Source organism: Carassius carassius, chromosome 10 (genome assembly GCF_963082965.1).
Source record: "Carassius carassius chromosome 10, fCarCar2.1, whole genome shotgun sequence".
Classification (NCBI taxonomy): Eukaryota; Metazoa; Chordata; class Actinopteri; order Cypriniformes; family Cyprinidae; genus Carassius; species Carassius carassius.
This window is the reverse complement of record NC_081764.1, coordinates 18,700,005-18,772,093: the sequence shown is the minus strand read 5'-3', so window position 1 is coordinate 18,772,093 and position 72,089 is coordinate 18,700,005. Positions and strand designations below refer to the sequence as shown.

The 72,089-nt window shown below is 38.7% G+C and overlaps 1 protein-coding gene across 1 annotated transcript; it reads left to right on the top strand.

Annotated features, from left to right (window-relative positions):
* The first annotated feature begins 14,396 nt into the window (after positions 1–14,396).
* Positions 14,397–51,398, top strand: LOC132151921 (zinc finger protein 644-like). Its single transcript, XM_059560472.1, has 6 exons — positions 14,397–14,518; positions 41,035–43,773; positions 43,933–44,475; positions 50,278–50,391; positions 50,491–50,596; positions 50,669–51,398. Exons 2-6 carry the CDS (start codon positions 41,052–41,054, stop codon positions 50,880–50,882), a joined length of 3,699 nt encoding a protein of 1,232 aa, XP_059416455.1. The 5' UTR covers positions 14,397–14,518; positions 41,035–41,051; the 3' UTR covers positions 50,883–51,398.
* Positions 51,399–72,089: the final 20,691 nt, after the last annotated feature.

Below are 72,089 nucleotides of genomic sequence, written 5' to 3'. Positions count from 1 at the left end.
CAAATGTCTGGGGACTGAGGAGACAAGTCGCTCAAGTTTAGGAATAGGAATGTTGTCCCATTCTTTTCTAATACTGGCTTCTAGTTGCTCAATTGTCTTAGGTCGTCTTTGTCGCATCTTCCTCTTTATGATGCGCCAAATGTTTTCTATGGGTGAAAGATCTGGACTGCAGGCTGGTCATTTCAGTACCCGGATCCTTCGTCTACGCAGCCATGATGTTGTAATTGATGCAGTATGTGGTCTGGCATTCTCATTTCGGAAAATGCAAGTTCTTCCCTGAAAGAGACGACGTCTTGATGGGAGCATCTGTTGTTCTAGAACTTGGACATACCTTTCAGCATTGATGGTGCCTTGGTGACATGGCATCCCAGTTTTCCAAAAAAAGAACTTCAAATTTTGATTCGTCTGACCACAGAACAGTTTTTCACTTTGCCACAGTCCATTTTAAATGAGCCTTTAAATAAACGCCTGCGCTTCTGGATCATGTTTAGATATGGCTTCTTTTTTTACCTATAGAGTTTTAGCCGGCAACGGTGAATGGCACGGTGGATTGTGTTTACTGACAATGTTTTCTGGAAGTATTTCTGAGCCCATGTTGTGATTTCCATAACAGTAGCATTCCTGTATGTGATGCAGTGCCGTCTAAGGGCCCGAAGATCACGGCATCCAGTATGATTTTCCAGCCTTGACCCTTACGCACAGAGAATGTTCCAGATTCTCTGAATCTTTGGATGATATTATCTGTAGATGATGATAACTTCAAACTCTTTGCAATTTTTCTCTGAGAAACTCTTTTCTATTTTTCGCCGCAACATTGGGGGAATTGGTGATCCTCTGCCCATCTTGACTTCTGAGAGACACTGCCACTCTGAGAGGCTCTTTTTATATCCAATCATGTTGCCAATTGACCTAATAAGTTGCAAATTGGTCCTCCAGCTGTTCCTTATATGTACATTTAACTTTTCCGGCCTCTTATTGCTACATGTCCCAACTTTGTTGGAATGTGTAGCTCTCATGAAATCCAAAATGAGCCAATATTTGGCATGACATTTCAAAATGTCTCACTTTCAACATTTAATATGTTACCTATATTCTATTGTGAATAAAATATAAGTTTATGATATTTATAAATTATTCCATAAATTTTTTACTCAAAATTTGTACAGTGCCCTAACTTTTTTGGAATCGGGCTTGTACATGTACAGAATGTATAATAAAGCTCTGTAAAATGTGAATTTTTACAACACTATGTTGTAACTGTGTCCCAATGGTTAATCTAAAGTTCTACACACAATTAGATGTTTAGTTTCCAGTCAAGACTTGGAGAAACTTGTTCATGCCTTTATCACCAGCAGGGTGGACTATTGTAATGGTCTCCTCACCGGCCTTCACAAGAAGACCGTTAGACAGCTGCAGCTTATCCAGAACGCTGCCGCCATGATTCTGACTAGAACCAGAAAATCTGAGCATATCACACCAGTTCTCAGGTCCTTACACTGGCTTCCAGTTACATTTAGTATTGATTTTAAAGTACTTTTACTCATATATAAGTCACTCAATGACCTAGGACCGAAATACATTCTAGATATGCTCACTGAATATAAACCTAACAGACCACTCAGATCATTAGGATCGAGTCCATTAGAAATACCAAGGGTTCACACAAAACAAGGGGAAACTGCTTTTATTTATTATGCCTCCCGCAGTTGGAACCAGCTTCCAGAGGAAATTAGATGTGCTAAAACATTAGCCACTTTTAAATCTAGACTCAAAACTCATCTGTTTAGCTGTGCATTTATTGAATGAGCACTATGCGATGTCCGAACTGATTGCACTGTATTTTATGTATTGCACTGTATTTTATGTAAAACCATTTTCTATTTTTAAATGGTCTTAAATTCTTTTTAAGACAATTTTTAAATCATTTTCAACGTTTTTTTTTTTTACTTTCTTTTATGTAAAGCACGTTGAATTACCATTGTGTATGAAATGTGCTATATAAATAAACTTGCCTTGCCTTGCCTTGCCTTGCCTATGTCTCAAGTCCACTGGTCTCTTTAATTTACACATTAAATCTTATGACTATATTTTAATGTCGTGTGATTACATATTAGAGGATGTACACCTCCCCCACCCAACTTTCTGATACTTCTCCCTTCATCTTAATGCTTTATTTTTTATTGAAAGTTTATCATGTTAATGTGTTTTAAAGTTTTGCCAGTTAGCATTCAAAACCGTCTAAATAACGAAAGAGAACTAATTTGGCCGAGCGTTGTATTCCGTGCGTGCACAGAGTCACCAGACAGCCCGTTTTGGGGACTGTCCTGTATAAGCACAATCTTAAGTATAAAAAAAAAAAAAAAAAGTTGAAATGAAAGAAAAATGTTTTAAATGAACGTAAAATGAGACAGTCTGACATGTGTGTCAGATCCGTACATTTGAAAGGGAGAGCAATTTTATGAAAAAAAAGAAAGAAACTGTCACCCCCATTTTTGAACATAGACGTGAAAGTACACTATTCACACTTAAATTGTTATATTTCATAAACGCTTTTGAATACAGATCAAAGGTTGGTCTCTTTTTAAAGAAGACAATCTGCAGATTATTGCAGATGTGAAATCATTTCAAAAAAATGAAAGCATAAAAAAGTTATAGAAGTTAAAATTTACTGTAAATAAATTTATTATTTTATTTTTATTATATTTTATATAAAATAAATATTTTATAAAATATGTTTTAATCCAAAATTGCTATAAAATTAAAGCCATATGTCTAAATAAGTTGTGTTCCAAATTTGAAGTTGAAATAAAAAAAAAATGTAGGTAATATGCAATTTTGTTTAGGCGTTATACCACAAAAATCCACCGGGTGCCATTGAAACTCCATTGAATTTTTTGGATGCATTTTTCTGTCACAAATGTACCAATTTCTCTCTCAATATTATGTCTATGACAAAATAACCACCAAATATGGAATCTTGAGACTCAGACCTTTCCAACGATATGTATTTTGTCAGGATTATGAAAAGTTTTGATTCTAAAAGACCGTAATATATTTGGAATATGACCCCTCCCACTAAGGGGGAGGAGCACGCTAAAAGATTTTAAAGTACGATTTCCATGGTAACGCAGTGTCCGATTTCAAAATGGTTTTCATAGGATGAATTTGAAGTATTTAAGCTTTCAAATAATATATAATTTATGATAATTACTAAAACATGTGATAGGGAAAAAGGAAGCGGAGTAGATTTTTTGTGACAAAGGTCAGAATTCCTGTTATGATGTATATGTTTTGAGGTGCACTCTTTTTATAAATTAATCTTTTACTGTTCCTTCATAATTTTTAACAACAAAACGTGGTCAAATATCTATTTAGGAGTCTTAGACCTTTCCAACGATATATAGTTTGTCATGATTAGATTAGGATATAATTGTAATATATAGAAGTAAATTTAGGCTTCTATATGAGGTTATAAAATATGAGGTTATAAAATAACCTCATCTTTAATAAGCATTAATCTATAAATATTTAGAAAAACTCGCAATAAATACTGCTCAAAATTAAGCAAAAATTAACAGTCTCACATGCGCAACATGCAGCATATCATTTTGTGCAAAAAAGTGAAGGAAGGCAGAGTCCTGAAAAGACATTAAATGAAAGAATGTATGAAGTTAATTTTGTGAAAGGGGGACCAACTGTCTTCAGTAAAGTTAAATGGCATGATTTGCTTTTCATCTGCTTTCCATGTAAAGCCTAATACAAAAGTGTATAAGCACAGATTTGCTTACAGGTTACCAGGGAACAGGTCTATTTCTGCTGTGTCATAAGCGCCACCTGCTGTCAGACAATGGAATTACATCTTCATTCAGCATGTCTGCCGTTTTTGTTCAGACCAATGTGAAAATCGATTTGAATTTTGTTGTAAATCTTAACTGGTAAATTAAAAACAAGTTAATGTGTATTCTAAAAATGGATAATAGCCTACATAGAATTGTTTATGGAGCAGATTTAATGCCTTTAATTTATGATTTTGATCCTTTTCTTAAAAATTTGTAAAAGACTGAAATGTGAGGTTAGTCCTTTCATAAAACTTCTTTTGTCAAATCTTAATTTGAACATATAGTAGTAGGGCCTGTATATATATATCATGTTATGCTGTAAGTCACCCAACCAAGATTTTTTGTTTAAAATCCAGCCTCATTTTTAATAGGATATATTTTATTTTTTATGCAAACAAAAATCGCATAGTGCTGCTGCTACTTTTATTTCTTGTTTGTTGGTTTTCAACATAAATCGCATGATTTCATTGTGTGCACATTTCCAACACATTTTAACAATACCGTGATAATATCGATAATCATAATCAAGGTCTGTTTATTTATTCCTGTTTACTTGTCATTATATAACATCATTTATTAAAATGCAAGGTTACGTAAAAAAATACCCCACAAAAATAAAATAATATTTTTTTTCCCCTTAAATTGTTAATAATAATTTCCTGAAAATATAAAGTTCTTTGTGTTGTTTTAATTTTGATAATAAATTGGATATTAAAATGGTTTTTATTTTGATAATCAACTGGATATTAAACTGGACTTAAAACTATCTATTACCCAACCCACCTGTAAGATCAGAATTGAGCTCCTGTCATCTTTTGTCTGCTGCTCTCCCAGACGCGTTGATTTTATTTGCGGCAGCGACCTCTAGTGGTCATACAGCATTTACATTTCTGTTCAGCGCTTATTCATAACTGTCAGTTTGAAGATAATTTCTCGCCATGTTTCGTGCTTTTGGCAGTGCAGCCACTTGCCTGTTAAAAGAGAGAGAGAGAGAGAGAGAGAGAGAGAGAGAGAGAGAGAGAGAGAGAGAGAGAGAGTAGTTCATCATGCCAGAGTCAGTATGCTCCTTGAATATGTGCACATGTGGTTGTACAGGAAGTTGCTTGGCTGGACAGTAGCCTACGGTTTACGATGCCAGTGAAAGGAGACGGGGGAAAATTAATGAATAATAAACTGCCATTTTTCTGCACAATAAAACATCCACTCAAGAATTGCTGTAGGTTTAAACTGTATCAAGTAAAATCCACCATCATTGTAGCTTTATCTATTTCTGAGAAGTTTTGGGTACTTAATGTTCCCTGATAACCAGATTATAGACTTGATGTCATTGCATTTCAGTCAGAGTTGTATGACACTCAACAAAGCAACTGGAAGGCAAGACTGCAACCTTTAGCCAAAAAAGTGTGATGGCTAATACTAATGCTTCCGCTTAGTCGGTACGTAGGGAAGGAGACCAGAGGCCCTTATTTTTAAATGGATGTCAATGGAGAAGAGGCTTAATATGCTGAATAAACAGCTTTTGTGAGGAAAACAGTTTATCATTTACTGAATTGACTGACGGTTAATCTTCAACATGCATTTTTTTTTTTTTTGCTAAAGGTTGCAGGCTTGCTTTCCAGCGGCTTTGACTTTAAGGACCTTTAAAGTAATTTAAATTATTTGTTGAAGTGATAAGATGATGTGAAATCAGGGCCGTATCTGGGGCCAGCGGGGCCCCGGTGTAGGTTGTACCAGTGGGCCCTCTTTGAAAGTATGTATTTTGTATGTTCGTTCTGTTTATTTGTTTGTGCTATTTACATAGTGTTTAAGTTTTTTCAAGTTTGTAAGTGTCCAGGTACAGAAACCGAATAATTACATATAAAATAGCACTGTAAAAATTAAATATACAGTCAAACCAAAATTTATTCAGACACCTTCAACATTTTTCACATTATCAGTTTATTTGCTATATATTTAAGAAATAAAATATTACAAGAACTAAACTGTCAGAACAAATTCATCTTGATAATATCAGATAAATTTGATAGAAAGATATGTAATGGATTACAATCAAACAAAACTTCAGATAACTGTCAATACTTTGTTGACCAATTACCAAGCAATGATTAATTTTGTTCAGTCTGTGGTGTGAAAAGGTTGCATTAGCAATATCGGAAAAAAAAAAAACACGTAAGCAAAACATGGTCAGGTCAAAGTGCCTGAATACATTTTTGGTCCCAAATATATCAATTTTTTTTTTAAAATCAATTTCACAGGTAGTAAACTGTATGAGATTTTTTAGGGTGTAATATTGCCGTGTTTCCACCGCAGGAACTTTACCCAGGAACTAGGGACTTTGGGCTGGTACTTGGTGTGTTTCCACCACAGGAACCAGGAACTAAATAAAGTTCCGGGTAAGAAAATGCCCCTCAGAAAGTCCCTGCTGGAGAGGTAGTACTTTTTCAAAGTTCTGGAACTTTCGGGGGCGGGACTTGGGTGCTAAACATCCTGATTGGTTGAGTTCACATACCATTTATTCGGATAATTTTCAAAATATTACTGTTATTATGTCATGAAATGTAATTTTAAAAGTATTTCAGGCGAGAATGTAGTTGTTTAAAACTCAAATCTGTGGTTTATTTATAAAGTGCCTATTTAAAAATGTGTTTCGCCGTTCTCGGAGACGGTGAGCTCCACGCGATCAGCGGGAGCTCAGTCCTCATGTATCCGCCGAGAGCAGCCTCATCTCGGCTAGACCTTCTGATATGTGCCGCTGGCTCTGATGTCTCTTTAGTGGTTAAACATAAAATAGAATTTGTTTTGGGTAAATCTAACAGGTTATCTTTGGTCTGTATTCAATTTATCTATATGTTAAAATGAAGATAATTTATATAATGTTTCGTTTCATTGTAATGGCTGTATATATATATACTCATATCCCTGAACTAAGAACATTTCTGCAGCTGTTATTATGTTTAAATGAAAACGAAAGGAGGCAGTGGTATTTGATATCCTATTTCATTTTATTGTAAATATACAGAGAGGAAAATTGCAGTAGTCAAGGCGAGCTGACTGAAGTTATCAAGTACGCTGCTGTTTGCAGATTTACCGGAATATGCGTTGTCGCGGATATCACACTCCCGAGTCGAATGCACAAAGTCTGAACTACCGAGGATGCACGTCCAAAATCAGCATACTTTGTATTGAGAAACGCGCGCAGACTTACGTCACCAGTCTATTTGCCTAATCTTCCTGGTACTTTACACCGCGGTGGAAACGCAGAAAGCAACAGGTGTGGGGGGAAAAAGTTCCTGGTACAAATGTTCCGGGTAATTTCGGTGGAAATGCGGCATTAGTCACAGTTCGCTTTATGTCATGAGATTTGCCAAGTATGGTAGCCCATACTCAGAACTAGTGCTCTGCATTTAACCCATCCAAGTGCACACACACAGCAGTGAGAAGTGAACACACCATGAACACACACCCGGAGCATTGGGCAGCTATATATCCAGTGCCCAGGGAGCAACTGGAGGTTCAGTGCCTTGCTCCAGGGCACTTCAGCCGTGGGTATTGAAGGTGGAAGAGAGCGCTGTTTATTCACTCCCTCCAACTCAGGCAATCCTTTACTGTCTATGAGGCTATCGGGGGGACGTGGAGGCATGGAGTCATGGGAGAAGCCCATAGAGAGTCCATAAAAGCAACGAGACAAAATTATTCAACAACGTCTGCAAGATTCGGTGGGTGATTCAGATTTCTCTTGGCACAGCGATTAGAAGACTTACAGGTTGCTCACGTGACATTTACGTCATCAAGCTCAGTTTGAGTCTGCGCAGTACGCTCGACCCCCAGGAAGTGCGTGCTTCTAATTTACTTCACTTGTCTCCGTTGAATCCAATGGGGTCACTGTGTCCAATAATCAATTACGATGATGAAAGCAGAAATACGAAGTAAATAGACTCAAATAGTTCTAGTAATCCAACTTAGACCCATGTTCACTTTTTACAGTCTAGCGACGGCCCTGATTAAAATGTATTGGTCAAGACCTGTCTGGAACTATTTAGTCGTACCTTTTCTTGAAAATAATTGCACACCTTAGAATGTTCGTCAGCCAATCAGATTCAAGCATTCAAACGCCATGTAGTAGAATCATTGTTAGTTAATGTTAGTTTTAATATTAACTAATAGTAACTAATGGGACCCTATTGTAAAGGGTGATCTATCATCTTTACATCAATAAAAATGGCTCAGGAAGAGCTTCTTCCCCCGAGGCTGTGACACTTCTGAACTCCACACCAACAATCTAACCTGCACCTGCTCTTTTACTGCACTGGTCACAGTACTTATTGAACTACTCATATTTTGCACAGACTGCACATTGTTCAAGCTATTGCACTGTTAACTGTCTAAAGTTGTTACTGTACAAAGCACAGTAAACTATTTCTATAAAAATATCATTGCACTACTGTTATTTTGCATAGAATACATTGTTTAACAATACTATTGCACACTCATCCAGCTGTATTTATTACCACTGTTCTTAGGTTGCTGCTGTTCATAATGTATATATAATCATTGCTCTGTTCATAATGTACATATAATCCCTACATTGCATTCCTATTTGTATATTGTATATACTTTGCTCAATACATATGCATATGTATGTAGTATATAGCAACTCCACTGTACATTCTGTAAATCATAGCTTCACTTACTCTGCACTTATATGTATATAAAACACTATATTCTTCCACTTCTGGTTAGATGCTAACTGCATTTCATTAGCTCTGTACTTGAACTCTGCATAATGACAATAAAGTTGAATCTAATCATTTTGCAAGTAGTGTTGTGGGAAGACTGGGGCAAGTTGTCACTTGGGGGTTTGTCATAACTGTCATAATACACAAATGCTAGCTTTCTCTAGCAGTGATTGTGTGCTTAGGTTTCAAGTGTTGTACATTAGGATATTGTTATGTAAAACTAAACTAAAACTCCGGTCATTATTTTTTTTTTTGTCTTTGGGTAAAAAGAGACTACAGTAAAACTAAGACAGGGCTTTCAGAAGTTATTATTATTATTATTCATTTGTTTATTAATATTTATTAATTTTTTATTTCATTTTTTTATTTATATGTATAGCCTATACATCTAGATGAAAACCCTGGCAAGCATTTTGACAATCTATCCCATATAATGTGACAACATGCTGTTGCATCACAAAAGGTCACAAATTATATAATTTGTAAATGTTCAACAGAAAAAATCTGAAAGAAAAAAAAAAGTAAAAAAAAAAAAAAGACAACTAGCCTGTCCCATTTTTTATTCACACCCTGCCAGTTAAACTGAAAAGCTAAAATTGTATGATTTTGTATAGAGAGCTGGGTTAGAAAAATAAAATGGTAAAACATAAACAAAAGAGGGTGAAATAAAAAAAAGCATCTTGATACATCATCATGGATTCCTACGGCAGTGTTGATTCAACTCTGACTCCTCCATGTACTTAACCAGATCTCAGAGCAAATAACACACATTTACAGTTATATATGATATAGGCACTTGCTTTAATTATGTTTCTCTTTGGAAAAATAAAAAATCACTGTTGTTTCTCAACAGTACTACCTCTAATTGTTAAAGAATGGAGATGAACAGACAGATCAACAGCTTGAAACACGGCAATCTACCAAAGGACTCAATTTATTTGACGGGCCCCAAAACAAACATTCGAGCCAGAGGTTTTTTTTTTCTTTTCTTTTTTGACAGTGCTCCTGTAGCCTTGGCACAAACCCACCACTATCTCTTTTGTTATAATACATTAAGTGGAAAACAGCAGTGGGTCATTGACAATTCTCTTTCTAGAATAAACTGTGGAGGCGCAATATGGCTTATTGCTATAATGAGCAAGAACATAGGACGTAACAAAAGAATCACAAGATTTTCCTAGTCTTTTAAAGAGAAAAAGAATCGGTGATATGTAAAGCTTTTCTCTTTGTCTTCTTCCTCAGATTTTCAGTGGAATGAAAACAAATATTAGAAAAAACATTCATTGCTGCCCATATCTCTAGTGTGCAGAACTAATTAGTCTTCGCTTTTTGCCCAAGGTCTCTCAATTCCTGATGAACGTTGTTCTGTACCCCCAACAAAGAAAACAACAAAGTTGAAGGCTTGCACTTGCAAAAAGCTCTGGATTTGTAATCTATTTCAAATCCAGCGTTCTTAAATCTTGTTTACAGAAAGATCAACTTACAAAACTTCTTGGGAAGTCATACAGTAACTAACTCTCTGACATGAATAATTGAATGGTGCGATGGCCTTAAACTCTCTGTGTTTTGCCATAATTGCTTTGCTAATAACATTCAGAAAGCACAGCACAAAGAACATAAACTTCAGCTCTGCTAAGTTTACATGCATGCAATACTCAGTTAAAAGAGGTAGACAAAGCCTCTGGCAGGGAAAGTTTTCAGAGTTTCGAAACTCAGAGAACGCTTTCAAACTAGGAAGAGACAATACAAAGTGGGAAAGATTATGAGTGAAAACTATAAGAATCAAATAAACATATAACAAAAATGCTGTCAACACTTCCCACAACAACAAACTTCAGGAAGTTAAGTGGAGATGAATTCGATACATTTACATATAATAACACTGAAAACAACTCACATATAGTGACTAAAAAGAGAAGCAAGTAAAAAGCAAACATTATTCTTTTAGGTTATTTGTGAAGACACTATCATCTTTCTATTATCATTACATGAAATGATTATAAATAATAAATGCTGCAATTGAAATAATACTGTTTGATTCACGGCACACAAGACAAGAAAAGTTGCCTGGCCTTTTTTTTTATAGCATTCCTTAAAAACATGAAAGCTATTGCAAAATGTTACATCTACTGAATTTTTTCATGAACACACTGGAAAGACTGATGCCCCATTAGGCTATAAATGTATAACTTATTAGAATTCTCTTTCGGAATTTCAATTCATGTTGTTCAAGACCTTGCATGTTCACTCACGTTCTGCCACCTTGTGGATTTGTCATCTTCTGCAAAGTGGAACATCCTGGAATGGAAATGCATTCTTTGCTCGCAACCTCTTATTCTCTTACATTCAGTGGTGTAGTGGATACATAGTGTATACCGACCTCTCGGCTTTGCATATACCCACTTCTAAATCCCCTCTGTTGCGCATCATTCATTAGTGTCCTGCATTAGCCAAAATCAAGACAGTGCACTACATGAATAGTTAATCCAATCGCATGTAAAAAATACAAATAATCCCTAAAAACACCTGTAAAGACAGTGATGCGGTCAGGACCATGGTGCCGGCTTCCTTTAAATTATGTTTGATGATTGCGGCCTCGCTCGCTCTGTCCCCGACCCCAGTCAGAGAGGATGCCGATTGCCAACAGTGACAGAGATGCTGCTCACGGTGGCCCGTGGACTGTCTGACTTAAAGGGATAGTTCACCCAAAAATTAAAATGTTGTCATCATTCACACTCCTAATAGTTGTTCCAAACCTGTAATAATTTATTTCTTTTGTGGAACATCAAAGATAATACTTTGAAGAACGTGGGTAACCAGTTTCTGAATCAGACAACTAAACAAAAGCATGTAATGTACTAGACATTCCTTGAGAACCCCCATCACTGCACATTTTGCAATTCTCCTTAATCTCGGCATGTCCAGGATTTTAATATCACCTAAAACATCCAAAGCAGTTTCCACAATAACATGCAGGTATTGTTTATAATCGACCAATCGTGGGGCTGCACATGAGAAAATTATATCTACAGGGAACGATCAAAGCGATGCAAACATCGATAAAAAAAGACACCAAAGTAGGTGCGAGAGCGATTTGAAAGCATCAGGAGCTGTCTACTCTGCTCTCCATAGCGCTCATGAATCTCACACAAGGATCGACCTAAACATTGCTAACAGCCAGAAGCTGGATATTTTGACCAAAATTAAAATCCTGGCCGGGATGTGTCCCGTATGAACAGTGCATATGGCATCCCTTACTAGAGGTTCTGACATAATGTTAATGGCTGCACTCTATTTTTTAAATTGAAATTATTGCAAAATCTGCACCTCTTCTGTGGCTAATTTTAAATTCATAATGATCCTTACTCCTTGAAGTCAAGCAGCAGAAGTTAAGTGACCATATGCAAATACTACTGGCCCATTTTGGGGTGAACTAAATATACAAGACTAGTTTTACACGTCAGTGTTTATAACACATGGTGGTCATCCTTTGCTGGGTCGCTTTAAAAAAAAATGAGGCATAAATTAAAGGTGCTCTAAGCGATGCCGGGAGTCGTAACTTCTTGTTGACGTTCGAATTGTTGTCAAACAAAACGGAGGCTAGCTAGACCCTCCCTCCTCCTCATCCGCACACTAACCCCCCAAACCCCACCCCCAAATCTTTCTTGTCGGTTATTGGCTGTAACAGTTTGTTATGTTTCGTGGTGCGGGTGAGCCCAGTTTGTTTTTCTTGTTGTTTGTGGAGCCTGTGGTGTCTAGAGAGACCGCGTTTTTTTTTTTACAGTGTGTTCAGGGGAAAGGCAGCTAGCGGATAGTGAGGAGATGTTTGCCGGATGTGACAAAAAATGTTTTGGCCTAAAAAAACATGTGACATCACTTAGAGCACCTTTAAGAGTATACCCACTTCTCCAGGCATCACTACACCACTGCTTACACTCACTAACTAATATATATATATATATATATATATATATATATATATATATATAGGTCTTCAAAGGACATTATTAAAGTGTGCCCCCATAAACAGTGAACTTATACCTTAAGGACAGGTGAGTGCAGAAGAGTGACCTTGAGTTGATGGCCGAAGCAAGTGAAAGAATGTCTTTCATTAATATGTTCAGGTCTCAGAGCTGCCTGTGAAAAAAGACGGATGAAACGCGGTGTCCTTTCTGCTCTGCTCTGCTCTGCTTTAAAGACAAACCACCTCTGGTGAAATGATGAACTCTCTGATCCTTTGTATTCATTCTTCTGCCCCCAGATTTAAACGGGTACACTGTCTCTTTTCTGCCTGTTAACAGGCAGCAGTATAATAATGTGGTTTCCTGTGATGTTTCGACACCATTGCTCCAGGCTCAAGATTAGTCGACAGCGTACGGGATCAAGAAAAAATGTGAACCAGTGAAAATGGATAAAAATGGCCAATTGTACCCCAAGGTAGGGAATGATAACTACTAACGTGAGGCACAAACAGCATAATAAATTATTCTCTGCTCTTGTTCCAGTAGACCAAAATCAAACTTTTAAGTGTTTGCTTGGCAGGCCATTAAAATAATTTCTTCTTGCTCTGAAAACAGAGGACTAAAGTTAATTTAGATATTTCGTCAGAAACGTAAAATACATTCTCCAGATTAATTAACTTTCCTGGGTTTAATGTTCTGTGCTCCATCATTTGACCCAGATATTTTTAAACTGTAAGTGTTGGTTTTAGTTTTACAGACAGGCATTTATTTTACAATATTCATTTGATTTTACTGTTTAATCACATAGCTCTCTGAACCCAAAGCTCAGTTGTCAAACACATTTGAAGAAGAAGAAGAAAAAAAGATTACAACCAAGTTAAGCTAACTACAAGTGCTAATAACTATATTAAATAAATGCTTGTAAAAACACTTTAACATAAAATGTGTGCTGTTCAACTGGAAAAACACACCACTTCATCTTTCTTTTACCTTGCATAGCTTTGTTTATGGTATTTGGAGATGGCACACAACCTGCCCATCTGCAATTCTACCAAATAACAGATGCATTTCCTGCAAAAAATAAATAGAGTTTTCTTGAATATAAGACAAACACACTGATTATGCACAACTATAGGCCTATTATTGTTAACTGCATGTTAATATTTGTATTTAGCATTGTTTCTTTCTATCAATGCCTAATGGCTCAAAAATATTCCTAAAAAATGAAAACAAACCAACTGGAATCTAGTCACTAACAATGTCATGAAATAATATTTTACATTTCAATTACACTAGAGGAGAGATATGTGTTTTAAAAGACATTTGATAAATTCTTTATGATACTGATTTACAAAATACTATCTATCATTTCTCAGTGAAAAACAACAGAAGAAATCAAAAAATGACATTTAGGAATTCAGTACTGTATGCATATAAATAAGACGTTTGTGTATGGTTTTATCAAACAACTGCAGACTAAAAGTATGGGTACAGTTTCCAACAATAAATAACCACTGACAAAATAAAAAAAAGCATTCCATTATTCACCACATCGCTAGGTGTGCAAGTCCACCCTCCCACCATCTTTCATAATTTATTTATTTTTTTCAACACCAGCATTAAGTTCACCTTAAGAAGAATTCACCCTCTGTCTGTGGAATAATCTATATCGCGAGCGGGGGATTTACAGTTTGTCTCCACTTCACCCCTCTTTATACAGACCCAATAAACCTTCTCCGTGAAAAATAACACGCCTTTAACTATCCATTTTCTCTTTGAAATGATGTCAGCGTTTATTTTAGTCGTAGTATATGGCGTGATTTGTGAACGCGCATACCGAACATCCCTCCTGGAGTTTTAGTTCAACCTGCAGAATTTTAAGCAAAATGGCGACATTGTAATGGATGGATGACGGAAAAAAGGACTGTAATCAAGTACCATGACAAACTTGTCCAATGTTATATTCTCATTCTCTAGGAAGGTAGGTTTAAAACTTACGAACATCTTCCCTTGCCGGATGTGTGTTTAACCGTGTTGAGAGATTAGTACGCGATGGGAACAGTGGCTTGAGTACTCACATGGGAACGAGAGCTAATACAAGGGCATCAGGTATGTCAACACCGTGCCAGTCACGAATTGCGCAAGCTAACATTTCAGCCCCTTGTTGTCTGCTCTGAATAGTATTATATTTGGGGAAAAGTTAGACGCTTCTCTGCCATCTGAGCGCAATCGCGCGGTTTCTCGCTTCCCTCTGATAAACACTTCATACACACTTTTACAAGACAGATCTAAAGTTGGTTTGACGTGTGACGTTTGTCAATTGTCAGAGATTCAGCCTCGGAAATCTTCAGTAATTCTTTAACGATTTAGGACAAGAAACATAATGTGTTATAATTGTTTTCAAATATAGAAGAGCACACACAATGTGTTTTAATTGTTTTAGTCTGCCTTAAAGGGATAGTTCACTCAAAAAGGAAAATTATGTCATTAATGACTCACCCTCATGTTGTTCCAAACCCATAAGACCTCCGTTCATCTTCGGAACACAGTTTAAGATATTTTAGATTTAGTCCGAGAGCTTTCTGTCCCTCCATTGAAAATGTGTGTATGGTATACGGTCCATGGTTAAAAAGGTAATAAAAACATCTTCAAAATAGTCCATGTGACATCAGAGGGTCAGTTAGAACTTTTTGAAGCATCGAAAATACATTTTGGTCCAAAAATAGCAAAAATGACGCCTTTATTCAGCATTGTCTTCTCTTCCGTGTCTGTTGTGAGCGAGTTCAAAACACTGCAGTTTAGTGATATCCGGTTCGCAAACGAATCACTCGATGTAACCGGATCTTCTTGAACCAATTCACCAAATTGAACTGAATCGTTTGAAACGGTTCGTGTCTCCAATACGCATTAATCCACAAATTACTTAAGCTGTTAACTTTTTTAATGTGGCTGACACTCCCTCTGAGTTAAAACAAACCAATATCCCGGAGTAATTCATGTACTCAAACAGTACACTGACTGAACTGCTGTGAAGAGAGAACTGAAGATGAACACCGAGCCGAGCCAGATAACGAGCGAAAGATTGACTTGTTCAAAAAATTCTAACTGACCCTCTGATGTCACATGGACTACTTTGAAGATGTTTTTATTACCTTTCTGGACATGGACAGTATACCGTACACACACTTTCAATGGAGGAACAGAAAGCTCTCGGACTAAATCTTAAATATCTTAAACTGTGTTCTGAAGATGAACGGAGGTCTTAGGGGTTTGGAACGACATGAGGGTGAGTTATTAATGTCATCATTTTCATTTTTCGATGATCTAATCCTTTAAGGTATTGTAACTGTGATAGCCCTTGTAGGAAAGGGACTGTCTGCAAAGTGCAAAACCAAGAGGAAAAACACAATTATTCATTCTAAATGCTTCACTTATGAAATGAATAAAAAAATAAAGCTAGGATCTAAGGGATGTGTCATTACTGATTTATAAAAGAACATTTAGATGTTGGTTTTATTCACAGAACTTAGCACAACAAAAGCTATTGAAATGGAACAATTGAGAAAAAGCTCGCAAACCATTAGATGTCTTTCAGAAGTTTAAATAAATTAATGTACGTAAAAATTGAGAAACTCAATTAGAGGAGTTTAAAATGTAAATCAGTTAATTAAAAATACACAGAGTCTGACATTTTAACCTCAAAGGGTGTGTCTTGTTGCTGGTCCATAGAACTATACTTCTACAGTATGTATCATGATACACGATATTGAATCAAATTCAAACCGATTAAGATAATTTTTGTAAACATACAGCATTTTATCTCATCTTCAAAGGATGTGGATTGGTTTATGGAATAACAGTTGGATATCTTTTGAATTTGCAGAACTATAGCAGACCACATGCTATTGAAATGTAAGCACCTATATCAATTAATAAAAACACAAATACTGATGATTGCACGATGCAATTAAAAATTTTCCTTTCTCTTTGGAGTGTTACAAGCTATTGGTGCATAAAGCAAATCTGTAAAGTTGCAAAGACTAGAAAATCCAAATCCAAGTCTCAAAGTCTCAAAGTCTCAAATCCAAGTCTCAAATCCAAAGAGATATTCTTTATAAAAGTTAAGAGTCAACCACAGCACCCTAAAATGGCTCGTTCTAACACGTCCCCACGCCATTCAAATTTTCACGCAAAGAAAGAAGGCATAACTTTTATTCTCACTGTTGCCACTGCCGCCATCGTTGTGAAAGCGAAAATACTTAGTTTGGCCTTCCAAAAGAGGATACAACTAGAAATCAGTGGTTAAGTTGTATTTACAGCACTTTTCTGGAACCGTTCAAACTAAATATTTAGATGTGTGCAGTGTATTTTACGGAGGCCGAAGAAGAGTAGCCTAGAATGCTGGTGTATGTTTCTATAAAGTTTGGTAATTCAAACTTTGCAAGGACAGTCTGGCACTTCTGACTCACAGTCTGTTAGTACGTTTTCATATTTAAAGAATTTTCCACTGATGATTCAAACTTGAGTTTTGAGCAGTGTAGAGTAGAGATTGTTTGTCATTTCTCCAATCAGAAAAAACATTGTAGAGAGTAACACTGATCCCTCCTCCTCCTGTTGGTGCGGGCGAGTGGTCAGTGATGTCAGCACAGCTTTCAAAAGTATATACTCAACTCAACATATGCAGTACCATGGGGTGCGCGGCTGTGTGCGATCCCTCTTGATGACGAGAATAACCTAATGCCGACGGTGCGCGGATGGCCGAAGTATACTTTGGCCTTTACACGATCGGCAACCAGACATTTTTTTGCCTTATGGCAATTCTCTGTTCTGGACTTTCACAATGCCATTTATGTGATAATATGAAGTCTGTTAATGGCCGTTAACACAGGCCAGAGATGCTGAAGACGGACGCACAGAGAAAAATATTGTAGCAGGCAGATCACTCGCTGTTCATGATGCACAAACTATTGGAAGAAAATCCTCAATATTGATTTGGGGGTTTATATGAATGTGTTTATTAAGGGAGCTGACTGTCTTCTGAAATGTTTACGTGGTATAATTTCACAAAGCTTGTCAGAACATTCTGTTTTTGCTTCAAATTGGATTATTATTAAATCAAATTATGTGTATGATTATTATTATAGAACTAAAGGATATGAAATTATATAAATTATATGTATATGAATTACATATTTAAAATTAAATAACTAATTACAGATTTAGGTTAAATAAAGATATCAGAAAAAAATAAACAAATTCTACTGTTTCTAATATTCAGCATGTTGCTCAAAAACTAAATATATTGTATATATAAAATATATTTTTTACCCAGTCGTTAAAAAATAACACATTTCAGAGCTGTAATAACGATACCGTGAAACCATGATATTTTTGCTTAAGGTTATCATACCGTCAAAATCTCATACCGGCCCATGGCTACACAGGAATTACTTTCCCCCCAGACCTGTTGCTTTCTGCATTTCTGCCTTCCTCAATACAAAGTACGCAAAATTTCGGACTTGCATCCTCGGTAGTTCAGACTTTGCGCATTAGACTCGGGAGAGTGATGTCCGCGATGACGCAAATCCGGTAATTCTGCAAACAGCAGCGTACTTGATAAAATCAGTCAGCTCACCTTGGCTACTGCAATTTTCCTCACTGTACATTTACAATACAACGAAATAGGATATCAAACACCACTGCCTCCTTTCGTTTTCGTTTAAGCATAATAATAGCCGCAGAATAAACTTAGTTCAGGGAAATGTGTATATATACAGCCATTACAATTAAACGAAATATTATATCAATTGCCTCTTTTTATTTTCATTTTAACATATAGATAAATTGAATACAGACCAAAGATACTTTACCTTAACTGTTTATTTTCAATAGCATGTTTTCTGTTAAATATAAAAAATTAAATGTTCTTATGAAAACAGTAACAAGACACACACCATGAGGTTGATACAGAAGAGTGTAATTATTTTAAATGAATGTATTTATTGGTTTTAATTTCAATAGCGTGTACTTTTTTGGTCTCATTCTTCTGTGAAAACACTAAAATGTTCTCACAAGGACCTGGAATCAGCCTACTGCGTAACCAATGGACTATGGAATTATAATGATTTTTAATATTGTTTATTTTATTAATATATTTATTAATATTAATAATATAATAATAACCACTGTCATATCTTGTTTACATTATTTCTTATTTAAATTCAAGTGAGGGTTATTAGTGTTTGTATTTATATCTTTCAAAGACCTTGGTGCACAAATTGCTCTTATTTTGGTAATTGTAAAAAAAAAAAAAACATTCTGGTGGGAAAACATGGTAACACTTATTAATAATTCATTATAAGGGTATTCTTAAGGCATTTTAACGAATGCATAATGAATTATATATATATATATATATATATATATATATAGAAAAAAACTTATGTTATATCAACTCATGAATAATCATAACAACAATTAAAATACATCATAATACTTACGTATTTGTGGTTATAAGTTTAAGAGTATGATTATTTATAACACAATGAACACCATAGTAAATCTACTTCATTTACAGTATAATGGACTGTATCATATCTTGACATTGTTTAGTTAAGATCTGCACAGTATCTTTTTACTACAGCTTGTGAGTGGTTAAATGTTGAGTGTTATTTGAGTGTTTCCTGTGAAGCTAATGTTAATTAATTTAGCTTAATACTCCACCTGAAAATGCAGTGTTTTATATGGTTAATGTAACACTATAAAAACTCCATAATCATGGGAAGAAGGAGGCGGGAACCGGCAAACATTCTAATCAAAGTTTTAATAACAAAATAAACACAGCGTGAAAAATAAACACAAAATAAAACCCAGGCCTGGTCCTCTCTCGTCCTTCACTGTCGTCACACCTTTTTGTATCCTTCTGATCTCCTCCGTGGGACTCGAAACCGGTGAGTGGAGCAGGTGTCGCTCATTTCCCAATCACTCTACCGTCCTCGCTCTGTTCGCATGGCTCTCGGGGTACTCCCAAGACTGCGCTCTACTCCACCAGCGGGGGGACCACTCACAGTGGCTGCGGGAACCTGGGGGTAAGGACAGACAGACAAGGCGAGAGAAAAGGAGATGGAAGGATGAGGAGCGACAGAGACGAGAGAGGGGAGAGAGGAGAAAAATAAATTACGGTTCGGCACCGCAGAAGCACCAGTTCCGCCAGGCACCGCGGAAGAGTTCACCCAGCTGGTGGGGGGCCAAGCGGCAGTAAGACACACTGCCGCTCGGCCCCCCACCAGCTGGGTGAACTCTTCCGCGGTGCATGGCGGCTGCACTGGATGGCCCTCGTTGGACGGCACGACACTCCCCTCCACATCGCCGGTGGCCAGCAGCAAGTTCGCCCGTCCCTGGCAACTCACTCCAGCACACTGCTTCGAGCATCCACGGCGGCAAACTACTTCGCCCTGCTCAATGGCACCACGGATTCACCCCAGCCGATCTTCGGCAGCGTGTCCCTCCTTCCTCCCGGGTTTCGGCACCAGTGTAACAATATACAAACTTCACAATCATGGGAAGGAGGAGGTGGGAATCGGCGAACATTCAAACGAAGCTTTAATAATAAAATAAACACAAAACAGCGCGACAGCCCCTCACAGACGACTGCCGTACACAAACAAAACCAAACACAAAATAAAGCCCAGGCCTGGTCCTCTCTCGTCCTTCTCGTCATTTCCCAATTAGGGCTGTGTGATTAATCGAAAGCGAAATAAAATCGCGATTTGAGTGTGCGCGATTTCTAAATCGCTTTATAGCACGATTTTCCGCGGCCCCGACCTCCCGCAGTATGTTATCTGATCCAATCAGGATGCAGCTCACCCAAGTGGAGCGTGAGAACAGAGCAGACTGGGCATATGCCTAACTCCAGGTTCACACACTCTGTCTGTGATGCGTAGCCTTTTTTTTTTTGAGCCCATGTTAATGGATCAGAACGTTCACACTGCACGCAGTAAAAAGATGAGAACAGAAAAGGTTACAAATAGAAAGGTGCGAAAAGATTTAATATCTTGCGCGTGAGCACAGAGAGAGTTGTGAGTGCACAGGACACAGGTTGAGCGAGAGGAGACACGTTGTAAGGCAGCATATATCTGAGCCTTATACAGTCTATGATCTGAGCACGCGCATCTGGTTTTGTTAACAGAGCAAAGGAAATCTGTGTGCGAGTCAGTGATGCGCACGTTGATCCAAAATGAGCGGGTGCCTGCGGTCGCCCGTGGTTGCCCGTGGTTGCCCGCGGTTACGAGTCATCCAATAATATTTTTTATGATATTCAGGTCGCAGTCGGTCGGGTCCTTTGAAATAAAAATGCCAATTAAACCTTTTTCATTTATATAGTACTAGTCACATTTTTGAAATACATAGGCCTACACTTTATTGGCTGAATAACTGGCATGAAGATGACGCACGAGCTCAGTCTGCACGTAGAGATTGGGCGGCAAAGAAGACTGCATGGGGAGCAACGTCGCTGTTTTTGGTAAAACATGATTTTGACGACTTCATTAAGTTTTGTTTTATAGAAAACTTTTTAAAAGATTTTCGTTTTGTATAAATTGTATCTTAATTTTGATCAATGTTTTATCAATCAGTTGCCCGTATTTAATAAATAAGAAGCAAATATATAGCTTAGCAGACAATGTAATAAGGTGCCGGCACGATCACTTGCATTGCATGTGAACTAAACTCAGCGTGTGCCTCACAGATTTGAGAAATATAGGCTATACATTACAGAAAGCTTGAAATGTCTTCTTGAAGAAAATATTCAAACCAAAATAAATGGGCTACTCTCTGATGATCTAATTTCCCTCTGGCGTTCATGGCGAGTCTGCATCGTCAATTTCATCTTTGCAGCAACACAGAAAACACCAGTTTATTTCTAAGCAATAAAATGACCCCACGGAATGAGCGAGCATATCGGGATATTCAGAAATGCGCTCTCCGCTCACGAGCTCTGATTGGAACAAACCCGAGCCTCTGCTGACCTTGCAGAAACATACAAATAGACATAGCCAGACTAGAGTATTTTAGTACAAATTATGAGCTTACTGACGATTTTTTATAATTCTTGACAAAATTATAATAGATTAAGTTTTTTTTGCCTAGTTAGTTTTGCCTACGTTCCTATTGTCACAGATAAGGAGAGAGGACCCAAAAGCAGGAGGCAATTTGACAATGTTTAATGGTTGAGACACAGTTCAGGAAAAGAACACAGGTGGCCGTAAAGCGTGATAATCCAACAGAAAGTCTCTCGGTATTAAATCCAACAGAAGATAATCTCAGCCAAAGGGAACAGAAAGTCTCTCAGCAGTAATGCAACAGAAATACACGGTCTGGACCGGCAACGGGAAAACACCCGGAGGTAGAGAGAGAGAGGCTGGGTTCGTTGAGAGCACTTGAACGCCAAACCGTGGACCACTCACGTAGCTGGAGGATGGACAGAGCAGAGGCGAAGTAACAATGCAGTTAGTCAGGTACACGCACCAGACAGGACACTACACGACAAGACACGGGCTAGAAAAGCTGGCAACAGGTACGTAACATCCGGCAATAATCTGACAAAGAACAAAGGAAAGGAAAGCCTATAAATAAGAGTCTAATCAGAGAAGGTGGGAAACAGGTGTAGAGAGAGTGTAGAGATGAGATGATGAGAAACAGCTGAGGGTGAAAGGGATAATGAATGAGGATGTGTGTGCGTGGAAGGAAGTAATAATGAGTGTGACCAGAAGAGGGAGGAAGAGAGTAAGAGAAGAATACCAGGATCATGACAGTACCCTCCCCTCAAGGAGCGCCTCCTGGCGCAACGGAGGAAGACTGACGAGAGCGGTAGAAGTCATCAATCAGCGATTGGTCCAGGAGGTCCCGGGATGGAATCCAACTTCTCTCCTCAGGACCGTATCCCTCCCAGTCGACCAGGAACTGATGACCATGACCCCGAGGACGAACATCGAAAAGCTTACGAAACCTATAGGTGGGAGCACCCTCAACACGGATCGGAGGGGTGACAGAACGAGGAGGGACCCGGACAACGGGTTTAATACACGACACGTGAAAGACAGGGTGAATACGTCAGAGATTGGTAGATAACTTGAGTTTGACTGAGACAGGATTAAGAATCTTAAGGACACGGAACGGCCCAATGAATTTGGGAGCCAGCTTACGCGACGTGGATTGAAAAGGAAGATTAAGGGTGGAAAGCCAAACCCTCTGTCCAACTGAATAATGGGGGCTTTTGACATGACGTCTATTAGCGGCCCGCCGAGTACGGGTACGAGTTTTGCAAAGGGCGGATCTGACCCCTCTCCAAGTACGTTTAGCACGTTGAACAAAGGCTTTGACGGACGGCATCTTAGAATCAGCGTCTTGTGAGGAAAAGAGCGGAGGTTGATAACCAAGACAACACTTAAAAAGGAGATAAACCTGTAGCAGAGGACGGGGCGGAATTGTGAGCGTACTCTGCCCAGGGAAGCTGTTCTGACCAGGAAGCAGGATTACGGAAAGCAAGACTACGGAGGATACGTCCGACTATCTGGTTGGCTCGCTCGGCCTGGCCATTGGTCTGTGGGTGAAAACCGGAGGAGAGACTAGCCGACGCTCCAATAAGACGACAAAACTCCTTCCAGAATAAGGAAGAGAATTGGGGACCCCTATCAGACACGACGTCGGTGGGGAGACCATGGATCTTAAAAATCTGGTAGACGACAATTTGGACTGTCTCCCTAGCGCACGGGAGCTTAGGTAAAGGAATAAAGTGGGTGGCTTTAGAAAAACGGTCCACGACTGTAAGTATCACGGTGTTTCCCTCAGAGGGGGAAACACCATGATCCACCATAATCCAACAGAAAGTCTCTCGGTATTAAATCCAACAGAAGATAATCTCAGCCAAAGGGAACAGAAAGTCTCTCAGCAGTAATGCAACAGAAATGCACGGTCTGGACCGGCAACGGGAAAACCCCCGGAGGTAGAGAGAGGGAGAGACACTGGGTTCGTTGAGAGAACGGGAACGCCAAACCGTGGACCACTCACGTAGCTGGAGGATGGACAGAGCAGAGGCGAGGTAACAATGCAGTTAGTCAGGTACACGCACCAGACAGGACACAACAAGACAGGGGCTAGAAAAGTTGGCAACAGGTACGTAACATCCGGGAAAAATCTGACAAAGAACAAAGGAAAGGAAAGCCTAGAAATAGAGAGTCTAATCAGAGAAGGTGGGAAACAGGTGTAGAGAGAGTGTAGAGATGAGATGATGAGAAACAGCTGAGGATGAATGGGATAATGAATGAGGATGTGTGTGTGTGGAAGGAAGTAATAATGAGTGTGACCAGAAGAGGGAGGAAGAGAGTAAGCGAAGAATATCAGGATCATGACACCTATTGCCCAATGATGCTACGATGAGCATTTACTGCTTTTTAAAAATGCGTTCCGAGTTACGGGCGGGTTAGTTGAAAACGTCGGTCGGGTGTGGGTTATTAATACATTGGCCTGCGCATCACTGGTGATAGTGGATAGATTAGCGCTTGCGCATTATTTTAATGTGCTTTTGCGTTACAATAATGCAATCTCGTTGCTGCTTCTGAACCGCGTACACATAACTTACTGTATACGCACTGCAGATTGAGTACGTGTGACCCTTAGGCAATAAATATATTGGGCAAAACACCTGAGGCACCGCTACAGTGAGCTTTATGACCAATGCATGGCAAAAAAAGAAGAAAAAAAATAAAACAGTTTTATTTTATTTTTTTATTTTTTTCCATATTTCTAGACATTTTGTTTGACATCTTTTCTTAGTGATTATTTTGACTTATGTCTGTTCTGGAGACATTTGATAAAGCTCTCATTGGTTTTCTTTTGGAAATATGTTTAAATTTAAATTTATACTGAGTGCATTTATGACTGTAAATTACAGAAAGCTGTCTAAAGCACGCTACAGAAAGCATGTCTGTGTGTGTCAAAATCGTGATTAAAATCGAAATCGCAAAATTGATCAAAAAATTGTGATAGGTTTTTTTTGTCCATATCGCACAGCCCTATTCCCAATCACTCCACCGTCCTCACTTCATTCCCACAGCTCTCGGCCCCGCCCCACTCGTCACAGTTACATTTCATTTTAATGGTCCCCTTAATCAATCGACTATAATCAACTTTGTAACTACATGCCAACTAACTCTCATTAGAGTATTAGTATGCTCAAGAAAGGTAGAATCTAGTATGGTAGAATAAGTTGATGTACTTGCAAAGACTCCCCCCCCCCCCCCCCCCAGTTTATCTGTTGGTTGACCATCAAATTAAAGCGTTAGCATATATTTACAGTGGCAGACATACTAATACTCCAATGACCACTAGTTGATATGTAGTTTCAGAGTTACAGTACTTATCAACAACTGTCTAAAGGGTACCATCAAAATAATCAAACTGATATTACAATAAAAATATTTCAAAGTAAACGTGTCATATAACACATTCATCTGATCTGATATCTGATCTACTGGGTGTTGGAGAGAGATGTTTTTTTATTATTATTATTATTATTATTATTACTACTTATAAGTGGTCTTTGACTGCTTTAAGAAAAGTAGCATAAGAAAAATTGCAAGATATTTGACTTATAATACATTATGAGAAATACCATTGTAAAAGTGGATGCAACGTGTTCTTTGTTATAAATCATCATACTCTTAAAAGCTATAACCACAAATAAGTAAATATTATATTAAAACTGTTCTTATATTTTTATAATGCATTATGCATTCATTATAGGGAATGCATAATATGAATACCTTAAGAATACCCTTATAATGTAGAATGTATAATTCTTAATACCTTATATAGTGTATAATAAATACGGATTTCATAGAAAGTGTTACCGACAACATTAATCGTTTTATCCTCTATGTGTACTTTGTAGACGGTCTTTAGCTGGCCTAAGTGCTAGCTCGCTGTAGACTTTGTGTTGCAACATATCGAGTAAAACAAATAAACTGCTATGTGTGTTCAGTTTTACGTTATAATGCTTTTCAGATAAGCCATTTTTTTATAAAATTATACTCATTCACTAAGACTTTATTGATTTTCTTTTGGTTTTTACAAGATGGGTGTCAGAATCAATCCAAAGCGGTGTCAGTCATTGGATGAGACGATCCGCGGATTTGACACTTGAGCGCAGGTCTAGTCTACGCGTTTAGACGCTCGTTCTGTAGGCGCTGGACGTGACCTTGATCGGAGGGAATCTGTGCATGGTGCGTTTGCGCGCCGCAGCAAAGAAACCTCCCGCCAGCTTATTGCTTCCTCTTGTAAACCACAGTCGTTCATTTTGAATGGTCTTAAAAATAGGCCTTATATGAAATATTCTTGCATGCCCCTTGAACTTTTTTTTTTTTATAACCGTAAATGCACATTTTATATTTTTAATTCAATTCAAGTTTATTTGTATGGCGCTTTTTACAATACAAATCGTTACATAGCAACTTTACAGAAAATTATGTTTCTACAATATTTAGTAATAGCTTATAAGTTGTGACTGTCAGTTTGTGCACGTATGAGTCGTAGTCAGCCATATGATGAACATTATTAATATTATTAATAATTAATAATTATTATTATTATATGATGCAGTCACACTTGTAGCAATATTTGTTAGTTCTGTTGTTGATTCAGGGTTAGCATCATCTGGGGTCCTCTGAGGATCAGAATCATCTCTTCTCAGGTGTTCTGGATCCAGACTGGAGCTTGTGTAAATCCTAGTCCGTAGCAAAACATAGAAACAAATAGAGACATCATTAGCATAGCTGCTGTTCCAACAGAGTAAATTAATTAGTTTAACCCAAGCTAAAGAATGAGAATGCACATTTGATCAGATGCTTGGTGAAAGAGATGTGTTTTTAATCTAGATTTAAACAGAGAGAGTGTGTCTGAACCCCGAACATTATCAGGAAGGCTATTCCAGAGTTTGGGAGCCAAATGTGAAAAAGCTCTACCTCCTTTAGTGGACTTTGCTATCCTAGGAACTACCAAAAGTCCAGCGTTTTGTGACCTTAGGGAGCGTGATGGATTGTAGCGTGGTAGAAAGCTAGTTAGGTACGCAGTAGGGCTGCACGATATTGGGAAAAAATGACATTGCGATATTTTATTTTTCTGCGATATTTTTTCTTACAAACAAAAATGGGGTGAGCACACTTACATTCTCATTTCGTGTTGTTTGAAAACTGCTCGCTCTCTCTCGGTCTCTCTCTCTCAATTCAATTCATATTGCTTTATTGGCATGACATACAAAGGTACATATTGCCAAAGCATTGTACATAGCAGAATAGAAACAAACAAAACAAAAATACATATATATTCATAAGAAAAAAAAATTACATGCAAAATAAATCCATATACATTTCTATAAACATTGATGGTACTTCTAATGTACTCTCTCTCTGTCTCTCGCGCGCGCGCTCTCTCTCTGTCTCTCTCGCGTGCGCTCTCTCTCTCTCTCTCTGTCTCTCTCGCGCGCGCGCTCTCTCTCTCTCTCTCTCTCTCTCTCTCTCTCTCTCTCTCGCGCGCTCTCTCTCTCTCTGTCTCTCTCGCGCGCTCTCTCTCTCTGCCCTGTTAAACTTGCATGTGGTTTTCAGTCCTGTCAATTATAAACTTTCACTCTATGATGGTTAAGCTGTGCAATTAATCCGCGAATCACACTGTCAAGGGCAGGGGAGTAGCTGGCCCGTACAGTTAATGAATAACGGATCAACTACGACAGCCTACATCGCACATCCTGCGATGTGACTATCGTGGATTCGTACATCGCGATATCGATGCTTAAACGACACATCGTGCAGCCCTAGTACGCAGGAGCTTAACCATTTAGGGCCTTATAGGTAAGTAATGATAATTTGTAACTGATACGGAACTTAATAGGTAGCCAGTGCAGAGACTGTAAAATTGGGGTAATATGATCATATTTTCTTGACCTGGTAAGGACTCTAGCCGCTGCATTTTGGACTACCTGTAGCTTGTTTATTGAAGAAGCAGGACAACCACCTAGAAGTGCATTACAATAGTCCAGTCTAGAGGTCATGAATGCATGAACTAGCTTTTCTGCATCAGAAACAGATAACATGTTTCGTAGCTTGGCAATGTTTCTAAGATGGAAGAATGCAGTTTTTGTAACATTGGAAATATGATTTTCAAAAGACAAGTTGCTGTCTAATATAACACCCAGATTTTTGACTGTAGAAGAAGTAACAGTACATCTGTCTAGTTGCAGATTGTAATCTACAAGATTCTGTGTAGTGTTTTTTGGTCCAATAATTCATTTCTTAGTTTCTGTGCTATGGTGGGGCCTGAAACCTGACTGAAATTCTTCATACAGATCATTTTTGTGCAGGAAGGGGCTCAATTGAGCAGACACAACTTTTTCTAAAATTTTTGACATAAATGGAAGATTTTAAATAGGCCTATAATTTGCCAGTTCACTAGGATCTAGTTTTGGTTTCTTAATAAGAGGCTTAATAACCACCAGCTTGAATGGTTTTGGGACGTGACCTAAAGATAATGACGAGTTCATAATATTGAGAAGCTGTTCTTCGGCTACAGGTAACAACTCTTTCAGTAATTTAGTGGGTACAGGATCTAATAAACATGTTGTTGGTTTAGATACAGTGATAAGTATATTTAGCTCTTCCTGTCCTATATTTGTAAAGCACTGCAGTTTATCTTTGGGTGAAATAGTTATTACTATTTAACGTTGGTGGAATATTTGAATCAGGTGGCGTCTGGTAATTTGTTAATTTAGCCACTGTGCTAAATAAAAACCTTGGATTATTTTGGTTATTTTCTATGAGTTTGTGGATATGCTCTGCCTTAGCAGTTTTTAGAGCCTGTCTATAGCTGGACATACTTTATTTCCATGCAATTCTAAAAACTTCCAAGTTAGTTTTTCTCCATTTGCGTTCAAGACTACGAGTTACTTTCTTTTAGAGAGTGAGTATTACTGTTATACCATGGCACAGTACGTTTTTCTCTAACCTTTTTCAATTTGATGGGGGCAACAGCTTCTAATGTATTAGAGAAAATAGTGCCCATGTTGTCAGTCATTTCATCTCATTCATGTGTATTTTTGGGTACAAATAGCAGTTGAGATAGATCAGGCAGGTCATTTGCGAATCTGTCTTTGGTGACTGGAACAATAGTTCTGCCCAGACGGTAACGCTGAGACATATAGTTAATATCAGTGATATGCAGCATGCACGATACAAGGAAATGGTTATTTGAGAAATGTCTTACTAGTCACATGGAGCGAAGTGTCTTGGAGATGTTGTCAGAGAGCAGCTCCGCTCCGACTCTGCTGGGGTGCAAGCCATCAGCGCGAAACAGCCTAGGACGCTCCCAGAAAAGATTCCAGTTATTAACAAATAGCAGTTTCTGTTCTTTACACCATGACAACAACCATTCATTTAAAACAAAAAGTCTACTGAACTTTTCGTGTCCTCGTCGATATGTGGGCAGTGGTCCTGACACGATGATCGTCGCCGCGGGCGTCGTGCTGCGAACCGTCTCGATCAGGCTGCTGAAGTCCCTCTTCAGCGTCTCCGTCTGCCGCAGCGTGGTGTCGTTAACCCCGGCGTGAAGCACGACCGCTCTGGGGCTTTCGTCGGCCTTCAGGATCGCGGGTATCTGCGCAGAAACATTGAGAACACGAGCACCAGGGAAATAATGGGTGTGCACTTTACCTTCGGCTAACGTAGCACGGACGTGTCGGACGATGGAGTCTCCGTTCATCACAGCGTCGCGTCCTGTCTCGCGGAGGGGATCTCCATGTGGAGATCTCGAAGACCGGAGGGGAAGAAGTCGTCGCCCGGGGCCTGGCTCGCGTCCTCCGCTGTGGGTGCACCCAGGGTCCGTGGTGTCCCGGCGCCGGAGTGAAGGACATCTGGGAAGATCGCGTCCTGGGTGCACCGGGCCTGTGCAGAGAAACACACGAAGTAGACGTGGTGGGACTGTTAAAAGCACGCGGTATACTTACCCCGGACATGTGAGCGTCAGCCCGGGATGATTCCACCGCGGCTCTCCGCTCTCTCAGCTGGGCCTGCCTCACCTCCAGGTCGCGAATCTGCTTCCCCACAGGCCTCGCCTGCAATCAAAGGTAGACATTCATCCACCATTAAAGCAAGTAACCGTGAGTACAGCAGTGTCAATGTGTGTGAATAGAATATTAGCAATGTCTGCTAACGCCACTGATGCTAACGGGCTATAAGCTAATAGCGGACCGAGGAGCTCAAAAAAAACTAGTGATAACGAGGCGCTCTGATTGTTTTTGTTGTAGAATACAATAGAGGATATATTCACACGTTATATAAATGGAAACGATGGTGTATAAAATTGATTTTTAAGATGAAAATAGTCGATAAAAAGAATGTAGTGACGGAGCTCAAACGCAGTACGGGCGCCAACAACAAACAGGAAGTGACGCACTAGTGTAGTAGCACTGATCACTTTGAGGTGAAATTTTATATTTTTATAAAATATTTTATATTTTTATAAAATGAAATGACAAAATATTTGTGTGTGACTTCATAGATGGCCCCTCTAACACACAATTTTGATAAATCCTGCTTAACCACCACTGGTCAATTTATCAGATGCACAAACTTCGTCTTGCTGCATGACAACTTTGAGTGCCAAAGTAAACTCTTTTTTTTCTTCTTCTGCCAACCCTGTCAAGATTCAGTTTTTTCATTTGCTCACTTGTCAGATGTTTGACTAGCAAGTATGTGACTTGTCAGCCGTGACTCAGACTATCTACACTTAAAATGTCACCCTTGATTATTTATTTAATAAAAACTATAAATACACTGAATAAATTGAGTAATATCATGACAGTGTCCTATTTGAATTCTGTATCATCATGGCCGTGATTCAGCCTACGCATGGTATTTCAGGTAATCACAGCATTTATTGTAAATATGATGTTTATATTATTATTACAAAATGTATAAAATCAATAAGAGAAATTAATAGACAAAAACGGCCAGTTTGTTGTATATTTCTTCTCCATCAATGATGATAGTACCATAAAAAAGAGCCAAATCAACAAGCAAACTAAACTAGCATTAGAAACAAGCATTGCTGCGAAAAAAATAGAAAAGAAAAAGATTTCTTGCTCACAACTCTGTTTGTCCAATCAGATTAGACGAGTGGAACTACCTGTTGTTTATACTATTATTATATAGCAAGGACAGTTTGTCGGTTGTTATTGCAAATATGGGACTGTATAATTTTAGTTTTTACTTTCATGTTTTAAGTATCCTTATTATGGTTTGCATAATCAGTTCTTTGCAACTCAGTTTTTCCATTCTAAATGATATAATCATAGTTTCACAATAAAGCTGTTCTTACACACACTTCTGCATTCAATGATCATACATATATTGATTGCTTTGTTACCTTAGACACTGGGTAAATGGGGGCCAGAACACAAAGATATCTACCTTTTTTATTGGAGTTTAAAAATAAAGCTGAGGGCAGATGTTTTAGTTTTATAGCGGCGATGAAGCACTATTACATTGTTTCATAGATTTCAGAAGATGTCATGGTCATTTCCACTTCACAGTCATGTCTATTAGAGTTATCTACAATAGTAACTCTTGTTACAATAATTTTTTTAAAGCTTTTTAAGTAAGGTATAATGACTGTTTTACCTCCCACTTATTGCACAGTTACTTAAATATTGTTTTGAGTTGTGTTTTTAGTTTACTTATAGCGACTGTAGACAAATGAGGACAAATGAGGTGTGCTCATTCCCAAATTATAAAGTGTTGCCATAGACAATGATCATTATTTGGAATTATTTTGCTGTTGGATCTAGTGAGTGACCAATCAGAATCAAGAATTTCAGAGAGCTTGTAATATTAAAATGCACAATTCACGTATGCACCGTCTAATCCGGGAATAGGGCTCATGCACATTCAACCTGCAACCAGCATGTCCACAAATACATGATCAAGTCCTGTGAAGACAGTTTACATGGCAAGACCAAGTAAATGAAAATACTTTCAGCCGATTTTCAAACAAACTGATTGTTTCACTCACCAAGGTCAAATATTTGCACCGAGACATTTCTAGAATGTGCAGAATGATAAAAATTGGTCCTGTCTTCCTTGTTTTTGCTGGGCTTCCAGTTCGCAGTGTTCTAAATGAAGACACGGGGGACTGTTTTAATGGAAGTACACTGGCCTGAATTAGCAAGCCAGCACTACTGCAGCTGGGCCGGAGATATATTTCAGTAAGCTGTTGATCTAGCCAGAACATTGAGACCTGCATAAATCTATTAGGGGAAGAGGCCATGAGAGAGAGAAAGAGAGGCCTATTTATCCAGTGCTATGCTCTGACTATTAGCTGCTCATTCCATATCATTTAACCTCTAGCATGATCTCTCATTACAGCCACCCGACTCATCACTATATTAGAATGTAATGAGCTCTGTTACTTAAATGAGATGATTAAACAGCTGTGTTTGGTGAATCCTAGCAATAACATAAAATGTCACATAAAAGAATTATGAGAACTACAGGGTACCAATGTTTTGGTAGATACAGGTAGGAACCAAATATATTGCTAAAAGAATAACAATTTGGTTACTTCTGTTTTCTGTATTGTCACAAATTGTAATAATGTTACTAATCATTGCAAATTGTTAATAAGCATGTGAAAATGTTATTAAGGAGATTAAATGCTGACAGATTTAGGCTAGAAATGGCGAATGTAAGATTTGTGTCTTCGCTCATGTTGGAGCGACAGTGCTCTGGATGCCTGTACACAGCAGCACCAGGGGTGCGTGTAATGTTCCAGATATTTGGTGGCATGTCTCAACACCTTGAGCTGAGGCACAGATGTGTGAACTGCTCTGATACTATAGCTGGGTGTGATCACCAGTCAAATTAAATCAGAGCTGTCAGTTACGCTTGTCACAGGCATAGCTACTTCCTGTCAGCATGGAAACCTGGCAACCTTCATCTTCCTCTAGCAGCCCTCCAGATAAAGGCCAAAAAAGGGGAATCTGGGTATAATGTTGTGTTAGCAAAACTGCCAAAATAATTTTGTGTAATTGGACAATGATCCAACAGAGTCGAGATGATAGCACGAAAAATGTTAACCTGTCTGCGTTCTGCATTCAAACGATATCTTTGTCTCTGAAGTTTGTCTTTGGATGTGTGCCAGAATTGTTTGACAGATGTGATTGTCACCGGTTAGGCTTGTTCCAAGTCAAGAGCTTGCCTCTCTCTTAGCGCAATTCTCACAACTTTGAAACAGATATGGCATGGGTGTCCCGGCAGTCAGTTTTCCACACCATGGATAAGCAAATAAGAACACTTCGTCCTATTAAAGACTTTATGAGGGAAGTTACACACGTAAAATCTTTCAGCTCACCAGAAGCTACAAACAGACTGCAGCAGCCTCAGGCTCCAGATCATCTCACACTGATGACTTCACCACTAGGGGCCAGGATTTGATCAATAATGCTCTGCAGGGTGCTAAATTTGGTTGCAGTTAAAAGATATGAATGCTTCTCTCTGAAGATTCACTAAAGTCTATGCCATTTATAGTCTATTTTTAAATAATTGTAGTTGTGTCAGTATGAAATGTTGATAACAATATGACAATGTTACTTAGTCTTAAATGAACAGCTGAAAACTTTGTGTAAATATATGGAAAATTACATTGATTATTGCTTGATTTTTGTAGGCATGATATAGTAAGTATTGAGTAAAATTACATACTCATTTAATACCAGTTTTATTTGAAGTCTCTTATCCAGTTATCACAGATCCTTAAATTTAAAAATATGAGAACTGCATAGGAACAGAATCCATCGGAACAGACACGTTTGTAATTGCCTACAAGAGATTCCAAAATCAATAGTACCAAGGCCGTAAGAATGTTCTATCGACGCTGAAGGGTGTCTCTTACTGAGCACCAATTAACCAAAATTAATTACAATGTTTCTATTGATTAAAAGGGTAAAGGCAAAAGTTTGCCTGAGAATTAACTCAAGACCCCAAAACCTTTTTCTTGTCAAATCCTTCAAGGTTGTGGTTCACCAATCTCATTACATTTTCCAATTATTCCTGAAGTTGGATGTGATATTTTAGAGCTTTGAACAGAGGTTGCAGGGTGATGTGTGACTATAAATCATTTCTGTCAGGAAGAAATCTCTGAATTATCTGTGGTATTAAGAGTCTAGATGAGTGTGTGTGTGATTGGTTTACCTGTGCAGTCATTAATTACACTCATATTCTGCTTATTGAAACTGTACAACCGGAGTATGAAAATAGTAGAATGGAAGCATCATTTATCATTCATTTTTAACCTAAGAAATGTTACTTTTGTCCACAGACACATACATCTTTCTTTTATTTATTTTAAATATTACCCTTAATATATTTTTTATTTTTGATATTTATATTGATATTTATTTTACATTTCTTTTGTTCTTTTTTTCTGTATCTTTTTTTCTTTTTATTTATATATTCCTTTGTTTTTACATATTTATTTAATGTCATTTTGTTATAGAATGTCTGGCAAAATGTTGAGTTGCCAGAGCCATCTGTTGGTCATCAGTGGTAATGTCCAGCAGGAAGTAATAGTTCTGTCCACAAATGGATTTAAATGTAAATATAATAATAATAATAATAATAATAATAATAATAGTGACTTAATTATATTGGATTTATATTTAAGTACAGTCCTTGTTTTGCACTTTTGTGTGGAACCACAGTTCAATTTTGAATTGTGAAGAGTCCATCCTGGCAGAAAGTTTTGCTGAGATTCCATTAAAACCAATAGACCTGCTCACATATGTTTCTGAAATGCTTATGTTCACACCATGTTATGTTTGTTTATAGTTCAAAAGTAAAAAAAAAAAAAAAAAAAAAAAAATTATATTATATATATATATATATATATATATATATATATATATATATATATATATATATATATATATATATAATCCAGAACGTGCCAGCTAGATTAATTTTTAATGAGCCAAAAAGAATACACGTCACACCTCTGTTTATCAATTTGCACTGGCTTTCAATAGCTGCTCGTATAAAATTCAAAGCATTGATGTTTGCCTACAAAACTACCACTGGCTCTGCACCCATTTACCTAAATTTGTTACTTCAGACTTATGTGCCCTCTAGAAGCTTGCGTTCTGCAAGTGAACGTCGCTTGATTGTGCCATCCCAAAGAAGCACAGAGTCACTTTTACGGACTTTTAAATTAAATGTTCCCTCCTGGTGGAATGACCTCCCCAACTCAATCCGGACAGCTGAGTCCTTAGCCATCTTCAAGAATCGTCTTAAAACACATCTCTTCCATCTTTATTTGACCCTCTAACTTTAACACTCACTATTCTAATTCTATTCTTTAAAAAAATCTAACTACCTTTCTAATCTTTTTGTATTCTATTTTATTTTCATTTATTATGCAATTGTGTTTGTGTGTGTGTGTGTAAAGACCTCTAACACTAGCTTGCTCTATTCTTTTTTTATTCTATCTGTTTTGTTTGTATTTATTATATTATTTAAAAGCCCTTGCTATGTGTACTGTGTTAATATATATATATATATATATATATATATATATATATATATATATATATATATATATATATATATATATATATATATATATATATATAGATCACCTGATCTGTTGTTGATCAAACGGCAACATTTTTCACTTTTGGTTTGGTCAGCTGCATTTTTACTTTATGGAGTGCCGCATGTTGTGTACAACCAGACGGTGCAGCGAGGAAAGTGGCTTTGGTGCCCTGTTATTGATAAGAGCATCTTAATTGGAATAAAGAAGGAGGGCCTCTCCTTCTGTCTTTTGTATACATTTACTGTTCTACTCATTAGCTTCCCACCGTCTCCCAGCTAGCATCTTCTTTACAGCCCGCTGGGAGTCTCTCGGGAGGTTATTTACATCTCTCCATGGGGCCTTTCTCAGGCTACCGAGCACACCCCCTACCTCTTCTGCACACATGCAGCTTCCTCTTTGATATATTTGGGAGTAGCTCTGATTGAGTGGGGCTCTGGTGTTAATGACCAGTCTGGATGCAGCTCCGCCTCCTCATTCAGCTTTAATAGATACCATTGACAAGCAGCAGGGACTGATAAAAATGTGATGATTTTTTAATATCCTAAGGGAGTCTGTTCAGGGGGAGATGGACCAAAAAGTGCAAGCTTTGCTTTGTGTGGTTAAGAATGGGCCGTTTTTTTATTTCATTTTATAAGCACAGTGTTATTTTAGATTAAGTTTTGGTTAAACAAAAAGTCAGTTTGAATGTGTTTACTTCCATCAGTTTGGTCCTGATTTAGATAGGAATGTTCTGCCACTCTTTGCCCTTTTCCACTTTCCTCGCTTTTATTATTTTGCTCATGTTTTAGCTTGCGTGGCACATTACATTTTAAGAAAAGGTAATAAAAGTTGTTTCATCCTGAAACCTGCGGCGCTTGACATTTCTCCAAATTTAAGCATATTGATGTCTTCACGCTTAGACCTGATCCCGTCCTCAGCGTGTAGACAAGCGTTGACATTGACGTGCTTTCATCTGATTGGTCACGTGTCTTCAGCAAAGCGGAAGCGACAAAGTTAGCTTTTTCCTTCGCACTACTTAAGCAAGACGAGCGCATGTGAGTCTGCCCTCGATCACAGCGGTAGATACGTGCCCGTGCAGCCCTGCCGTATTTAAATCAGATATCCAGTAATCATCAGATTTCACATAAAGCAAAGTCAACACCGTACAACGCAGCAGAAAGGCACCTACAACTCATGACCTGAGAGGAAGTATATTTCATGGCGTTTCGCTTTCATATTTTACACAGAATAGTGTGCAACAATCAATGTTTATTTTTCAAGAGATGTGCCACTGTGTAAAACTATCTCAATGATGCAACTCCCAGAAAACTTTCACCCCCTTCTTTAAAGTGACAAACTCTTTGCATCATTCTTTAATGTGAGAGAGTGGCTACTGGTTTAAGGGCCTGTCGACCTGCACTACTTCGCACCCACTGCCTGCCTCACAATAAGTGCGCCCTCATTAAAACTGAAACCCCAGATCTGCTCAGCTTTTTCCCCCTGCTCTCTTGCTCCCTTTTTAAAAAAAAGCGAAGTTTTAAACTGACAAAGCCACGGGAAATCCCCATCAGACATCCCTCCCTTAATCCGTCTAATTTTGAAAGGTATTGTTTAAGGCTTCAAAGTTTATATGGTTTAATCCTCCTCTAACACTACAGAGCAGCAAATGAGGCCATGTCAGCAGCTCTGGCACCACTAATCTACTTCACACAACAGAAAATCCTTCTTCTAGATAAGGCTGCATAGGTTTCCTGTGAACTCGCCTTTTGATGTTCCTTACCTGCTATTGAACATGACTTCTGTCTTAACCCAACTGTCACTCACTCCCTGTCCCCTTTTATCATGCCCAGTGACCCCCCTTTCCCCTCTCCCCGATCCTAAATCTACCATTAGGAGGAGCAGGTGTTTCACTCGCTCTATTTTAGAAAAGAGTACTGAGGAAAGCTGCGAGATTGAGTCTTTCAGTATGTGTTGATGCTTATTTAATTTGGGTAAAGGAAGGATGCGCTCTTTTGTTTTGAAATCCAGAGCCAAATTTGTGTGGACTGTTTTTTTAATTTGGGATAGTTAACAAAGCTGCAACGTTGCATCACCTTGGCTATGAATGGCAACCCCTGGAAAATACACCTTTTGCAGTGCAGTGGCATCCAATATGTTAGAGTTGGCAGCCTTGGCTCCTGGTAAAGCGGCGGTTTTTTCGACACAGACAGAGAGATCTTTAAGGTAGCTGCCCCGTGGTCTGTAGAAATTGTGTATTGAAGCAGATTTATTGCTGAGCTCTCAATTTCCACACAGTGTTCAAAATAAATTGGATCTTTGCTACTCTCCGTGCATCTTCGTTTCTTTTGCAAATGAAAGAGGAAGAGGGAGGAATAAAATATACTCAATTTTTCAAGGGTTGTAATGTATGCTACAAATTGTGTGCAACAAATGACAGCTATCCAATGTATATATGCTTTCCTATAGCTCAGACAGTACAGTGTGCTGCTGGAGGTGCAAAGGTTTTTATTCTCAAGGAAGAAATGTATAACTTGCAGTCTAAATCACTTTGGATAAAAGCTTCTGCCAAATCTATAAACACTGAATGTTTATCTGGAAAGGTTACTACAGTGGTCAATCCTTCTTTCTTATTAAACATTGACATTTGTTTAGGAAAAATTAAGATTAAAAACACAACCAAAAGAGTGGATCAAAATGCAAATACCTTGTGGTACATTTATTTTAAGAATAGACACTACATCTTTGTATTGAGAGTCTGTTTTAATATAAGTTAAATTAATGGTGAAGCAGGTTAATCATTCTGCATTATATTAATTATTATTAGTCCGACTTATTAACTGAGACCTCTGAACACATTTCACAAATTCTAATTCATTCAAGTCATTAAATTCATTATAAATAATGACAAAATATAATATGAAATTCCCAAATATATGAGTATTTCCTTGCAAAAAATTCCCCAGAACATCTCTTGTCCCGTCAGCTGTAGCATGTGCTGTGTAACCCAGCAAGCAAACCCAGCTCCTGTCACTGCTGCTGTGTGTTCACAAGACTGTTTGAGTTGAACTCAACGCTTTTCTTCAACATGGCAAGAGTAGAAGAGAAAGGACAGGCTCTCCTCAGTCTCTGTGAGGTGTCAGGTTGCATAGCTACCTGTTTGTTCACAGTTGTGCTTTGTTAGTCTCTCACACTTGAGAGGGGGCTTCATAAATTCACAGCGTGTCAAACAAATCAATAACTCCCATTAACCGAGGAAGATTCTCTGCTCTGTACTTGAGGGGCCACGGCCTCCCCTCTTTGTTTAGATGTGTTTTTTTTCTTCCTGTGAAGGAGGAAGAGAGGATGGGGAAATAGACAGGTAAAAGAAAGAAAGAGAGAGTAATAGATAAAGTGAAATGGAGCTGGGCATGTTGCCGATTCACATAGACAGATAACTGCTCTGAATGACTTGCCCCACTTGGTTTTTCCAGCTGTTGTTTTAGTCCTCCCTTTTAGGGGAAGAGTCTGAGAAAACTACAAGAGGTTTCACGGCTTCATTCAGTTCAGTGTTTTAGGAACCAATTTCTGTTTCATAGCTTACATTCGCAGAAGAAAAGTGTAATATACAGTAGGTCCATGTCTTCACCCTACTTATAGTTCTTCAACTCTCATATAGAACATACATTATGGTTCTTTGCATTTGTAGTACACCATATAATTGTATTCTTGGAACATATACTTCCAACTTTTGGCCTTTTGTCACCATCATAAATGTGTAGTAGGTGGACAAAAAGTTGAAGCTCTGAAATGGAACATAAGTAGTTTGTATTCTCCTATGATTAATAAACATCCAAGAAAAGTTTACCTTCTGGGGTTCCAGAATAATGTGTAATGATAATATGCAATTATCACCTCTTATTTTTTCAGCAGTAACCTCAAGATGAGGTGCAACCCGAGTGTTAGAACAAGTCCTGATGGAAAGAATAGGGGCTGAGCGAGAAAGAGAGAGAGAGAGAGAGAGCATATGACATATGTGTGTCGTCTAAGTGTTAAGTGCTCTTTTACTTATGCAGTTAATTTATACTGATCACAGGGGGACCTCCTCTGATTCATTGTTGTTTGTGAATTCAAACATGTTCATTACTGAGCATATTTCAAGGAGGGAAGAAAGAGAGTTAGAGCAAGATTGAGAGAAAGAGCTAATCGCTTCAGATTGATCTCCGTGCTGAGCGTAAATGTATTTAAGCTCATAATCCTTGTAAATAGCTTCCAGCAAGGCAAAGGCAGCCTTTTAACATTGACTAAATTAAGTAAATTGAAGCGAATGAATTTTTAAAAGACGCATTGCAGTTGAACCCTGTTTGTTATGTATGGAACAGATCAGTGTGGAAACTGGAAGCTAATGAGGCCTGTAAATTTAAAGCTAAAATCATATTCTGAGGCTTTGCCATCCTGCTGTTTAGGGGTTTGCAGTGAAGTTCGTTTTTAACTGCAGAGCGTCTGTTCTCCCTCTGAAAGCCCCTCACACCCCAACAGATGGAGAGAATATGGAGCTCGGAAGGTTTACCTAGGAGGTGGTAACAGTGAAGCCACTCATTAACACTGAATTTAACACTTCGTTAGCAACACGGCTTCCTGTTGAGAGCAGCTAGTTCTGAATGTCAAATCCTCAGAGCATACACTGTGGCCTAGCAGGACAACAGCAAGCCTGGGCCCCTTTAACGCACCCTTTAAACATAGTCCTGTTGTCCGACAGGTTTGTTGGTGTTGAGCTGTTGAAAACCATCAAATATAATTAGATCGGCTGATGACACCTGAGGTATATTTCTCTGGCTAGTCATGAACTAGAGCGTTTCTACCTGAGTGTGTGTGTGTGTGTCTGTCTCTCTGTGTATGTGTGTGCAGTGTGCCAATTTGTCAGGTTTGAAGTAACAACAGTCTCGTGCTGGGATGTGCTTTGGCACATCAGAGAGTGATAAGACGGAATAATATGATCTTATTGGTGGTGTGCTTTGTTCCCATGGAAATTGGTCAATTTTAGTAGGTGACTGAGAACTTTGGTGGAAGAAATGGGAAGGTTAGTTCCCAGAGGTGCGTTCACATAATTAAGCTTCCTCACCAGGACTTCCAGGGCTAACGTTTTGATTTCTTGGGAAAAAAAGTGGTGACAGTGGGTGTTTGAGATGCATATTGTTACAAAAAATGATGGCCATGTTTTTTCGGCCACCATTAGTATGTTTTAGAGAGCATGGTTCTTTGATGCTACATATGCATTCGTGATGCATTTTTTTCCATAAGGTCTAGTAATTTAATCATAAATGCATTAAAATCCAATTCATACATACAATGACCTGAACTCTTTTTGGTGTCTGTGTTTTAAGTTATGAATTAAAATTTAATCTGATATTATTTGATTGCATAAAGACAAAAATGTCAATTTGGAAGAAATTTATCTCTGTCATAATGAATTTTAATATTTTATATAACAAAACTGCTTAACTGCTTATTGATAGCTGAGCACTAAAAGGTACTGTATGTGGTGCGGCCTATAAAGTTATGTTCCAACCAGCATACAGAAAAAAATAAGATACAGGAAAATATATAATATAATATATATTATATATACACACACACACACACACACACGCATATATATATATATATGTAAATTACTTTAGAAAAGTTTCTTGAAAGTAAAATAAAATGAAATCAACATGAATACAAGGACAACTTGGCACCCATGTGTTTTATTGTCCTTTATCAAGGATACTGTCCATCATGGCATTGACCATTATAAGTAGTTATATGGAGATTCTGACTTGAAAATGATTGCTTGTCTCTCTTTCACAGACTGTGTTGTCTCTGTTATGGCGGCAGTAAAAGAAAGTGTAGAGGAAGACAAAGTAGAATCTTCCTCTGATGACACTCAAGAGCTGACAAGCACATCTTCTCACAGCAACAACAATAACAGCTTGGATCCACCAGAGCCCCTGCCCTTGGACAGTCACCAAAACCCTTTAAATGGAGTCCAGCCGAACCCATTTGTCTGTGGTAGCGTCCCTGCTGCCCCCAGCAAAAATGACTCATTGCCTTCAGGAGCACTTGTTAATGGAGCTGCTTCACACTGTACCTCAGAGGAGCCCTACGTCCACAACAAAGACATGTCTCCTCTGCCCGGGACAGACACCAGCCCTGAGGTGTTACCGCCTCCCAGTGAGCTTCAATCAGACACCCGGCAGAAAACAGAAGGGTGCGCCCTAAAAGTGTGGCCCGCACGGGCCTCATCTGAATCAAACAACAGTGACGTTGAGGCCCCCTTAGATATTCTGGTAGGGGAAGGCTTGGATAACAGGCCAAACAGCCGACTGTTGGCTAGAAAGGGAATCAAAGCAGGGAGCTTATGGGACTTTGATTCAGAGTTATCAGAGAGTTCCTCTGATGACTGTGATGGTCTGAACTGGGGCCTGCAGGAGAAGTTCATGCAGATACTGTTGAAAAGCAGTGTAGCAGTTGATGGAGTAAGAAAAAAGGTAGAGATTGATGAAGCTCAACCTGCCAACCAAAGACAGAGGATGTGTAAAAATCATGCCATGGAGAGGGCTGACATTGGAGGACAGGTTTATGATGGCTTTGATTACACATCCCACTATTCCCTAACTGACGAAGACTCTGATTTTGAGTTGTCCATTAACAAAGAACATGACTTCAGGAAAGAGCCAGAAAGTTTGAAAGCATATGCCGGTTTGCGCCTGGAGAAATTCTGCGACAAGTCAGCTGCCGTGCAGGAGCTAATTTCAAGCGAGAAGGAAGAGAGATGTGATGAAGGCAGCAGCGACATAGAAACAAACACCTACATGGGTGAAAAATCGGCACAGTTAAAGACAGAGACAAAAACAGACAAGGAACTGTCCTTTTTCCCATGTTCAAAGTGCAACTGTAATTTCAAAGAGAAGAGGCATTTGCATAGGCATATGATGTATCATTTAGATAGGAATAATAAGGTGAGACAAGAAGACATTCCCCGACCCTTTATATGTAGAGAGTGTGGGCGTTCGTTCCGATACCTAACCTCTCTGCAAAAGCACATGATAATCCACCAGGTGCGGAGGGAGAGGCTGATGGAAGAGATTAAAGGTTTCAGTAAGATAGATGTTGAGGGAAGAAGAGCTTGTCTTCAGTGTCCCCAGTGTGTCTTTGGAACGAAATGCCCCAAAACTTTTGTCCATCCTGGCAAAACTAATGTGATGGAGAAGCCGTCTTATAGCTGTGAGGAATGTGATCACATGACTATGACTAAAATGGAGGCACACGGGTGCACAGCTCACCAAAACACATGTGGCAAGACAGGTGACTTTTTTGTATGTCAAAATTGCACATTTAGAAGTAAGAATAGATATAGTTTCAAAAAGCATGTGGAGCTTATCCACGGGCAGAATTATAAGAATTATGAACCTCAGCCACACAGCAATATGGATGACCACATAAAAGCTGTGTTGGGTCAATGCAAAAACAAGGATTCATCTTTACTGATGCCAAAGATTCAAAGCACAGAGAAACGGTCTGTTAAGGACAGAGGTGAGCTGCCCTTTAGGCCCAATGGCTCAGCTGGCCTTAATGTGAGAAGCAAAGAAACAAAAAAAGCCTGTGATGGTTTCAGCTCCTCGCTGATCAAATGGAGCCCTGGCAGCCCAGCAAACAAGCTGTCACCATTCTCACTGAGAAGTGACAAGCCAAGCAAATTATCCCTTCTGCTTACAGAGAAAATAGACGTGACAACAGGTCTCCCGTATGTTGAAGAAGACAATCAAGAATATGAAAGCGCTGTCTCCGAAAAGAGGACAAAATATCTTTCCAGCTTTGGCGTACATCTTACAACAAAAACAGAGATTGTTAGTAAAGCAGCCTGTCTGAACCTTGGCACTGAGAGCTGTCCCAAAGATCCTTCAACCAGTAGTACTTTAGCGCTGCAGCACAAAATACCCTCGAAAAGAAAAATGTCAATACCGTACCACAACACCCATGCCGATATTCCTCATGTGCGTCTTCCAAAATGTGAGCCTGAGTCTCCACAATGGGACTCTACTGCACCACAAGAGGGAGATGACTATGAATGTGCTCAGGATTTTAGCGACTGCACCAAAGAGTTTTTGGATCCGTTTCATAGCAATACCCCCAGTGATTTTTTCATCCCTCTCAACAATGACATTCCGGACAATACCAATGATACTTATCCAGACAATAACATAGAGGTAGACAGTGATGATATTTGTACATTTATAGTGAAGGAGGAGTGTATTGAGAGTATAATAAGTGAGGATAACTCTGATCGTGTTGTTTATCAGCAAAGTGACCCTTATGCAGAGAATTTTGTCAACCCTTTGACTGTGGTGGGCAGGAAGTCCTGTCCCTATTGCCCTGCAGTGTTTGAGTCTGGGGTGGGCTTGTCCAACCACGTGAGAGGACACTTACATAGGGTGGGGCTAAGTTATGATGCTCGTCATGTGGTGTCACCTGAGCAAGTGGCATCTCAGGACCGGCAGCCACGCTTTCGCAGAAGAATTCCCCCTGTGAATCGCAGAATCAGAAAAGGTGATTATTGTCCACCTTTCCTTGTTCAAGTCATTGTGATTTTTAGATAATGCTCTCACACTAAAATCACACATGCATAAACTATATTTATGTATGTGTACAAGCATTTCTACATGTAACTTTTTCATTTAAAGTAATTATGTGCTTTCATCATGGCAGATAAGCCAGAGTCTAAATCCGAGCATACCTGTCCGCTGTGCCTGGGCTGGTTTGACACTAAGACTGGCCTCTCCAATCATGTGCGGGGTCACCTGAAGCGGATTGGCAAGTCAATTTCAGGCGCTAGCAAGTCGCCTCTCTGCATCCTGATGGAACTTCTTCAGGATGAGACGGAGTACAGGAACATCAAGAAGGTGTTTGGTTCCAGGCCGCAATTATCTAAACCTTTTGTCTCTCAAAAGTTTGCCAGCAGCGATGGACTGTTTCTTACATCCTCCGGCATTCCCATGAAGATCCATCATACAACTGGAGAACCAGATGAATGGACTATGATCAAACCCCTGCAGGTTGACAGAGATAGAAAGAGGACAGATCAGGTCCAATTTAGCACTTTAGAGGATCTGCTCGGCAATAGGAAAATGGAGCAGGAAATGGAGGTTGAAGGTCACTCAGAGGAGGCCAGGACCCCTTCGACCATCTCCTCCACTGGTGGCAGTTTACCGAGAACACCATCTGTGAAGCTGGATCCTACCTGGAGCCAAGGTTAGGAACCACACACTCACTCATTCATGTGTCATTTGCTGTTCAAATTAATTCAATATTAATTTACATAGGGAAACCTATTTTATGTCTTCCTCTGAAATTCAGAACAAATTATTTTAGACACCAATACTACAGCTTTTCTTTTAGTAACCAGGTTCATTAAAGTGCCTTTATTTGATATTTGAAGCCATTAGTAGTCTCACTGAATCTCTCAAAGAAGAAACATTAATGACAAACCATTTAATCTGTACTTGCAGTTTATAATGACCCCCAGTCATTCAAGTTGAAGTTCAATGACATAATTAACCTTTTTTGCCACATAAAAACATAAACGTTTGAGATGATTAGCTTGTTTTATATGTATGTACCAACTATCATGACTTAGAACTTATTCGGTTGCAGCATTTAATGGTTTACAAGAGAAATATTATAGTGTGATAATGACTTTAATATCTGTTTATTCCTCTGTCGTAAATTTTATGTATTTACTGTAGGAGATTATTTTATCCAAAGCGACTTACAGTGCATTCAGGCTAACATTTTTTACCTAACATGTGTTCCCTGGGAATCGAACCCACAACCTTTTGATCGCTGAGCCACAGGATTACTTTTTTGTTCAAAGTTGTTGTACCATTATCAAGGATTAGAAATTCATATTCACATTTAAGATGAAAATACTTAAAGGAACAGGTTGTAGGACCTGCCACTAGAGGGCGTACTACCAAAACAATAATAATCGCGTGGTTTGATGATGCTAAGAAGGAGCGTGGAATGATGGGATTTGTTGTCTTCTAACACAATAATTGGGCATACATAGCAAACGCGAGTTCAACGATTTGCGTGACTAGATTACATAAAAAGTCAATGCAAAGACTCGATTAGACTATGGATCAGACGCATCCTCGCGCGGGTCTAGAGACGCTATGCCCCGCGTTTGGCGTGTATTCCCCATAATACTAATCTTTTTGATCGTTATAATAGCATACTAATAGCATCAAAACAACTCATCTGTCGAGTAAAACACAAGCGAGATCGGCATCTCTTTCTAGATGAATTTTTGTCGCGAAGCTCTCTCAATCTACGCTCTTTCTCTCCTCTTGTCCCAAACTCTTCTTGGGTCGTTTGGTTGGCCTGTACACTTACATTTATGGGAGCTGTCCTTGTCGACAGAACCAGCGGCAGATAGGGTTGGGAATCGTTAGAAATTTTCCGATTCCGGTTCCAGCTAACAGTTCCAGTTCTGATTCCGGTTCCATTAAAATCATTAAACAATTATTAAGAAAAGGTGATAAGGAAAAATGCACAATACTCAACTACTCAATGCTCAATACTGTTTATTACTTACTGTCAACTTAATTTAAAGGTTGGCAATGTCAAAATGCAACATATATTACAGTGTACAGATCTTCATAAGTAGGGTGTGGTACTTTTTGAAATTTTCTGGTTCGGGCTTCTGATTTCATTTAAATGAACTATGTTTTCTACTATTTTACCTTCACTGAATGTAGCGTTGCTGGAAGGTAGTAAGTAATGCTGAGTAATGCTAGTCCATCAATCAGCATGTGTTTCAAAGTTGATGTTTTTTACACTATCAATAACGTTTTGCTTTTCAAGCAGGAATAAGCTTGTTGGCCAAATAGTCCCTTGAGGGCTGAGACACTTGTTAATTTCCCTTAATTAATGAAATATAAACGGTTAAACGTATACACACTCTCCATAAAGTCCCTATTTTACAAATAATAATGCAGTCAGGAGATGGTGTGATGCAATAAGTGGTTCCAACATTTTTAAACATTTAAAATGCATTAAAATAAATATTTTCTATCACTTTGCTTATCACTCTTGAAATGACCTGTACACTAAATAATCTAACTCTCATACTTGCATAACAATAGCAGTGTATTTATTTAGTGGTCCAAGTTGAAGCCAGTATGTATATTAATGACAATATGGGACAAATATAATGTCATTTAGTGGCGGCAGGTGCAGCGCGCTGCTGTTAGATGTACAGTCAGACAAAATGATGTGCACAGTTATCAAAGGCGCGAGTGCACATACAGTAGTGAGAAACAATGTGTTCGGCAATTAAAGACAGGACAATGCAACGAGTCTGTGGATGAGCGTCATTGGAATCAATGTGTTCAGTAATTAAAGAGGCAGGGAGGTGTGTCTGTTATTTGGTTCGTGACATCCTTTACGGCAGCGGTTCTCAATTCCAGTCCTCGCGCCCCACTGCTCTGCATATTTTGCACGTTTCTCTTTGTTAACACACCTGATTCAGATAATCAGCTCGTTAGAAATGAACTCCGTGCATGAACTGTGTTCCAATTGTTCATTGCTCCCTACTCCCTGAGCAGGGGAAATCTGTTGAAGTTTACCTCGCATCGAAACATTCATTCACTGATTTCTGCTTTGCAGCGTCTTTAAACATGGACAACTGTGACATCATATACCTCTGTAAATCAATATAATTTAAATTCACATCTTGCACACTTCAATGCACTTTGATTAGAACATATAGCTACGTTCGCTTCGAACTGGAATCATGGCTGAATATCCTGTAATGTCCAGTTCGCAGGGCACTTATGTTCGAATAGAACAAATGTCTGAAGCGCCAAGAGAAACGTTCAAAATGTGCAGAGCAGTGCGGCACGAGGACTGCAATTGAGAACCGCTGCTTTACGGGAAACGCCGAATATTCAGAACACCGGCGCAAGGCTGCTCACAGCGCTTGGTCACGTGTTGCACCAGAACCGTTTTCGGAACCGAAACTTAGAAATTGCTCACGGTTCCGGTTCTTTTCAAAGAACAAAACCGGTTCTGAATAAGAACCGGTTTTCGGTTCCCATCCCTAGCGGCAGACAGTAAACAGTAATTATGTTCCATAAATAAGTAACACAATCCACCATAAAATGTGCAAGAAGTAGTAAATAAGGAACGGCTTGAAGCAAGCTAGTGGTTTGCTGGACGCTAGACACTACTTCCGCATTTGTCCACGACACTGTTGTCATGTGGTTTCTACATCAGTAAAGGTGGTAACAAAGTGTAACTAACGTCATTGACAGGCGACTGCACTGCCCCGTGTCACTGTTTAGAATGGGAATTTTCTCATGATTTACAAGTAGTTGAAAACATTAGAGATATTGTTAGTAATCAGTTGGACAAAATATATAACATTAATCTAGTGTTTTTTTTTATATTTTACTGCAAATATATTACAAATTGTACCTTTAATGTATTTGACTGCATATGCCCATTTAACGTCAAGTTTAGTTGACGTTAAAAAAAAATATTAGCCTCTTAATTAAGGCCATTCATTTCTTTTCTTTTTTTCCCCATGCATTGTAAATTGACAGAGAGCTTGGAGGTACCATTGATACTGAGCAATTTTAGTGAAAACAAAACCCCTCCATAACAAGTAGCTTTTACCTGTTCACTGACAGCTGAGCATGTGATCTGTCTTGTTTCGAGTGATGTTGAATCAAAGAATCTGAGAGTGACAGACAGGTGAGGTTTCAGATATCTGGGTCATAATCCAGTGTTGAACAATCTTTATTCACATAACATTGGGTTTTTTATTGTTGTTAGTCTATTGTTAATAGTTATAGCCCTTGAAGTGCAAATAATGAAGCAGTTTAAGTGCCATACCATTGATTTGAGATAGTTACAGTAAGCATGGGTAGAAATGATCAATGCAGTGTAGCATGACTGCACAGTCTTGTTCCACAGCTGCTCTCATATGTTTTTCCACCTCTACTGCCTTCATTATTTACAGTGCACCTTAAAACCCAATTTCAGTCATACACTCCATATTAAATATGTATGACAGATGCCTCATACTTAAAGACAAAGTTCTTTTCCTGTAACCTTGAAGTTGCCAGTTGATGCCATTAAAAGAGAGAGGGAACACGAGATTCAGAGAGTGCATGGTGAAAGTTTCCTACTCACTGAAATATTGTAGCAGGTACAAAAAGAATGAATGTCATCAAAAGTGGCTTTGAAATTCAAATGTAAAATGCATAGTGTTCTTTTATGTACTACTGGAAACACATCAGCTGTATTTGCACATTTTTGTTTCATGTCTACCAAAATAAAACTCTCATTCCATTAATAAAAAACTAATTAATGAAGTCAAACAATCACATTGATTTCACAGGTTGTCCATTTTAATTGGATATACAGTGTTAACTAAATTAGATTTGACTGTTCAACCAGACTCAAATAATCAGGTCTGTTTTTTATGTTCTGCTGGAACTGGAGCACTATAACAACTATTGTAGGATGTTTAATGATGCCAGTTAGAAAAAAAATATATCTTTGTTCATGTGTATTTTTCCATCTTCAGTTATGTTTGTATTAGGGCTATCAATTAAACATGTTGATTTGGTACGATAAAAAAAGTGATTTTATATGATTGTATGAACAACTAACACAAATTAAAAATTCATGCCCTTTGATCCTTATGTAACTTCCATTATAAAGAAAAGTACTACCTATATGCAAATCACATTTTTGCTAATTCTGTAGAAGCCCAGTTGACACTATAGCACAGGATGACTAAAAATAACGTTGACATGGAAGACATTATTTTGTTCAAAAACATAGTGCCGTGTATTAGATCAATGTTGGTGGTCTGAAGACACCGCCTGGAAACCTTAACTTTCTAAATTGTTTAAAAAATGTGGCACTCATGGTACAAGATGCTGTAAAATCTGCAACCTTTTGATCTATGCATGAGCAGTAATTGGAAAAAAAAAATGTGACCGAATTCTTGAATACTCCTAAATCTACCTCTGACAGAGTTATCAAATTTGATTGTAAAATAAATTTCTGTGGACTGTCGGCTTATGATGCAATTATAATGTAATTAATTCTGATGAAATTAATTGAATCATGTAATTAATTTTAGCAAAACTTAAGACCCACTTTATATTAAGTGTCTAACTGTTGCAACCTTAAACCAATTATTTGATACAGTGCACTCACTGTGTACTTGCATGTTTTACATTGTACTTGTATAAAAATACCTGCAAAAAAATAAATAATAATAATAGTAATAATACATTTCTGTTGTTACATCTACAGTATAATTACACTGTTGACCCTCCTAATACTTTTAACCGTACCCTAAAACCTGTCCTAGCCATAATCTTAACTGTACAGTAACCCTAACTGTATCAAAACTCAATAGCAGCAGTTATGCAATACAACATGAACACAAACACATTGTTCCTGAGTAATTTTTTCTTGACCCAAGTATACTATGTCACCTAATATAAAGTGAGACCAAAATTTCTAATCAGCTGACAGCCTTAGGTTGTAATTATTGTATTATTTTTGTATTTGATCATGAAATATTTCTAGCATGTATTATTACCTCCTGTGTGCCCTGATTCATATAACAGTTGTAGATTAGTATTAAATGACCACATTTAATCTAAAAATACAAAGTGAGCAGATTGCTCATTTCAAACTTTGCACCTAAAAACAAACAAGCAAACCATCAAACTGAGTGCAGATACTAACTGAGAACATATAACTACATGTCCTCAAAAACAGAGTGCACAGACTATCTTTATGATTAGAAAACAGATGGAGTGGGAGGTTATGAAACTCAGGGAATCACTGTTTTATTTTCTTCAAGCTGCTGCATTCCTTTTCTATATTACACACTCATGTAGCCATATAACCATGCTTTTTCTTTTTAAAGAGCAGTCATGAGTGGAGGGCAGATACAGAAAAAAAGCACAAGGTCATCTAAATGCTCATTAGCTCCAAACTTTTTATTTATGTGTGATCCAGACAATAAGAATATCTGCAGCCACTGCAACACAACATTCCACAGGGCTGTCAGCCTGTCCAATCATCTTCGGGCATATGCGCGACGGAAGAAAATCGCCTTATTAGAAGGAACAAGTAGGGTTTCATTCTTGCTCTTTCAATCTAATCTAATATAATCTAATCATCCAGCCACTCAGCTTTTTGTTGATTTTAATTACATAATTTGTTTCACAGCATATGGTTGTAAACAGAAGAGTCAGAGATCAAGGCCTGGGCCAAAAAGGAAGGTGTTTTCATCTTCACGCACCGCCTGTGAAGTGATCTACAGAATGACCTGCAGGTACTTTACAGCACTCCTGCAATCTCTCCTACCACTACCAGGCGTTCTCATATCTGTCTTGCTTTCCCCCAGGTTCTGCGATCTGATCTTCCAGGGTCCTCAGTCAATTCAGGAAGACTGGATCAAGCACTTGCAGAGGCATCTTATGCACACGAGTATCCCCGGCGTGGGTGCAGGTATGGTGGAGGCTTCTGCGCTGTGTAAAGAGCGGTGTTCCCCATCTCCCCCTGAGCACCTGCTTCTGGATACAAACCCTCCTCTCAGTCTGCCTGAGGGGGTCTCCTAAGCCACGTTTACACACCAGCTTCACTCGCTGTACACCTGTTCTGCACATGTTCATAAACACATCTAATACTGTATATATATATATATATATATATAAACATACAGAATACTAATATATATAATATAAATGAAAGACTTTCTTATATTGCATACTATTCTTTTTTTATTTTCTTTGGAGTATTTGCCAATTTTATTATCTCAATCTTCAGTTATTTGTAAGGGCATGCTATTCGCAACATAGATGTAGAGTTCGGCTCTATTTAGATCTTTGATGTGCACATTAGGCAGTCTCTCATCACAGACTGCAGTCCTCAGCTGCTGTGACTCGCACGACTGAAATCCTGCATCTAGATTTTAGAAACTGTCCAAATCATGCAATTCAGAGGTCACTGTTTAGAACATGGCACTTATGTTGACTTGTCAGCTTCAAAGATAGCTGCAAGGACTTATTGCAAATTACTGTAATGTTTATTACACTGACAAAAACAACGTATAACCTTTTTTTTAAGAGAGTATATCAACATGATAATATATATATATACAAGTAGTGCTTCAGTTATGGTTAAGATTTCTTATCTACTCTTATGCACCATTTAACACATTGAGGAAAAAATGATCATATTGCGTATATGGGCATTAGAGCCCAAATCATGTTACACACAATCTATTAAAATATTTTTTAATGCCATTATCAAAGAAATGAACTGTGAACTTTGACAATATCAGTGTATATTTTTCAAAAGGTTTCTAGTTGTTTAGTAAAATCATGGGCAATACTGGCATGATGTAATATTAATGAGATGTATATATATATATATATTATGTCAAAAAGGTCATTGTTCTATTGTACATTGCTGAAACCCCTGCAAATACTGTTTTGCTCATCATTTTATGGTGCTAAAATGTAAGATATATCACAAATGTATAACAGCACAACTAATTATCATGTTACTTTAGGATACTTAAGGGAAGCTTTACCACTCATTCTTTCCGAGGTAAATGATTTCTTAGCATTTGATTGTAAATAAAGCTGTAGGTAAATACCAAATGGAGGTATAGCCCTCCATGACCTGGTCAACCCTTCAAATAGTTACCATGTAACTATATACCATTGCTTGGTGTTGGTAATGTGCAAGCACATACCGATCAATTAAGGTATACCATGTGTTAATGAGCAAAGGAAGTGTTAACATGTCGCCTCTGTTAAGTCACTAATAGCCAATTAAAATGTAATTGTGATTTAAACCTTTGTATCTTTTTCTACTGTAATACTTATTTACTTTACACTTCCACTTTGTTGACAGAGGCTCTGTCCAACAATGTTGTTATGCAAGTATGAAGGATCTCCATGATATCAGTTCTGTCTTTGTGTAGAAGAACAGCTCTGATAATACCAGAGAAATCAGCTTGACCAGAATCTGTTTTCAGGTTCATCCGTACCCGTATGGAATGGGAGGGAGGGGGCGACCTCACAGTTTGTCCTGGGCAGGGCATAGACTGGCGATCAAAGCTGTACAAACCAATTGTCATCACGTTCCTCCAGAGGGAATTTGGAGTACATTAATGCCCCTGCTTTGGGAAATAATTGTATCTCTGTGACTTCATTAGGCTCTCCAGGCCAAATCAAAAGACACTCCACCAAGGCTGGAAGCTGCATGGTGGGCAGACAGTGTCCCAAAGGGCCGAATGAATAAAAAACGAGGGATTATAATGAGATTGAGCTAACCATGACCAGGATTGAGTTTTTCCATTATACCATTGGCAGCTTTAAGAATGAGGTAGACGAGGGGGGAGGCAGGAACATAAAGAAATGTGTAAGATCCACACCAGCCATCTGCCATGGGGCTGTGCCGCTGACAGACCAGAGCACGCTTATCATTAGGCAGTGAATCAAAGAGTCCTGCTCTCTGGAGATTCCTCCATTAAAACAGTATACAAGTGTCATCCCTTCTCGGTGTGCAAGAGAGCACATCTTATCTGAATCAGGAGGCGTAATGACTCGCCTTTGGAACGACCAGAAAGAGGCTTTCTATTAATCACCATATTTTATTTGTTAAATCAAAGCTCTAGAACATATGAGGAAGAGATTGCAGACTGTATTCTTTCATATTAATGGTGTAACCTTAGGTGGTAATTAAAATCGCCCTCTGGCGGATAAGCACATTCTTAATATTTCATTGGCGTGTTTGTGACAAAGGCAGACTTTAGGGGCCGCATTACATTTATCTCACAATCCTAGTCTCTGGTGCACCTGACACAAACACCAGGAGATACTGTAGATAGATAGATTGATCGATGGGCACTTTTCCCCCTTTCTTAGTGTTTTTCTTGTTTCCAAAGACAGCCACTTGTCTTGACTTTTTTTTTCTCTCCTATGAAGTGGCAGGAGCGACCTGGAGATCGGGACCAGTGATCGAACCCACAGCGTTGTCAACCATGCCCTTGCTTTCGGTCATTCCTAAAGTGTAAGAGCCTACACTTCCTCTGTGAAAAAAGACAGGAAAAGAGAGAGAAGACAGAGAGAGTGTGAGAACAAAAAAATCAATAGGTTTCCATTATCTGGTTGGTCAGTGTCACTGGCCTGTCAATGATCCCACTACAGTCGCGGCACAAGGGTGAGATGAGCCTCCAGTCAATCGCCACTGACAAGAGGAAAACATGCTGACAGCAACCAGGAACAAGTCAGAACACAGATTTGCACTTCAAGCGCTCGTCCGAGGGGGTGGTGTGAGGGGCCACCAAAAGGCATAGAGGGGGGGCATAGAAAAGCGGGCTCCGGATGGGTTTTCACCCCCTTGTCTGAATGTCTCACTCCCCCTCACAAACGCTTTTATCCTCAAATCAATTATTTACCTCTGGATAGACCAAAGGAAACCCAGGTGCACTGATTCTGGCCAAGAGAAATTCATCACCTTCGTGGTCGGCACAAGCTCACACTCTTATGTTCCGTTCCGTTCCCTGTCTTTCTCCCCCCTTTGCTACCCATCTCCTACCCCCGTCCCACAAAATAAATAAATACATACAGAATTGAATATGCATGTAGGTGCATTCTCTCACTTAATGTAAATCATTTAAAATGTAGACAGTGTAGCCTATCTTTTACACAATATCTCACTATGTTAAGTACTACGATGCTCGAAAACATCTATAGAGAACTTTGCTTCTAGAGTATCTCTAATGAGAGACAGCCCAAGTTAAATCTTTTACAGACTTGTTGGGGGTAATTGTATCAGCCCTCCAATTGAACCCGTTAAACCAACCCTCTCCCACTGACCGCTGAGTAAGAGAGACATCAACCACTCCAAGAAACTTAGAGAAATCAATACATTTTGACAAGGATGAAATACATTTTGACAAGGATGAAACCTGTTTGGGATGCACCATTTTGGTGCTCCAAAAATATGCTTTAGCCCTTGTCACGTTAAATTAGATCTGTATGGCTTGTCTGAGGTTCACCACAGTGAGGAAATCCATTTCTCTATCTCTGTGTTTATATCTGCTTGTGATTTTAAACAGCGTTTAGCCTATTCTTAAACATAAAGGTGAAACCGCAACAGTATCATCCCTTATTATGTGTAACTAGGTCTTACAACAAATGTTAATGAGAAATTAGCTCGCCCATTCGCTCTAAATTATTTCTAATGGACGGATTTTACAAAAGGCTTCAAGCTCTCGGGGCATCATTTGACATGCGGTATAGAGCCTATTAATTAATGCGCTTTCCCGCCAATTGTTTTTCAATTAGTCCGCCTTCTTTTTTTCCCCTGATTTCCCTTTCCTTGTCTGCTGCACTAATTCGGTATAGTGGATGACTTCAGGGAATGCAGGTTAATATGCTGACAAGCCTCGAACAATAGCGAGTCATGTCGCTGTGCACGCTCGACTGCTCCGGTTCATTTCAGCAGCTGACAGCAGGTCCTAATCATTAGCTGCCCTAAAGACACGTCATTACATAGGCTACTATTATGACGACATAATTACAGTTGGCAATTTTAAAATGTTTCCAATCAGTGGGCGGAATGCAATGACATTTGTAGAATTAATTACGTAGACTATAATGAAAAAAAAAACCTTTCCTGCATGATTTTAATTAAACCCAAATATTATAGCCTATCGTTTATTATAGGCTATGCTACAATTATTATTATTATGTGATTAATGCTGTTAAAGGGCACAATTAAAGCTAAGGCAGTAGACTACATAACAGCAACAACAGCATAGCATAGGCCTAGGCTATATTCGGTGTGGGTCATGCTTCAGCAGGCAGTTCACAATAACAACCACAATAATAGACTACTACTAATAATAGGTCTAATAATGATGATGATGATGATAATAATAATTCGAAATTGTGCTGGACTCTCTGAAGAATGAATGAATGTGTAGCTGAACTAGGTGTGACTTGTCACTGAGCAGCTGGCCCTCATCCCTCCGGGCGCACCATGACCTGCTTTTCTTTCCACACTAGATTAGAGGCTTGACAAGACACAAAATGAAAGTGATTTGAGTTGGACTCGGTAAGAAATGCAGAATATGAGCCAAAAGTGACGAGTCATATCACGCGTAAAACATACAGCGCCTCTTTATTCTCCGTGGAGCCGGTTCAAGTATTTTCCAACAGCACATAGGCTATATCCTGTTAAAATAATTAAATATTCTACATCCTTCCCCTGCGTTATTTAAAGCATCAAACAGCCCTATATGCGTTTATCACTGATCTAAAATTAAAATGTGTGTTCGTTGCGTATCTTATGTTACAATAAATTAATTAAATACCAGGCAGTCTAATTCATAGCCTACTTGCTGTATATCATTAACGTTATCCTGCATGTATTGGTTGTAATGGGTTAACTCGTGATAAAAAAAAAAACACATTGGGGGAAATAACCAAATCAAAATGCAAGTATCTCTCTACCTTAAAAAAAATGCGGCGCCAATTTGGTCTTCCCAGCTCCGTTTCCGAGTGTTAATTGATCGTTTCAGACCAATGAAAATGTAGAGAGAGTCGGGCCAATCAAATAAGATCGCGTATGCTTTATTTGGCTTATAGCCTCTGTTTGCTATAGGGGTTTCTTTTTTTTCTTTTTCTTTTTTTATATAAGTAAACTGCATGCAGTTATCGGCCACTAGGAGGCACTGCACTGCAATTAAGATCCATTTGGCTACAGACGCTTTGTTGAGCCAACATTAAACGTTTGAGATGCCTAACAGCATTTCAACCTGTTTAGGTACTCACCTGAAAAAGTTGTATAAACAAAGTAATGTAGAAAAATCTGACTAAATGTCACTAGTCATGATTTACACGCTGATAAAATGCAGAAACATTCTATATACAGTATATACAGTACACACACACACACACACACATATATATATATATATATATATATATATATATATATATATATATATATATATATACAATATATTTTCAATTTAGACAATTTTCCAGAATGGGTAACATGGTAACTGTATAATTGTACAGGCTATGAAACTGTTCAATAATATGGCTTTATTATTATTATAATTATTTGGTTTGTTTTCTTACAAAAAGATAGTTATTTATTAATGTTTTGAGCTCCATCCTTTGAATGCATTAAGACTATATGCTCAGCGTAAAAGGGCAAATGTTTATTACATTCTTCCTCACTGGATGAACCATATGATATGAAGAAATAACTCCAGATATTTAGTACTTTCTTACTATTCATAACCCCCCCCCCCCCCCCCCCCCCCACACACACACCTTGGGATGGTAATGTCTAATATTAGAAAGCCTCGTCTCAGACAGAAGAGCGAAATAATTTTGCATTTACTGCACTGACGTGTCTGTTGTTTCAGGGCAAAAACAAACAAACTTGCAGCTCGCGCGCGTCATCCTCCCGGGTGTTTTAACATTTAAACGTGGAATATCTTCACCGTAAGCAATGCTTTCTTTTGCTTTTTGCTTTGTTGATATATATATATATATATATATATATATATATATATATAATTGCAACCCAACTGTATACTACTGTGGAGAAATGTGTCAGGCGACAGGTGAATATATAGAGCAAATGACAGAAACAGAAGGGGAATAAGTGACAGTAGAAAGACACGCGCAGTAGTACAAAGGCGCGCAGAGCTTTGAGAGCGCAGTTTGTTTTAGCGCACATCTCCCGGGCTGAAGAAAGAAACTAACACGCCCTGTTTAAGAAACAAACATGCAGATTAGATAGGGGTTTGACAGACACTCTTTACTTGCAGATTCCAGGTCCCATCGCGCTCATACCAACACAAATAGAACAACAGAACCTGCTTGGCTAAATCTAATATTGCCTTTCGGCGATAAATACAATATAACAACTAAATATGGTCACATTTTTACATTGGGGCTTTTGTTCAGATTACAGTGTGATTTAATACATATTACAATGGGAAGAACTTATTGATAGCACGTGCTTCATGTGTACTTTTATTTTATTGAACCATCTATTTATTTTTTTTATATATTATTCCAATTGTAATGAATTATTAGAAAACAAATCTAACAGATTATCTATGTAATTATGGAGGAACTCTGATCCATGACATAAACATATGTCTTGGCAATGCCTGTTCACCTGAAAATATGGTGGTGCATATGTATACCTAGTGTTGTGGCTGTGTTGTCATATTTTACCTGCTGGCATAGAGGCTAACATTGCAGGTGGTATGCAATCACTGACAAACATGTTAAACTGCTCTAATCTGACAAGATCTAAAATAAATTATTTTTTTTACAATTTGCCCTCTCTCCATGTTCTTTTTTTCTGCCGCTGTTAAGGGGTCATAGAGCTGACACAGCATGTGTAGATATCACAGCTCGGCCAGGGAGTTGTCACCTGTTATGCGTCTGTCACCTTCAGGCTTGCTATAGCTACATCCTGAGCTGTGATCATTGCTCAATCCTGCCAAAATTCAGAAACATTTCTAGGATTGTAAAAACAATGTGAAACACATGCCAATACATGTCGGCTCATCATGAGTTTGTATGAGGTGATAATTATTTATTTTTTAAAATAAGTTTAGAATTCTAAACTTATCTGTACAACATGGATCATAATCTGTACAACATGTATCAATGCAACATTTAATACATAAGAATACGAAAAATGGGTTAAATCAAAACCAGAATCTGGTTAAAGTAGATTAACTTTCTTATTAAAGTGTAATTGCATATGTAATAACATGTGTAATAATACAAATTAACAACATGTAATTATTGATAACCTTCACAGCTTTCGTTTTTCCTATTATTAAATGCTATTGAATAGAGGGTTGTATTATTATGTTTCCAATGAAAATGAAATTTTGCTATCACATTGAACTATATTATGGGGTTGATGGATATAAAATCTGTAGTTTGTCACGTCCATAATTGGAGTCAGTCAGGCTGCACAATATTGCGTTTTTAAATTAGTGGCCTGCGTTATATTTGCACGTAGGCCTAGTTGAATTGACTGTTAAGTATTCTTCCCCTACTTCCAGACGCTGTCCAATGTTGTACTAATCACTAGATCAACAACTCTAATCTACGGGAGAACAAATAATGGAGATGAAATGAACAAATGATTAGCATACTGTGAAAAGTACAATACGTTTCTTATTTAGCATTTAGATAACTGTCTGTCCCAAAGAGCAAAGCTTCAAAGTTGAACCCAGTTTAGGCGAAGGGAATTAATTCTCTCTCCTTCGTGCTTCATTGAATCTCTCATTACCAAACTTTGTCTCTATTGATGTTAGATTTGATTGAAGATTAGAGCATTTAGCAAATCTTGCTTCTGCGCATGTATGGTCCGCTGGTCAATACCCTCACTTTTATCCCGTGTCTGCTTCATTTAAACTTCATCAACTCCATCAATGAACTGGAACAGAGAAACGTCCCCGTGGTACAATGCTGTTCTTTTGTTAGATAATTCTTTACTGCCTGTCTCTCTTTCTCTCCTTCTCTCTCGCTCGCTCTCACCTAAAATCGCACAATGATGAATTATTTCAATCAATATGTTAATGCATATTGGTTGAGATTTCAGTTTGTCTGGCTGAACAATGTATATGACAATAGTGATACTCTCTTCTGATGTGCATGTCGAACCCCATCCCACTTTTTTACAGCCCTATATTTCCACTGACAGTGAAAATTGTTCATATAATAGAAAATGATGTATTCTCGCTTGGGAGATGTACTTCCCATGAAGACAGAAATCAGGGTTGCTTGCTATGTCTCTGCTCTGTATTCCTCTCAACTGCTATAAATGATAAGAAATGCAAATATGCAAGACAGCTAGTAAACCATGTCAATGTGTGGAATAGATCATTCATGATAGGGTTGCCAAATACGGGGTGTTATTTGTCCCCTGTAGTGCATACCTGGTTGCTTTGACTTTGTGCCTCTATAAAGTGAGACATGAAGCAGTGCATCATATTTATACGGCTACCCAAAGAGTCATTTCCGAAGTATGTGCGAGGAAAATGTACATCCCCATCTGTTGCCATACTAATGAATGCTCTGCCGTCTGAGCCCATTCAGTAGTAATCATATCTTTAATGATCAAGTGGCAAGTGATGTACATCTTTCCATAAAGTCCTGCAGATTAAGGTTTCAGCGGGAAAGGGCTGTCCATATGTCACACAGCACACAGCAGTACCCCACCCATTTATTCTGGTTGTAAATGCAGCAAAATTGTCTCCAGTTGGTGGAGTTCAGAGCAATATACTACAGGACCACAGCTCCACAAAGACCTTCTATAAAGAGAGTGACATACTGCCCCCAGTTTTATATCATAAACATTGAGTACTACATTACACTTCTAATAAGTTGTGTTATCCTTCTTGAAACATTTGAAGTGCTGATTTAATTTATATTAGGGATTAGTCTTGATATTGCCTCAGATCTCTAGGTACTGCATTATCATACTCAACATCTAGGTTTGATGTTAAATAGCTTTATAATAGGAAAACAAAAAACATTAAAACATAACTTTTAATTAAGGTGGGCTTTAGAAAATGAAGCCCTATTTAGTGGGCGAAGTCTTGGACATGTTCATTAGAAAATATTGGGATGCGCTCCCACTTGGGTGACTTGGCCCTGTTAAGTGGATTTAAAATGACCTTTGGAAAAGTACAATGCAATGGCAACACTTGCATTACTCCACTGCCAGAAGGTGGAGTGAACAAGCCCTGACCCAGGAGCAAGAGTTTGGAGGTCACTCCTGAGTTGAAAGGGTTGAGCTAGGTTTATATCTTCAACCCATGTGAAAATGTTTCATTACAAAACTGACTCTGCTTCTCTATTTCACACAGGATGTTATCATTCTCAGTTCTTACAAGAAACAGTAGGCACCAAAGTTCTAACTATTTATATATCGATTGGAAAGGCGTTTTAATCTGGTAAATTGTTGACGGTGCTTTACAGCTGTCTAATAGTGTTTTCCTCACCTTCAGAGCGAGAGTCCCAGGATGTTCGCATACACGCAGAGGTTTTATATTCAAAACCTGTCTCGGCAAGGCATCTCATTATTCCTGTCTGAAAGTATTGGCACACACAGAGAAGTGTGATTATTGGTGATAAATGTATAAGTATTATGCTTATCTTATCCATTGGTCTCAGTGTGAGCTCTCACCCAGAGCGGGTAAAACATGAACATGCAGGAGGTGTAGATTCTCTATTCTCCAAAAACAGATGCACATCTAATAGAATATGCATAAAATGTTATGCTGGAAATGGACTGTGACTGATATGCTCACAAATTACTTTGCAGCTTGGCACAAGTAAACGTGATTTGTAGCCTGAGTGAACAGTGTTTTGTGTATAACTTTAACAAAAAAACGACAACAAAAAAAGACTGACAAAAGAATGACTATATTGATTGGTTATCAAATTAATAATAATAATTATTATTATTATTATTAATTCATATTATTTGTAAAATAAATACCTTGACTAGTTAAACATCTGACTTTGACATTTAAAAAATAAACCTTTTGAAAATAAGCAAATATTCAGATGTGTAAACTCACATGCAGTATATCAACGTGTATATATATATATATATACTATATATATATATATATATATATATATATATATATATATATATACTATATATATATAGATAGATAGATAGATCGATAGATATTAATGAATTATTTTGATAACAGTTTACACAATAAGTGCATAAACATGGCCAAAAATGGGTTTTCCTATTATAATCACTATATCTATTGTATCTCATTTCTATATTAATGTATTCTTGACATGAATAATTAAATGAATAATAATTTAGCAAAAGTTTCATTTAATATCTCATATTTCATAGAAATATTGCTAGATAATTTATTAGTATGTCTAACTAAAATGCCTGGTAAACACAAAGTGTGTCCTGGTGTCCTCAGTGGACTGGACATGTATGAAATTGATGCATGTCTCACAACAGAAAGTCATATTTTGCTCTGAAACCACACTGAAGTCAATCTGAGATGTTCATTTATGAAAAACGAATTGAAAATGAGTCTGATTTAAATGATATTTGCAAAATATTACCATATATCCTTAAGAGTGCTGAATTTAGTCATACAGTCAATGTCTGTCATACAGTATTTAAAGACCAAGGAGAGGGAGTTGTCATGATCAAACCTCCAAACATTTGCTGTATCTGAAAACACTTGGTACAAGACATCCAGATGTGTGGCATGTATGGAGGAATTCACTAAAATATAAATGTCCTCTATACATGGCTAAAGTATGCCATGAGTCCCAAGAGGATATATACCCATCTACCACATGTTCGCAACTGGGTAATATTTTTTTTTCTGAATGTTATTATATATATTTTGGGTGAATGGTGAGTGATATAGCATGGCAAAAGACTGATTGAAAGACAAAGTATTTGTGACTGGTATATTTGAGCATGTAGTCAAGAAGAATTGGATTGATTCAGTGGACTCGCTCTATTCTCTCTCTCCCTTTTCTTGTCTTTTCATCTCTCTCAGTCAATCTGGAAATCTGGACATGTTTGACTGGCAGGCTAACATACACTCGACATGGCCAGACTCTCTTGTGTGAAACCCTGCTCTCTCCCTCAGCCTGGTCAGAGCTGAGACACGTCAAGAGAAAGCTTTTTCCATCTCTCCATTCAAACTCATACCACACTGCCAAAAAGAGAGGGAGCGAGAGAGAAAGAGACAGATGCTTCACATCTCTTGCTTTGCCTTTAATCACACTCAATGTCTGCAGTTATTTACAACTGCTTTCATGCTGTGACTGGTCAAAGATACGTGAATGAGATGTTTCAAAATGCTAAACCAATTTAACAGGCATTCTCATATGAAAGCAGACACAATGGTAGCTGTTTAGAGCAGTCATCAATACCATCCACAAAGACTACAATGAGGGGACAAACACCACTTCAAAAATGACATGTTTATTAATCCCTGTTCTCAGTTACCAAGCTTTACATCTCTGACGACGAGGCACAATAATGATTTACGACAGCTGTATCTTTCTATCACCATTCGGTGGTTGATGAAACGTTGTCATTGATGTAAGACACTGTGAACACCTGAAAGGACCTCACAGTAAAAGACTCATGCTTTTTACTTACGTCTTTGTCAAAGTGAAGTATATTACAAAACCGTGATGTCCTTTAATGAATATATCATGTCTCTGATCTACTTATTGGAGGTCTTAACGTTTACCGAGGCTTAAATCGACCAGACTGGAGATTTGTTTTTGATGAGATTGTAATAACTGAGTGATTAAGAGTGTCTGGGCGGAGAGCAGAGATCATGAGGCTTTGGTCACGAGTGGTGTTAGTGTTTCTTTGGTGTGTTGTTTGTGGAATAGAGGAGAGGATGATAGATAGTCTCCAGTGAGGTTTGGTGTGGAGCTCTCAACTCAGGGTGAATGCCAGTGAAGCTTTCTTATGTTTTTCTCAGCCCCATAATCAAGGATTAAAAAATACTCCATAACTGACACCATACCAGTAATATATTCCCATTAGCATATTATATGGAATACCATGAAGAAGCATAATTTATGCCTCTTATTAAAATTATTACAGCAGTTCTTCTTGGAACTAAAAAATAATCAATTCTGTAGAATAACAGAACTTTCTTCTCATCTCTGCCTTTAATGAGACCAAACCTGCAGAAATAAATAAATAAAATGAATGAATGAATGAATAAATTATTTGATAATACATGTATAATTCGTTTGTAATAAAATTTAAACCTGAAATAAATGATTTTAAATTATATAATAACTTTTTTATTTATTTTATTATTTTTAACTTTTATTTACTTATTCTTATTCTTTCGATTTTTACAAAGCTCATCAATCTGAAAAACAAGTTGTATGCTGATTGGCCAATTGTCAAGTGCATTGTGATTGGCTCGAATACCTCAAGATGATGGAAATGTTACACCCCTTACCATATTGTGATGCTGTATCCTGGCGAGATGAGACAAAACCAATAAAACACATTACGAACGAGGCATATGTTGCATCCAGTGGGGACATAATGTTACGGTTGGTAGAACCGTCGTCTCTGTTGATCACTATGTAGGTGGAGTTATGTGTGTCTCTCGTCTGCACTGATCATTTCATGTGGGCGTCTCTGTCTCTGTTCTCTCACCCATTCTTTTCATTACAGAACGATCTGACCAACCATTGAAGCAGCAAGTTCAACCTCGTCACCAGAGTTCATTCACCACAGTATCTCCCGAATGGATGAACAGCATGAGAATGTCGCCAACATCGGACGCACAGTTGAAGCCCTTGTGACACAGGTGTCCGAACTCAGCCAGCAGATCCAACAGCTAACCATTCCCGCTGCGCCGCCCACACCGTCTGTTCCCCGGGCTGCCCCTGAGTCAAGCCATCGGCCGGAGCCCCGCTTACCCATTCCAGAGAGTTATGCTGTTGAGCCGGACTTCTGTAGAGCATTCCTTACCAGATGTTCCATGCATTTCTCGTTGCAGCCTCGCACCTTTGAGACGGAGGAGTCTAAGGTGGCTTTCGTACTCCCCTTGCTTACTGGAAGGGCAGCTTTGTTGGGAACGGTGGTGTGGGAGAACCGGGACCCATGCTGCACCTCGTTCCATACTTTCGCGGTGGAAATGAAGAGGGTGTTCGATCGAGCGGTAGTCGGTAAGGAGGCTGCCAGAAGACTCGCAGATCTTAAACAGGGTGACATTTCCGTTGCTGACTACTCCATTGAATTTTGCATGTTAGCGGCCGAATGTAAATTTGACCGTGTTCAAAGGGAGATTTACATGCTGGAGTTACCAGCGAGTTTGATTGACTTGGCTCTTCGGGTGGATGCCCGCATTGAGCGACTGGGGCAGCACACCCGTTCTACACGTTTCCTCGGCAACACTGAAGCTGGCAGCCAATGCTTTCTTGCACTCTCCTTCCGGTGAGACTGAAATGGGCCAACAACAACAACACCTACTCATGTCAAGCCCTCCTGGATTCCGGAGCACTGATCTTGCACAGCAGTTGAAACTCCCCATCACGTCTCTCTCACACCAGATCTCCGTCAAAACACTGAACGGTCAAGAACTTCCCAACATCACCTTCACTACTGGACCCATAACCCTGATCACCTCAGGAAATCACATTTAAACTATTCCCTTCCTCCTCCTGGACTCCCCCGTGGCACCCAATGTCCTAGGTCACCCTTGGCTGGCTAAACACAATCCACGAGTGCTTGTTCTTCTGTGTCTGGTTCTGTGTTTCAGGAGATGGCAGCGGTTCTGTCAAATGTGCCTGCAGAGTATCTGAACCTGAAGGAGGTGTTCAGTAAGTCTCGCACTGCTTCTCTTCCTCCGCATCGTCCCTATGACTGTGCCATAAAGTTATTACCAGGTGAGTCCCTGTCTAAAGGCAAACTTTACTCTCTTTCTATTCCTGAGAGAGAGGCCATGGAGAAATATATTTCTGATTCTCTAGCAATGGGGTTCATCCACCATTCCTCTTCTCCAGCGGGGGTGGGATTCTTTTTTGTTGGTAAGAAGGATGGTTCTCTGCAACCTTGTATTGATTACCGAGAACTGAGAAACATCACGGTGAAGAATACTTATCCTTTGCTGTTGATGTCTTCAGCTTTCGAGAGGTTGCAGGGAGCATCCATCTTCACAAAATTGGATTTACGAAACGCTTATCATTTGGTCCGCATCAGGAAGGGGGATGAATGAACTCTCGAGTGTCATTTACCCGAGAAATCTCCACACACATATGGGAGGTCGAGTCGAAGGTCAAGACGGCCTTAGAAGGGGTAATGCCTCCGCCCAGGTGCCCACTGAATTGGTTGTTCGTTCCGGAGGGATTACCATCCGACGTTATGCGATGGGGTCATTGCTCCAATGTCGCTTGTCATCCAGGAGTAAGCCGCACTAGAGGCTTAGTAAAGCAACGATTTTGGTGGCCACTTATGGCTTTGTTTTGGCCTGCTCAGTTTGTGCCAGTGGTAAGACGTCTAACCGACCTCCAGATGGGTTACTCCAACCGGTGTCTGTCCCTTCAAGTCCCTGGTCCCACATCGCACTAGATTTTGTTACCGCCCTCCCGCCCTCTAATGGCATGACGGTTGTTTTGACCATAGTGGACCGGTTCTCGAAGGCAGCACATTTCATTGCCTTGCCCAAATTACCTTCAGCCAAGGAGACAGCGGTTACTGTAATTGATCAAGTCTTTCGGGTAAATGGCCTCCCGATGGACGTGGTCTCTGACAGGGGTTCCCAATTTGTGTCTAAATATTGGCAAGAATTGTGTAAATTATTGGTAGCTACGGTTAGCCTGTTTTCGGGTCATCATCCCCAGAGCAACGGTCAGTCTGAGCGTGCCAACCAAGATTTGGAGAGAACATTGCGATGTTTGGTCTCCAAGAATCGTTCATCCTGGAGCCAACAACTCTCTATGGTTAAGTACGCACACAACTCGTTACCAGTGTCATCCACGGGCCTCTCCCCATTTGAGTGCAGTATAGGTTACCAGCCACCAGTTTTTCCTAGTCTGGAATCTGAAGTCGCGGTCCCCTCCGCTCATGCCTTTGTCCAGAGGTGCCACCGCACATGGACCAGAGCCCGTGAGACTCTGCTCCAGGTGAGGGCGCGCACTAAGGCTAAGGCCGATCGCCACCGGTCAAGGCCTCCCATATACGTCGTGGATCAAAAAGTGTGGCTTTCTACCAACAACATTCTGCTCCGTTCCCTTACTTATTCTGTAAATCCTATTTTGGAATCGAGACGGAGGGGATGAGGATTCCAGTACTTGGTGGACTGGGAAGGTTACGGTGCGGAGGAGACGAGTTGGGTACCTGCTAGAGACATACTGGATCACTCCCTTATTGATGATTACAATCGACAGGTAGGGTCGTCAGGGAACACCAGGAGGCTTTCCTAAGGGGGAGGATACTGTAACGGTTGGTAGAACCGTCGTCTCTGTTGATCACTATGTGGGTGGAGTTATGTGTGTCTCTCGTCTGCACTGATCGTTTCATGTGGGCTTTTCCGTTTATTGTTAGTCAGCTACAGCTGCCACTCATTACCTGCTCCCTATTTATTGCCCTGTCTTTCGTCTTGTGTTTGTCAGATCGTTGTTTGAAGCTCCCTTTATACATGCCTGGTTTCTCGTCCTTGTTTCTGCCTGTTCTTTGCTTCACTGGATCGCAGCACTTCTGTAACCCCATCCACTCACCTCTCCACTGGATGGCTCATCTCAGTTCTTGCGTCACGCTCTCTTGCTGTCCAATTCCACCTCAACTTCCTGGCCACCCGTGACTTTATCTCTCTCCATCCTGTTGTCCTGCTGTTTATCCTCTGATCATTTGTTTATCTGTTCATAAAATTTACTTACACTTGCATTTGCTTCCTCACCCATTCCTTTCATTACACATAATTACTGATTATAATTGCTTATTCTGTCTTTTTACATGTTTCACTGCATATCACGCTGCCCAAACATAAAACCATGGGCCCTATCATACACGCGGCACAATGCGATGCAAGACGCAGCGCAAGTGTATTTGCTAGTTTCAGTCTGGTGCCGTTCGCATTTTCCCGTCCAGCACCACTTCGTTTAATTAGCAAATGCATTTGCGCCCATTTGTGCACCCATGGGTGTGCTGGTCTAAAAAAGAGGTGTGTTCAGGCGGATTGCTGGCACATTGCTATTTTAAGGAGCTGAAAATAGACTGTGCCATAGACCAACTCAAACTTGGTCTAAAGTCTAAAGTCAATGGCGCAATATTTTTTGTTATTTAAACAGGGCATTGGTAGAAAATGCGCCTTTGGGTGGGTCCACAGTGTGCGTTGACTTTGCTTATTACACACAGGTATGCGCATCACACAAATATGGCAAATATTAAAAACAAAAGGATTACAGTGTAAATTAATATTATTGTGTAGGCTACATAAATACAAAAATTTAATAATGGATAGTCATTGAGTTTATTAGAATTAGGCTACCTATTTGCAATTTAGCCTATTACTACTTATAATGATGAATGAAATTAATTGAACAATCATGCCAATACACATATATATATATTAACTGACTCATCGCGCGGAGCTTTGGTGGATTCCTGCTTGTCCCTCAGATGATGTGCTCGCGCACGAGCAGATCGGTTTCTTCGCTTGAGAAGTGTTCAGCTTTTCCACCAACAAATTCCGCCATGTAAAAAGCAATCTGCCATGGCGCAAGCGCAGTTCACTCTTAAAGGGAATGGGAGATGACACTCTGATTGGTTTATTGAATGTAACGTTAAGAGAATAGGGACAACCCATTCCAAAAATGCCCCCGGCGCACAAACCGTTTTTCCATCGTTAAAATAGCAAAAGTGGATTTGGACACGCCCGGTATATAAAACCACATGTCAAGTGATTTGTCTCAAAAGTGTAGGCCTATATGCTGTATGTCGTGATTAAATATAGACATCAGAAATATGCTGAACTATGATTTCTGCAGTAGATGCTTGTAACTTCTAGGTGTACTAATGAGTAGAAAATGCCAAGAATTGAAATATAAAATTATGCCAGGTTTGAAAACCACTGAGCTAAAACATGCCTAAGCTTTTGGACTATTAAAAGTGCTTGTATATCACTCTTAAAAACCTGTACAAACCTGAGTTAAGTAATCAACACAAATTAACTAAGCAATCGTACATTTTTAAATTAGAAATGATTTGTCACAATGAAATGAAGTTGTGACAGAAAAGGTTGTGATGAATTAGAAAATATGTGTAACATTTAAAAAAAGCTAAACAAACCTCAATTATTTATTTTTATTTTTTTTCAAGAGCAAATGAAACATTTAATAAAAATATTATATATTTACATTTTTATGTTGTCATTTCTGTCTTCTAGATTAAACCCCTTGGAAGCTGTTTATACATCCATTTCGGGTAACACTTGTGGTGGAATCACTGCCTTAGTCTCCTAATGTATGGAAGCATCATAAGACCAGATGCCTCCAATCCACTGTCAACAGTCTGGACCTGAGTTCCGACATTTCTTACTATTATTTGTTCTCTCAATTGACTCTGCCTTTCATGTCAAGCCATGCTAGAGCAATCAACAGGGCATCAATACGTGGTTTCGGGATGTGGGAGATTTTGAGACAAATAAAAGAAATGTGTATTACAGACCATCTGTGATGTGAATGTACTCTCATTCTTTTGAGCTATGTAACATAAAGATCTCTTATTGCACCTTGCTGTGCTTGCTCATCTGCAGGACCAACACGATCGGATTTTGGCAGGGAGGCTCTCATTTAACTAAAGGGAATATACGCATCAGAGGAAAAAAGAAAAAGGATGAAAAAAAAAACCATGCAATTATGTTCTTCATCAGGTTAAGCTTTCCTTTGCCAGAGCTCCAAACCACCAGCACTTTCAAATCAACCTCCAGATGGGTGACGTCTAGGAGCCGGGCCAGTCCGGAAAAGCATTCCCCCTTTCCCCACAGCTTTCACTGCCTTCTCCCCATTTCTCATTCCTCAGATCAGCGTCCAGGCCTCTCCTCTCCTCCCCTCTCTTGTTCTCTTGCTCCCTGCTCCAGATAATGGAGCACTCTGCCTCTGTTAGGCTGCCAAGGGCAGCAGCTCTGCCGGCTAGTAATGACCTGAGGGGATGGCGCGTGACAGGCCGGCTATAATAACGCCTCCAGCCACGGACAAAGCAGCCCCCAGGGCTCTATTTTTAAATACTTTATACTTTACAGCAGGGCTAAAAGTCATTTATTGTTTTGTAGGTCATGTGTATGGATGGGCAGTGGTGTGTGGGTACAGAGAGAGATAGACAGTGGAGACACATCCTAGTCACTCGAGGTGAGTGTTTGCATAAAAGGAGGAGCATTTTCTTTAACAGGAACAGAAGGATTTAAAAGCGGCAGGTTGAGTGGGTTCAGTCACAGCGTCACTAGAGGGAGTTGTGCTGTAAATGTGATTGTTCACAAAAGATTAAATGCATTAAACAGCTGCACTGTTGCCCAAGGTCCTGCCCTTGAGTGTTCTGCAAGTCATTTGGATAGATGGTTATAAAGCAGAAACATGCAGAAAGTGTGTTGGTGGTGGTTGCTCCATTTCCCTGCGGCACAGTGGTTTGTCTGTCAGCATTTTCACTCCTCACCCCCTACAACAGAATCAGTTCAGCCCCTTAGTGCCTTCCATGATTAAGCAGTCATTTGACATGACTGACGGTTGCTTCCACTGAACTCACTCCAGAACAGACCTGGTGATGTTAAGCAGAGAAATATATAAAATATACAATATTCCTAAAATGTACAAAAAGTTTCCTTAACTACTATGTAATCACATTAAAATGTATCATTTGATACAGTGCGCATACATGTTTTTATATTGTACTTATATTTGAAAACACCATTTGGTAACACTTTTTTTAAGGTGTTCTTGTTACAGTGTAAATATGCATTTAATTACTGAATTATATTAATTAACTATGTTACTATATCATTAGGGTTTGACTTAGACTTACTTGCATGTAATTATGCATAATTAATTGTTATTATAATAGTGAGTACATGTAACGTGTAACAAGGACCCCTTAAAATAAAGTGCTATCTAACATTCTATAATCACATATGTGATTAATTTCTGTAATTACATCTATAATTACATTCTTGACCCTACCTCTACTTGTTAAACCTAACTATATCACCAAATCCACCCTTTGTATGTTGCATGTTGACAGAACTAAAAAAGTGTCCCTTTTCAACATTAGCATATCCATATATATGGCATATGGTTTGTGCTGGATAGCCCTGTGTGTGTGTGTGTGTGTGTGTTAAGGAAGAGCTGGTAGAAGATTGAATATATCATGCAAACTACACAGGTGTCACTCTTAGTGGTCTGGAGTTAGAGCCTATTCACCTTTTCCTCTTTGGCCCCAAAATAATTTAACTTCTGTACTTGTCTGTACTTTATTCCTGATTAGAAATTCTTCTTCACTTCGTCAAAAGTGTGCCTGAACTTAGAATAGCATATTAGCATACTACTCATGATATTTCTTTCATACAGTGCCCTCCACCATCAATATTAGCATCTTTGGTAAATATGAGCAAAGGCAGCTGTGAAAATAAATCTGCATTGTTTATCTTTTTAGAGTTTTCATTAAAATAAATTCAAAAATTCAAATCCTTTCATTGAAGTAAAACAATTGAAAGTTAGGGAAAACTCACATTATGAAATGTTTTTTCTCCAATGCATGCTAGCCATAATTATTGGCACCCCTAGAAATTCTGAGTAAAATATTTCTGAAGTATATACCCATTCATATTTATTAGTTTTTTTACACACCAGGGTAACTAGGAGCATACAATTGTCCAACCATGACTTCCTGTTTCACATGATTATAAATATGAGGAATACAAAGACCAAATTCCCTCAATCATCCATCACATGGAGCAAAACCAAAGAATACAGTTCTGATGTGCAGAACAAGATAGTTGAGCTTCATAAAATAGAAAGTGGCTGTAAGAAAATCCCCATTTCCACCATCAGGGTAATAATTGAGAAAAGATGATCAACTAAAGATTGTAAAAAAAAAAAAAAAAAGAACTTCAAACAGGATTGGCTTCTATGGTCAGATGAAACTAAAAAAAGCCTTTCGGCAGTAAACCCACCAGATGGGTTTGGTGCAAACAGGGATAAAAAGTACCCCATGCCCACGGTTAAATATGCCACTAGATATTTAATGTTATGGGCCTATTTTTCTGCCGGAGGTCCTGGACATCTTGTTCAGATACATGGCATCATGAATTATATCAAATACCAACAGATAAATAATCCAAACCCAACTGCCTCTGTTAGAAATCATATATTGGGCCATGGTTGGATCTTCCATCAGGACAATGATCTAAAAACAAACATCATAATCAACATAAAAATGTGCTATGGCCATCATAGTTCCCTGATCTGGGGCCCGTTCTTCGTACGTCGCTTATTACATCCGAGATCAAATGACACATCCAAGATGATATCATCGTGCTAATCATGATCCGGCTAATTGGGTTCTTCGAACACACCTGTTGTGTATGATTAGTATCGCTGGATTGAGTTATCTGAGATAATTGCGCGTTCATGTGTTGGCTTAAAAGGGGATGTGTATCGATACTCGAAACCATGATCAGCAGTGCAGCGATTGGCTGGTGGCAAGACGGCAATGTAATGACGTCATATAATTCAAAATGACACCCGACGAAAAACTTTTCTGGACTTTTATAAGGAAACAGCCAAGCAAACAAAACTACATAAATGTTATAATAGATACATGAAACAGATAATAGATGCATGTTTTTATTTTATTAGAATTTTTTTCATGATTCCCAATTATTTATATTCGCAATTTATAATAGTTGTACAGTCTTTACATTTTTATTTCAATGTAGAAATTATCTATTCATTTCATTTTATATTTGGACAGATTTGTTACGTGACAGCTTTAATGAAAGTTTCTTAAGGGTCAATATCATGTTATCTGCATCTCCTGCACTCTATCAAGCCACTCTTATAAGAGCAGTCATCACTCAAAATAATGCACGACTCTATTATCTGTATAGCATGTGTGTAAGACTCTAATACAATTATGAAGAAATAATTTTAGGACAAATAAATATTTCAGTGAGTAAAACTGGCTGTGTCTATAGTAGGCTGTTATGGACTACACAG

Excerpts from the sequence above, each read along its gene's own strand:
- LOC132151921 (XM_059560472.1), top strand. The coding sequence starts at position 41,052 with ATGGCGGCAGTAAAAGAAAGTGTAGAGGAAGACAAAGTAGAATCTTCC. Across the intron at positions 43,774-43,932 it reads GAATCGCAGAATCAGAAAAG|ATAAGCCAGAGTCTAAATCC; the intron begins GTGATTATTGTC and ends TCATCATGGCAG. Across the intron at positions 50,597-50,668 it reads ATCTACAGAATGACCTGCAG|GTTCTGCGATCTGATCTTCC; the intron begins GTACTTTACAGC and ends GCTTTCCCCCAG.